We start from the raw sequence: 61019 nt of genomic DNA, 5'->3' as shown, positions 1-61019 counted from the left end.
GACTAAGGTGAGTCCACGGACACAAGGGTCTCCCCCAGGAGGCAGCGAACAACTTTCTTGTCACCGAGATTCAGGGGCCATGGAGAAATGGGTTCGCGAAGCCTAGGAGTGATAAGGAATGGATGTGGGGCTGAAGGGGGAGCAATTGGACTGCCTTGATTGCAGGGTGGGCTTCCTGTTGAAGCAGCCCGGGGGTAGCCCCAGCTCTGTGGCTCCATCTAACCCAGGCAGGGGGAGAACAGGCCTGGGATTTCCCGTCTCCAGATGCACAGGCGCTGAGTCAGTGGAAACCCCAACTACCTCACGCCACAGAGGCGCCCCACTGTGGTCCCTGCAAGGAGCTGGGCCCAGATGTGGCGGTGACAGTGGTGGGGCCTGGGAAGTGCTGAGCTCAGCAGACAGGAAGTGCAGGGGGTGGGACTTTCTGAGGCTCTGGCTTGAGGAGTGGGCAGGCACAGGCCCAGCCGCCCGCAGAATACTGCCCGGTGCCGGGCACTTGGGAGGACTGGGGAGCATATATGGGTCAGGCTGTTTGCACAATCCCACATCTGCTGGCTCCTTTCATCTTTACAGCCACTGTGTGAGGCAGAATTCTATGCTCATCCTCATCTTGCTGTTGGGAAACCTGAAGCACAGGAACAATGTAACTAGCCCAGGATCACGCAGCTACTCCCCGGTGCAGCAGAGACCACCATGCATTGAGCCTGGACATCAGCCCGTGTCACCCTGGTCACTCCCACCCTGTCCCTGCTCATGCCCCAGGCAGTGGGTAGCTGAGCCAGGGCAGCCAGAGTCAGGGACCCAGGACCTGAGAGGGGGAGTCCAGATGCACACTCACAACAGCCAAGCCTTGGACACACCCTCTGCTTGGATCCACCATTATAAACGCAATGTAAAAATGTGCCCACGTGCCTTCCTCCCCCCGACCATGTGCACACAGCCAGATGCGTTCTCTCACAGCACTTGGGTTGCACACTCCACATGCATCCATAGACACTCATGTTCCCATACATGTACACACGCACAGCATATGTCCTCCTAAACAGATACACAAAGACATATGTAGGAACCTGGGGACCTCACAGGAATCTGTCCCTGGACATACCCCAACAGAGGCACTTAATTCTCAGAATGTATGCACACAGCATACAACACGTATGAAGGTGCACACACAGTCACATGTACACACATGTGTGCACACATACACATAGAAATTATGGCCACAGGTTAATTACTCAGCTATGCAGAGACCCCTGCAGACCTGTGGCACATACACATGTGTGGCAGACACAGGTGGCAGCACGGACAGGTGGCAGCATGGACTCAGCCCCCACAGGAACACCCAGTCATGCACACACTGACACGTGTGTGCATATACATACATACACCAATGCATTATGTGCATTAGGCCCTAGAAAGCCCTGCATGCCAGCAAGTGGGGTATCCCGTGGGGCCAGGCTCAGTGCCCTCACCCCAGATGGCATCGCAACGAGGTAATCAAGGCCGCTAATCGCCACCAGCTGCCCTGGAGCCTGCCTGCCGCTGCCGGGTAGAGCTCCCATGGCCTCCTGGGCCTCGGGTAATATGCCCAGATGTTGGCAATGCTCAGGGGCCCCCCATTACCCCAGCTGGCTATTGGGAATCCCCATCTGGCAGTGGCAGACCCTGGGGCAGTGGGGGAGAGTAAAGAGCCAAATGGGACCTGGCCACGGGATAGACCCAGGAGCCCCTACACATCCACGCAGAGGTGGCCTGCATGTCTCTGGCCTGCAGTGGTCCTGGACCTCCAAGTGCACACACATACACACTTAGGACTTGGCATAGGTGCAGCAGGTGTGCACACAGATGCTTCGCACGTGATGGATTGCTCTCTACAGATCTGTTCCTCCCTGGTTCCTCGTCCTGTAAGCATCACCATAATTCATTTGGATGTGCAGGCTGAAAACCTAGGCCTGGTTCCTTTCTTCCCCCACCCCTCCCATCCAATCCTGTCACCTCTACCACAGGCCACATCTGTCCACTCCTCCCCGCGTCCACTGCTACCACCCTCGCTGAAGCCACCATCATCTTTTTTTTTTTTTTTTTTTTTTGCGGTGCTGGGGATCGAAACCCAGGGCCTTGTGCTTGCAAGGCAAGCGCTCTACCAACTGAGCTATCTCCCCAGCCCCACCACCTTTTAGGGGGCCCACTGCAGGGGCTCCCTGCTGCTCCGCCCGCTGCTCAGGACCACTGCTTCGCACCTGCCCTGCAGCCGGGAAGCCGCTCCCTAACCTCTACCTGTTGGTTTCCAGGTCTCAGTATACCCAGAATAAAACCCCAGATCTTTCCCTCAGCCTTACCAAGACCTTTATGATCTGGCATCTGCCTTCCCATCTACCATCTCACCCCAAAACCGTGTCCCCCCACTTCCTTTCTCAGCCCTGAATTTACCACACTGTTTTCACCTCGGAGTTTTTGATCCTGCTCTTCCCTCTGACTACGTTGTACTCCCAGTCTTAGCCAGGCTGGCTCCTTGCTGAGCCAGTTTCTCAGTGGGTTTCATTACCTCCAGGTACGAGTCGCCCGGTCACTCCCTACCACATGGCCCTGGTGGAAACCCCTCTCAGCTCTGGTGTGTGTGTGTTTTTTTGTGTGTGTGTGTGTGCGTGTGTCTTTCTGAGTGACCCTGGCCACCATTACTACTGTCCTACTGATCCTGGAACCCACCCAGGCACCCATTTCCCTCTGCTCTGGAACACCAACTCTCTATCTCTATCTCTTTATGTCTCTGATCTCTATCTCTGTCTTTTTCTCACACTCTCTGGGTCTTTCTGCCTCTGTCTCTGCCTCTGTCTCTGTCTCTGATTTCCATTCCTCCTCCTCTCTGCTTCTCTAGCTGTCTTTACCTGACTCTTCTCTCAGGGGCATCTCTCCCTATCCCTGTCCTCCCGTGTCTCTGTTTCTGCCTAGGGCTCCATCTCTCTCTGGCGCCGCCTTCCCACTCCCTCCTTCTCTCTCCCTCTCTTTCTGTCTTTCATCCCCACCCCCCGCCCCACTCTTTGCCCTAAATCAGCACTGCCACCTCGTCTCCACAGCTGTCTGCGTTCCCGTGGCAGGGAGACCCATCTTTCATCTCTGGCTGGCAGCTTTATGGTCTTAGCGGGAGGGCCAGCGCTCCGCCCTGTGAATGCCCCCTCTGCCCTACAGGGCCATGGCAAGCCCTCATGGACACCCCGGGCCCTGGCAACATTCATCCATCACCCAGGCCCAGTCACCATGTTTTACTTCAAGTCACTCATGTTACCAGGGCATCTGCTCGGTTTGACCACCCTGGAGCTGCTGGAGATGGACCCTGTTGGGCGTGGCTGTGGGCGTGGCTGTGGGCGTGGCCAGGGCTAGGGATGCTGGGGGGGAGAGACACTCTAGGTATCATGGGCTCCATCTGGGTTGTCCCCAGGCTCTGCCACCTGTTCTGAGGGACCTATGGAGAGGTGGCAGGCACAAGAGTCTTCCCTCTGCCCATTGTGTGACCCTGGGCATCAGTCCCTGTTGTACCATGAGGTAAACTGCAGGATCCCAGCTTCACCCACCTTACCTGGCGTTAAATCACCTGAAAGCAGCTCCACCCCTGTAGTTCTCCACAGGGAGGTGACGCTCCCTCCTCCCCACCCCGGAAATACTTGACAGTATCTGGAGACATTATTGATTGTCACAACAAGAGGAGGAGGAGGAGGAGGGAGCTGCTGGCCTCTAGAGGGTACAGGCCCGGGATGCAGACATCCTATGAGGCACAGGACAGTCCCCTCTCAATGAAGAATCTGGCTCCAATGACGGTAGTTCCAAGGCAGAGAAGCCCTGCTCTGCCCCCAGGGGAAGCTTTGGCTCTGCGGAATCCCATGTTCCTGTCCTCCTTTAAAGGCTTAATCATACTCTGAGCAGGGATGGGAGTCATTAGAAGACTCAGGACACCAGAGTTTGATCTCGGCTCTGCCTTTAATAACAGCAGCTGGCATTTATTGAGTCCTTCTGAAGTGCCGGCTGGCACCATTCATGAAGAAACTCAGTTTAGCCTCATGTGACAACCACAGGAGGCCCAGACACTACTGCTGTCCCCATTCTCAGGGTGAGGAAACAGAGAAGGTAGAACCAGCTCAAGGTCACACAGAGGACACAGACAGAGCCTGGATTTGAACTGGTCGCTTGGGGACAGGTCCACCAGGCAGAGTACTGACTGGGAAAGAGCCCACAAAGGTGCCAGTGTGAATCCTTCCCCTCTGGACCGCCTTTTCTGTCTGTCAAATGCGCTCCACTATCTCATTTAACCCACAACGTTCTAGGAGGTAAGGTGCCGTTATGGTCTCTACATCATCAGGAAGGCCAGGATTCAAGAGCACAGTCTCCATGTCCGGGGCTTGGGAACAGAGATCGGAACTCAGTCCTGCTTGAGCAGAACTCAGTTCTGTGGCTTGTAATCTCAAGCAGTCAGCCCACCCACAGGCTTCCAAGTGCTGTGAGCAGGAGAGCAGTTCCTACACTGGGAGGACTTGGTACACACCAAGTCCTGCTGTGCTGTGTGACCTTGAGCCAAACCCTATGACTCTCTGGGCCTTAATTTATTCTCCTATAAAAATTAAGTAAGGGTTATACTGTTATATTGTGTTCATGTACAAATACATAAAATGAATTCCACTGTTAGATATAACTATAATGAACCAATAAAAAGGGAAACATTTCAAATATGATTTTATAATAAATTAATTAGGAACTTTGCATAGTGGCTAAAGGTGGGGGCTCCAGCCCTGGGATAACTGGGTTCGAATCCCACGTTTACCATTTGCTAGCTGTGGCCTTTTGACAAATGACTGCCTCTCCTGGAGTGAGCCTCAGTTTTCTTGTTGGTAAAATGGAATTGTCCCTCCTCACAAGGATGTGGTGAGGGTCACTGAGAGGGTACGTGTAAAGTGCTGAGCTTGGCTCCTGGAAATCAGCAAATGCCAGTTACCCAGACAGACAATGAGTGTGTCTAACCCTCACTGCCACAATGCATGCAGTCTGTGGCTGGCTCCCCTGCCCCTCTCTCTCTGCAGCATTTAGCATTGAGACTGTCTTCACCTCCCTTCCCACTTGTGGGTAGGGAAAGCAACAGGGACCAGTTTCTCAGAGTGGGTAGATCTGAGCAGAGGCTTGGAGGAGGCAGGGGTATAATCAGTTATGGGTCAGTGGTGTGTTGGGCTTCTAGTGACTGACCAGCTCATATGGCACCAAAGGACCTGCTTTGCTACCATTTCTCCCAGAGCCCTGAAGAGCCTAGGTTACATTATAAATACTTGCTGCTTGAGTGAAAGGGACACTCAGCATCTCCTTCAAGAAATGCAAACCGAAAAGCCTCCAGGCGAGGCTTGGGGAGGAGAGGAACAGCCAGGGGATCCCAGATTCTTTCTTTGCATGCAAGCGCCTCAGACAGTTGGACAGTAATTCTTCAAATCCTGGAATCTCCGGGCGGTGAGGCGCTTTGGCTGCTGCTTGGCGCCTACCTCCTCCCAGGAGTGGGTGCCTGGGGCTGAGCTGGGGAGGCCAGATGACTGGGCTAGCTAGATGGGCTGCCAAAGTGGGGCTGGGGAATGTTCAGGGTGCAAAACAAACTGGAAAGGCAGAAAATAAAATCAAAGATCCACCGGGCATGGTGGCACATGCCTGTAATCCCAGTGGCTTGGGAGGCTGAGGCAGGAGGATCGTGAGTTCAAAGCCAGTCTCAGCAAAAGCGAGGCACTAAGCAACTCAGTGAGGCCCTGTCTCTAAATAAAATACAAAATAGGCTGGGGATGTGGCTCAGTGGTCGTGTGCCCCTGAGTTCAATTCCTGGTACCTCCCCCCAAAAAATTAAAAAATAAAATCAAAGATCAGAGAGGGTCTGATCTTGGCTCTGCTATTCCCTGGTGTTGTTCTCTTTACCTCTCTGACCCATAGGTTCCATATCTGTAAAATGGGGAGATACTAACATCTAGCCACATGGAATTGTAGTGAGGATTAAATGAGATAATGCATGAAGACTGAGCCAAGCCCACAGGAAACAATGATGCTAATTATTATTATTATTATTATTATTATTATTATTATTATTTGAGAGGGCTAGTAATTTACCAGGGATTCTTGCTCTGCATCTCACATCTATGTTCATCTCAGATATTTCCCCTCCCTACCCCCCCCCCCCGTTTCACTATTTACATAACCGACGTCATGTAGTTTCTGACAGACATAAGATAGAATTTTCTGTGGAGTGGCCTAGATAATACGTAAAAAGATAAAGCCAGCCAGAATATTTGTCTTCCTTGACCATTCAGAAAAGGCCTGATGCTGGCATTTTGAGGCAAAAGAGGAAAGCTGGTTGTAAGATGTGGGATAAGACTTTAGGATTGAGGAACTGGGTTCAAAGCCATGATCTGCCTAGATGCATGTGGTTTTAGGAGAGGTTGAACTTGAGAGGTTGAACTTGGGGACTCTTGAGCCCCTTCCATTCCTCAAGTTTCAGAGTCTTAAATCTGCAATGGCCCAAACACGGTCCCTCCTTGGGATGAGGAATGGGGTGAGGTAAGCCAGACCTGTATGAGGCCCAGGATGCCACTTCTCCCCTCCCCACACCCAGGCTGAGTGTACCCCTCACAATGTACCATCTGTTCTGTGTCCACCCAGTCTCCCCACACCGTCACAGCTGCAAGGTAGGGAGCTGCACCGCATGCCACACTCATTAATCCTCCTCCTCCGTACTGGGAGGAAAATAGGTGCCAGAGGTGGTAACTAACTTACTGGGCTGGGGCTGGATGAAGTGTAATTCCCAATATGCTTTTTAAAAAGTCATTTTAATCAGGTGGTAGCACACATCTGCAATCCCAGCAATTTGGGATACTGAGGCGGGAGGATTGTAAATTCCAGGCTGACCTAAGCAACTGAGTGAGACTCTGTCTTGAAATTAAAACAGGCTGGGGGCCTAGCTCAGAGGTAGAGTGCCCCTGGGTTCAATCTCCAGTCCTGAAATATATATCATTAGGAAACAGGCCTGAAATGAAGTTAAGCGAGTGGTCTTCTTTGAATACAGGGCTATCGCAGCACACTTTGCCGTGTGGTGACTCCCTTCCTCAATTCGGAACTCTGTTTGCTATCTGTAGAATGGGGATGTTTGCTCAGGTGTTCTAAGATCCCAGTAGGAACCCAGAAACCTAGAACACACTGGTGAGCTTAGGCGGTGGGGAAGGGCAGGTGCAGACGCGACGGTCCCGCCAGGCGGGGGCGCCGCCGCCAGACACACAAAAACAACCAAATAAATCAGGCCAAGGAACTCCTAATCCTTCCCGGCTGTGGCTGCTGCCGCTCGCCCGGCCTGGGAGGAGGGCACCGCACAGCCAAGAGCGCGGAGGCGAGCCAAGAGACTCGGAGTGATGCCCGGCCATCAAGACGGCCTCAGCTCCCGTGGGGAAGCGGGGGTAGGCCCTCCCGACTGGGTGACTCAGGCCTCCCTGACCCGCTCCTGGGTGGGCATGTTCCGGCGCCCCGGGCTATTTTTAGAACCGGCTGGGGCTGGAGTAGAATGGCTGGGAAGTGGGGGCCTCGTGGGGGCGCAAGCGCCTGAGCAGCTCCTCCCTCTCGGGCCTCAAACTCCTTGCCCTCCAGCCGTCCACCTAGGAAAGGACAGAGGCTCGCGGGGCAGGGGCGTCATCACCTGCGCAGGGGGTACAGCCTAGGCCCCGGGGTGCGTCCCGCGTTCCCACTCCCTGCAAGGTCTGGCAGTTCCCGCGAGCTGGGCGTGACCTCCCGAGGAACGACCCCTGTTAAGTTGGGCCAAGGAGCCTCCAGCTAGTGAGTGTTCCAGATGGCCAGTGTCTGCCTATTGGACTGCAGGACAGGGCGGGCGGGGCTCCGGTGACTAAACTGTCCAGGGTGGGAAAGAGGAGGGACCTGCCCGGTTCACCTCCTCCCACACCCCGCGCAGTCGACTGGGGCACTAGCCTTACCCTGACCACGCCCCCCATCGGCCACACCCTCGAAACGCCTAGGGCTCCGCCCACAGCCCTGGTGTGGATGGCATCCTAGACCCCGCCTCCAAGCGGTACCACCCAACCCAAGCCAACCTTCGATCCTATCCCAGGTCCAGAGAGGCCTGGATGCAGGGAGCTGGGACAGGCGTGAGGGGAAGGAGGCCTGGATTCAGGGAGGACAGCGTCGAAAGAGGGCGGGAGGACGCGGTTACTCGAAGCCTCTAAACTGCAGGACCTATCTGCAGGAGTCAGGCAGTATTGGAGGCCAGAGGGACCGAGAGCAACAACCTTGGATAGGTGGGCACGGGAGGCACACGTGGCACTTGGGCAGAAGTATCTCGTCACATTCCCCTACTTATGATCCTTGGACACTGAAACCACTTCCCAGGAAGTGAGGGCAGAGAACACATGTGCTCTCGTGGCGAGTTCAGGGACCCGCGTTTGGGGGGGGCCCAAGTCGAGGCCCATCCTTCTGCGGGAGACGGGTGGAGGATGGGAGGCGGAGCCCGTTCTCCCGGCACCATCTAGTGGGAAGTTTGGGAATCGCGCGGCGCAGAGGTCGGGGTGGGGGCGCGGTAATAGGTCTCCTGACAGTCCCTTCCGCCCAGCGTGCTTCAACTCCAGAAATCTCCCCAGATAGAACGGGAGCCATCCTAAGGCCTACCCCCGCCCTCCGCCCCCAGCCTCAAGTCCTTCTCACATCTCTGGAACCTGCCTTGTCTCCATCCCAGCCACTGGTGCCTGAAGCATCTGCCAACTGCTCTCCCTGCCTCCGATTTTACTCTCCCTCATCCATTCTTCATAGCCAAGCCGTGTTTCTAAAACAGAAATCTGGCTGTGTCGCTCTCTTGATTAAAATATCTCCATGGCTTCACATGGTCCTGATAAACTCCAAATCTTGGCTCTTCACCACCCAGCCCCTAGTCACTCACAGGCTCTTTCTGCATTCCACCCCATCAGGGTGTTAGTTTCTGTCTCTTCCTGGAACACCCTTCCCGTCCAAATCCACCGTCTTCAGGGCTCAGTCTGCCAGAAAATCCTCTCCTTGGGAGACCTTTCCTGATCCCAGGTGGGAGTTAGGTACCCTTGTCTGAGCTTCGACAGCGACCCCCACCCCCATCCCAGAGCACACCTGCCTCTGGCTGAGCCTCACTCTAGAGGCAGGACAACTTATTGGGATGTGAACTGCTTTGCCTCCCTTTATTCCCCTCTCCCCTTCCAACCTGGTAGCCACAGCCTTTGATTTCCTAGCTGCAGGCAACTGTTGGGCCGAACACAAAAGCTGCTTGAAGCTAACCTTCTGGAAGGGACTGTGCTAGGGGTTCCCAAGGGACAAAGAGAAGAGGACAGAGAAAGGAGAGTGGCAATTAGCTGTACAGGGGGCAGGAGTGAGGGTCCTATGAGTGACAGGTGATGGGAGCTGTGGGTTAGGTGGAAAGCACCTGCAGAGGCCCCTGGGGAACAGCTGAGTCACTGAATCTCAAGGAACCATGTGGACTCGGACTCTGAGCATTGTGACCCAGGACAGGAGGCACCTCCTCCTCACTTAAATGAGGTTGGACCTTTAGGTCTTTGTATACCTATGGAGGAAGAGGAAGGTGTCCCCCGTTACAGTTGAGTTTCGGATTTTCTGCCAACTTGTCGGAAAGGGCTTCGATTGAAGCACACTGGAGTTGGTTTAAAGAGAGTATAGACACAGGGTGTTTCCTGTTCATTTGCCAAGATTCCTACCTGGTGCACCTGTCTGTGTATGTCTCCAACACAGAGCCGACCGTGCGTGCCTCATTCAGGATTGTCTCCTCGGGACCCAGGGTAATGCCTGGCACAGTCAGTGCTCAAAACCTATTTGTTGAACTCACTTTTCCTTGGTAGCTATAGAAATTCTTCTAGAACCCGTCTGCTTCAGTGGTTCCCCTGTAAGCCTCAGAATAAAATAAAGCCCAAACCCCTAAGGTGGCCCTGAGACCCACTGGGATGTCAACCGCCCCCTCACGGCATGGACTCTGCAGCCCATCCTCCCCGTGCGCTCCTCTCCAGCCCAGCCACACTATCTGCAATTCCCCAAACTTGCCAGGTTGTTTCATGCCTCTGTGCCTTTGCTTATGTGGCACCCTCAGCCTGGAGTGCCCTTTCCCCTTCTCTGCCTGCTGAGCTTTCAATTAGTCCTCAAAGCGCGGTGCAAGTGTTTCCTTCTCCATCTTGCCCGACTCTCCCCGCAAGGCAGAGGCGGGCCCCTCCTGCTCTGGAGCACACTGCTCATGCCGTCTCCCTCATCCCCAGCCCAGCTTCCTAGACTGTCGGCTTTTCCGGTGTAGTGAGTCCCTAGTGCCTTGTGTAGTGTCGGGCACGCTAAAGGCTCTCCATACATACTCACTGTCCACTGAGCTGCAGCCCTGATCCTCCACAGCTCATGATGTGACCTCAAGCATCCTTTCCCTTCTGGACCTTAGTTTTCCTCTCTGCACAATGGGGGAGCGAAAGTCTACAGTTTATAAGGGCCGTTCTGTCTCTCAGTTGAGCTTGGAAGTGATGGCTTATTAAACCCGACCCAACCTGTGTACCCAGCAGGCCAGCTAGAGGCCGATCCTGCTCAGAAATGCTGCTCGCTCCACACAGTACCATGCACGGCCACCTGGGAGCAAGCCCCTGCCTAAAAACAGCTGTGTGTGACACTCACACAAAAGCGTATGTGGCCTTCTGGAAGCAGATTCTCTGTCCTCCCAACCCCCATCCCCAGTCAGCTATTGGCTTTGACAGTGAAAAATTCAGAAACAGTCAGGGCTGCCAGTCCAGCAGTGAGTTAATATTCAAGGAATGAGCCTTCTGCAATATGCATGCCCTGAGGCTGGTGTCCTGTGGGGCTCTCCCCCTCCCAGGTCTGCACAGGCAACAGCCTCCGACCCTACCCCACCCCAGGCAGAAATGCAGACAGACTGCTTTGGGCAGGCGCCCAGGCCCAGACCCTCAGCACCAACTGGTTCCTGGACATTCCTCCCCCATTATCTCCCCCTTCTTTCCTTCCATTCTTCCTTCCTTCCTTAATTTGGCAACATCTTTTAAGTTCCTATCATGTGCCAGGTAACAGTATGTATGTCAGTGAATGTGACCCTCTCCTATCCTCAGGGGCTCACAGTCCAGAGGGGAGACACGCATAAACAGGAAATAGGTGATATGATTTCTGATCTGGAGAAACAGTACAATGGAAGGATTAAGATGATGTGATTAAACCAATTATTCAGAGGGGACAAGAGGCAGGCAAGGCCTTTCTGGGGAGTATTGGAGTGGTAATCAAAAGAGGAAGAACCAACAAAGGAGAAAACCAGGACCAAGTCTTTCAAGTGAAGGATAAAGCCAATGCAAAGGCCCAGGGGTGGAAGAAACGGTGAACTATGTTGAGGATCAGACAGGAGGCCACAGATCTGCTACTCAGTGAGTGGAAGAGTGGCAGGAGATTCAGTCGGAGCCGTAGGCAAGAACCTGATCCTGCTTGGCCTCTTGGGCCATGAGAGGAGACTTACCTTCCTTTAAAGAGCAATCAGAGACCCCAGGAAAGAAATTCAATCCCTTCTCCCAGCTCTTCCACCTTGGTATCCTTACAGACAATGTCTCCCTTAGCTTCAGGTTGTCAGTGCCTAAAGCACAAAGCCCAGCACAGACAGGTTTACCGAATGACCAAGTCAAGGCTGAACTCTGGCATGCAATGGGTCACCTGGGCAGCTGGGGAGTCTTTGGGCAGCTTAGGATGGGGTCATCTGGGACAGATGAAGACATGTAGATGCCTATTGAAAAGTTTGGCATTCCCATCCATGATTCTTAATGGGAATTATACTCTTCCGCGAAGCATAATACTTTTGCATATGATGAAACAGAAATGACTTCTTTTGGGATTTTCAATTGCAAAATTCTGGATAAGTTCATTGAAGCAGAATTTCTTTCTGCTTCTCTGTGTGTACACATGTGCTATTGCTGCCTTGCTGGTGTTCCAAGAGGAGCTCAAAATCTCCCTTGGGTGGCCCAGTGCTATAGATCAGGGCTCACCTGAATGTCCCCTCCGTGAGGTGATGTTGGTCCAAGGGGCACAGCCCACCACTTGATGCACAGAGCAGAGAACAAGGTGGAAATCCACCATACCCAGCCTCCAAGTGTGGCCCTGCCTTTCCTCCATCCTCCCATTTGCTCCCAGCTGGGCTCTAAGCCTGTAAGCTCCACGCCACCTCCAAGTCCCTCCAGGTTCCTCTCCAGGACCTAGAGACAGACCCTCATCTCAGGGTCCTCCTGTGAGGTTCACAGTACCACAAAAACACACTGGGCACCAGGGAAGAAAGAACCCGGGAAGCCTGAGCCTGCACAGCTCTGGGTCTCAGGGACTGTCCTCACTTCTGTCTCACAGTGGCATGTATTAGTTTTCGTCCTTCCCTCACCCTTTCAACCCCAGCATCAGCTGCCTTGTGTTTGGGCATGAAGGGAATTAGTCCCAGTTCCCCGGTGGAAGGAAAGAGTCCCCTGTCCCCCTCCCTTATTGCCCTCCTCAGGGACAGGACTCGGGAACCTCAAACAGCAGATTAGTGATTGTGCAGGGGAATGGGCAGCTGGGCAGCTGGGGGAAGTACCCCCACTCGCAGGCCGGTTTCTCCAAGGCAACTCCAGGCTGAGCCCTGCCTCTGCTGGGTTCCAGCACCCCACCCCACTCCCCAGTGGTGCGGTGAGTGGGAAGTGACAAATGAGCCTGAGGAAGTCGGGGGAGGGGGTGGCAATCGATAGCATTAACATGGTGCCCAAATTAAATATTGACTTTCTTGGTTGACTCTAGGGATGCCTGGATTGATGGCCGGGGCCCAGTGGTGCCACCACAGGAGATGGGGACATACCAGCCTGGAACAGGCCCTGTGGGAAGCTGAACCCTGCAGGGAGGGCTCACCCCTGCTCTTGCCTGCTCTGGAGAAGCAGGGGCGAGGGCTGCAGGGGACCTGGGCACTGGGCCTGCACCTCCATCTGTGCCGGGAAGCTTCCTCCTGGAATCCGGAGCTCCCTCCTCCCCGAAGGTTCAGGAGTCCAGGCTTTGTCGAGCGCCTTCCCGCACCCCCCGCTTGGCCCCCCACGATACTCCCTTCATCCCCATCCAGGAACTGTGGCTGGCCCGCAGCCCAACAAATGAGTAGAATCAATCTCTGTGATGATATCCATTACTGGGTCTCAGGACCCTGCCTCCTAGGGTGGTAGGGCTGGTTATTTTTGGTCTGTCATTTTGTAGGATCTTGGGGACAGGGTAAGGACATCCTCTCCAGCTAATTTACCTTCAGAGCCTACAGTAAGTCCTGAGTTTTCTTTCCTGCTTCCAAAGTTCCACTTCAAGAATCCTCTATACTGCCTTCATTCCTTCATCTCCCACTCACTCAAAAGCCCACTGTCTTGCTTCCTGCCACGTCTGTGACTCAAGCTGGGCCCGCTCCTGGGTTCCGCCCTGTGTGTCCAACCACCCACTTTCTGCTTAGCATCTTAAAGTTGATATGCCCAAGGTCAGATTCATAATTGACTTCCCCAAAGTTGATCTTCTTCCTGTACCCATAAGCCAATGGCAGGGTGGGTAAGACAGAAGCCCAAGAGTCATCCTTGACTCCTCTCCCAATCCCAGTCTACCCCAGGGGCCAGGGGTTCTGCCCCTGCCTCCTCCATAGCCCCCTGCTAAGGTCTCCTTGGTCTGGATGGCCTCTGAGCTCTGTGTCCACTCTCATTGCAGTCCTCCCAGTTCATGTCACATCCCCCAGGGAAACGCTGCTGATATGTAAATCTCATCCTGCCTTCCGGTTCTCTGCCCAGATCCTTCCTGGCTTCCCACTAGTCTTAAAGGCCAAAATACTCAGTGGAGTCTGCCCTGGCCTGGACACTTAGCTTAGCATGTGTCTTGAGGGTCTGAGAGGGTGGCGGTCTTCCTGGAGTAGGTGGCCTTGGAGGAGTGGAAGGAATATAAGGAAGGGGTCCTAGACACTGGTCGTAGAAAATCCCAACTGTGGGCCCCCTGAAGCTGCCAGGGTGGGCATGAGGAAGTCAGAGAGAAACAAGTCCAATGAGGCAGAAACCAGCAACTTGCCAACCCAGGTCCTCCCTCAGGACACCCAGGTCACCTAATTTCCTTTTAATTGTTGCTTAATGAAAGCAAATTAAACCCAATTGAGTTTTAATGTGTGTGCTCGAGTGCCAGCCCCAATCTGCTTCCCTTCTCCTTGGGTCTGGGGCTGTGGCTGGGAGGGAATAAGCAGGCTCTGGGGACAGGAACAGGGGGCACATCCTTTCCCTGGTCCTGCTGAGACAGGTCTGGTATCAGCCTTCAGCCTCAGGACCCTCCTCTGCTTTCCCGCCCCTTCTTGGGAACTCCTTGAAGCTGTCACTGTGTGGGGAGTTTTTCTTGCATCATCCCCTGGGACCTTCTGGGACCCAGGTGAGGTAGGTCACAGTGAGCTGCCTCCTTTTCATAGAGGACACTGAATGAACTTGCCCAAGGGCACAGCCTTTGTTCTGCCTAGAGCTGTGCTGTCCAGTGTGGCAGCCACCAGCCACCTGTGGGTATGGAGCACACACAATGTGGCAAGATGTGTACAATACAGCCAGGCACGTGGTACACACCTGTAACCCAGCTCCTCGGCAGGCCAAAGCGGGAGGATCACAAGTTAGAGGCCAATCTCAGCAACTTAGTGAGGCCCTGTCTCAAAATAAAAAATAGAAAGGACTAGGGGTGTGGCTCAGTGACTAAGTGCCCTGAGTTCAACCCCCAGTACCAAAAAATGAAAAATAAACACACACACAAAGTGCCGGAGATGTGGCTCAGTGGTGGAGCATGTACGAGGCCCTCCGTTCACACACACCCACACATACACACACACTCCACTTCAAGGACTTGATACCAAAAAAGGAGTGTAAACCATCTTGGTAACTTTTTATATTGATTAGATGTCAAAATGATCATATTTTTAATATATTGGGTTAAATATATTATTAAAATTAATTTCAATTTTTTTAAATAAAAAATGGCTACTAGAAATCTTTCAATTATGTATGTGGATTACATTGTATTTTCTTGGACAGCCCCCAGGGCCTGGTGCCATAGCCCAGAAGCAAGCAAAGATTGCACCTGAGCTTGGGTGGGCCTTGCAGTCTTGCCTCCTCTCTTGGGAGAGGACAAGCCATTTTCAGCACCCTGGACAGCATCCCACTTGAGGACGTGGGAAAGCCCTGAGGCTGGGGCAGGGATAACTATCCACGGAGGAGTAGATTGTAAAAAATGTTTCCCAACCTTCCTCTCACCCCCAGGGCTAGGGATTGAACCCAGGGCCTCACATACCAGGCAAGTGCTCCATTACTAAGCAACACTCGCAGCTGGTAGAACACTTGCCTAGCATGCACAAGACTTGGGGTTTGATCCCCAGCACAGGAAAACAAACAAACAAAATTCCACAAGAATCATCTTGAGTCATTCTCCAGATCCCAGTGAGGAACATTAGGTAGGCATTATCATTATGCCCATTTTGCAGATGAGGAAACCAAGGCTCAAAGAACTTTATTCCATTTTACTCAGGTCCACTGACGCCTGCTGTATGTGATCCGTTTGAGTGCCCACTGAGCCAGGTGGTCACAGATGACAGCCACTCTGTGTGATCAGGGCAGGGACAGTGTGTACCAAGGGCTGTGGGGGCCCAGTGAGTGCTGGGCTGGGAAGATTCAGTGACAGCATCACAGAGAGGGCTGCCTGGGCTGGGCCTGGTGGGACCAGGGTCTTGCCAGTTCATCAGGAGAGAGTTCAGGCAGAGGGAAACACGGGCACATAAGCACAGAGGTAAGAGGTGGGCCAGGAGAGGAAGAAGGCAAGAGCCATGTTACTAAGGGTCTGGCCTTCTAGGCTAATTCTAGGACCCACAGAAAGGCATGTGAGCAGCGCTGTGGCCCCACCAGACCTGCATTTTGGAAAGATCCTACTGGGCCACTTGGACAAAGTAGACGCTGGAAGCAGAGAAAATAAGGAAGACTACGAGGTGAGAAATTTATGCCCAGGGGAGAAATGGTTGCTGGAAATCAGCCCAAATGAGAGCGCTCTCAGGCCCACTCACAGATAAGGAAACCCATCAGACAGGGCCCAGTGACCTGTCCAAGGTCACACGTCCACACAGTGCCTAGGGGAGCAGGGATGGGGGCGGTGCACAGCCTCCGCCTCAAGAAAGCTCAGTTCCTGACCACAGAGGTTGTGGGTGTCAAAGCTGTCAGGAGCCTCTGTTGCCGCCTGTGGCTGCTGATGGATCAACAAGATAGACACACACGTTCCTCCTCAACCAGAGGCAAAGCCAGAGCTGCAAGAGGAGAGGGAAATGCACTCAAAGCTCAGCCCCTGGTGGCCCCAGAGGTGGCAGCCAGTGGAGTCCAGGCTGGGAAGGAGACAGAAGCACAGGGAAAGGCACTAAGAAGTCCATTAGGAGGTAGCAGGGGTAGCTCAGAGGAAGCCCTGGCTGGGTGGAGTAGCATCCGCTGGAACACGGTCAGGGACAGGGGCTTTGTTTGTGTCACTTTCTTCTAGGAACAAGCCCCCCTCTTTGGAGACTTGCTCCCCTCCCTCTTTGCAGGGGCTCCTGAAGGAGCTGCCAATTCACAGTGCTTGAGGCCAGTCAGAGCCTTCCTTCCTTTGGGGTTTTTTAACTGGGATTCAAGAGAGAAAGATTCTATCCATCCCTCTGGGGGCAAAGTTGAGTGGCAGAAGCTGGCAGGAGAAAGCCTGCCTCCAAGAACAAAGCCCACACACACAGAGCAAGTGAGCAGGGGCAGAACCTCCTCGGACACTGGACCCTATCACCCAGGGCCAGCCCCACATGCCCAGGGACCCATACGCATGACCAAAAGTTCCCTTGGGCCTAAGCTGGCTGGCATTGGATTCTACCTCTCCCAACCACATTCCAATATAATAATGGCTTGCAACCTGTGGGAGTTTGGGAATATCACATCCCCTCTCTGAGCCTCCATTTTCTCATCCGTAAAATGGGAGTCACAATAACTGCCTGGAAGAATCAGTTAAGGTGTGCCTGAGTGAGCACTTGGGCCTGCCCAAGAGGAGGGAGGCCAAGGAGTCACCAGAGCTCAGAGGGCTAGGCGCACAGTCCTGAGAGAACCCTGCCCCCACGCCTCCTCTGATGAGGTCTAACTGCAGACAGGACTTGCAAGGGACTGAGAGGAAGCCCACACCACCAAGGCCTGCAAAACTCCAAAGGGGCTACCGCCCTCCTCCAGCCTCATCAATGAGGCCAGCAGCTGTGATATCCCACCCTAGTGGTCGGCCCCTTCTTCCTTTACCCACCAAGGTTCCTATAGCACCTAACCTCTTCTTCACCTCTCCAAGGGCCTTGGTCCGTATTTCAGAGTCCCTAGGAATGGCTCAGAGGTGGCCATTTGGCTCGGTGGCCAGGCCAGCAGCAGCCCTGTGGCCCCTAACTGCTCCTGCTCCAGTTGCTGTCTGACCATAGAAGAGCTGCTGGCAAGACGATTCCACGTGCTGACCCTATGCCCCTTATTCCTGGGTGCCCAGGAATCAACGGGTGTTCGCTCTCTGAGGTGTGTAAACAATGCGACGTGGCGTTGAGTCTCTGACCCCTGCCTGCTGGCACCCAGCCAGCTGGGCTTCTCCACCTCCACCCAGCCTGAGCCCTGCCTGGCTGACACTAAGGCTCCACAACCCAGCTCCCTGCCGCAACCCTGCAGTCATGAAGGTCAAGTCCCAAGAAGCCTGGATGAAGTACCACCTTCACTAGCCTGTCCCAGCTCTGCCTCTGAATGTGGCCTTCAGCAAGTCACTTCCCATCTCTGGCGTCATTTTTCTACATAAAATGGAAAACCTAAAATCTTCTGGCAAGGTTGCTGTGAGCAGCTAGGGCCATGTGTATGCCAGGAGCTTCACACCCATGGCCCGAGCACTCAGGACACCCCAGCCCAGGCAGTCTGGCTCTTTTGGCCCAGTGAATGCTCCACGACAGCCACTGGGGAAGGCCAGTCGTAGGGTCCCATCCCACATTCCCAATCTTCTTACGGGTCCAGACTGGGGAAGGGACGTGCAGTGTTACCCTGGAGTCAGAGGTACAGCTGGGGTCAGAGCCCAGCCAGGCTCGCCCAGCCAGGGCTGACCTGCACCCATCATCCCATCTGGCGAGCCCAAGTGAGGTAGACCAAGGAGATGGAAGAATAAGGTGGGGACCCAGGGCTGAGCCTTCGGTGGGGGGTAGCGGGAGAGCGAACAGCTCAGCAGACAAGTCCACAGATTGAAGTTTATTCTCAACAAAGTTCCCCTCCCCCCTCCCCAGCCCGGGACAGGGACAGACAGGCCTGGGGAGAAGATGGGGCTCCAGTGGCTGAGGGGCCTCTGAGAAACAAGGAGGGGCCCTGGCCCCCAGGCTACACCATATCTGGCTTCCCCAGCCCAGCTGAGTCCTCTGCGCCTCCTGCCCAGCCCTCGGGAGGGGAGGGGGCGCTGGCTCCTGGGTAGTTCCAAAGTGGAGTGTGAAAATAGAGAGATATATATTTCTGTGCAGTGGGCAGTCCGGCGTGGCACTCACACCTCTGTCTGGAAGTCACCATCCGGGGGTTCTGTGGGCTCCCAGGCTGCTGCCCGGTGCAGGGTCAGTCGTTCTCGGGGCTTGGGAGGCAGCGACCCCAGGGTCATAGATTTGAAGGTGCTCCAGCTCTGATGCCGTCGGTGTTGGGACAGGCTGGGACGTTCCCCGGGGCTGGGCTTTTCCTGTGGAGGGAGCAGAAGGGTCTGTGGCAGTGGGCCGGTACCTTCTCACCAGGGCACAGGACTGGCGAGGAGGCCCAGCGACAGCCTGTACTGTCCAAAGTGACGGAGCAATCAGGGGTCAAAGCAGAGTTCAAAGGCAGATTTGCCCAATTCCAGAGCTGGGGCTCCCGAGGCCCGTGCTCAGCCCCCCTAAAGTGCCACCTATCTGCTCATTCTCCCTCCGGATCCTGGTGGACCCTGTCAGTGCTCCCTGTCCACGGTGCCTCCCCGCCCCCGCAGCTCCTGGACTTCTGCTCACGCCCTGGGTAGGTCACTGGTGCAGCCAGCTGAGGTTGCCTCAGGAAGGAGGGTGAAGGCAGGAGTCCCCACCCTAGCCCAGGGGGACTTAGGCTGCACATGTTCCTTCCAGCAACCCTGCCAGAGGACACACTCCACCGCATCTCCTTCTGCCGCTGGGACCTTGGGGTCGGACTCCTGGGACCCTACACCAGGTCAGGCCCTGTGCTTGTCAGGGGCAGCCACTGAGGAGGCCTCACCTTGGCTGAGGACTGGCTGCGGTAGCGGTCGAAAGTGTGGAACTTCTGGTTGAGCTCGTGGTAGAGTTCTGAGTGCCGTTTCCGAGTGTGCATCACCTTCTAGGAGCCGGCGGCTGTCAGAGGAGTGCTCCCCTGGGGCAGCCCACGGACCCCCTGCCAAGGTGCTCAGTGCCCTGCGCCCCACCCACATCCCTGCCTGCTGTGGCCCCTCTAGGACAAGGCTAGCTCTCCTTTTCCCCAGAGCTCTGCTTGGGCATGAGAGGATAGTGGGAAGATCCCACAGAAACCACAGACTTGACATCACAGAGTGGTCAGGCTCTGCAAAGGAGCTTGGCCACTTTAAGAGTGGACCCTTCAGGGACAGATGTCCCACCCTCCACCACACACCTACAGCGCTTACCTCAAAGTCCAGGTCTGAGTACCGCAACTTCTTTCGCTGGTGGGGAGCAACGAGGAGACAGTGAAGGAAAGCAAAGCTCTTTACCTCAGACAGGACTTTAGGGACAGGAAACCTGTACCCACGTCTGGCTGCGGTACCTTCCCCAACCCAGGCCCCAGAGCATGGGGCAGCCTTCGGGATTGTGGGAACAGGAGCTGAGACCTGCCACACACACAGGCTAGGACACATGAACAGGCGCTCATGGGGAGCACGCCGCGGGTCAACGTGGAGCAGTTTTCCAATACGGCAGGAACAATCACTCGCACGCGAGGTCAGAGTTGACACTCATCCTCCGTGCCCCCAGCCCCATCTCTCCTGCCCCATCTCGCCCCTCTCTCTCTGTATGGCACAGGCTCCTCTCTCTGGAACCCTGTACTCATCTTGCAAACATAGGGATCCAGGCTTTCAAAAACCTGCCTCTGATCCAGGTTTGCTTCTTCCTGCCAAAAGAGGCCCTGCCTCTCCCACCTCCCCAACTCATGCCCAAGACCTCTTCAAGGTGCTGACAAGCTTTGCGAAGTGACACCTGAGTGTCTTAGAACACTGGCACTGGGAGGACTCATGAGATCAAGGCCAACTTTCTCAGGTTCGACGGGGAAACCGAGGCCCAGGAAGGGAAAGAGATCTGCCACTTGTCTCAAGGCCCTCGTGGGTGAGGCTACGACCACCATCTAGATCTCCCAAGTCCTGACCTGAGGGACACCCTCAGCACCACTGGCCCCTGACATCACTCTCTTCGTTTTCCCCACCTGCCCTTCCTCTGCACCCAACCCTGGCTTCTCTTATTAGGCATGTGCTCTGCCCTGGACCCTCTACTACCCAGTACCATGCACCTGTGTGTCCTCCCCATCCTGGTCACAGTTCCTTCTGGAAACATCAGGACACCTCTCCTTGACCCCTGAGGCACTGCACACAGCTGCCACCAATGGAATAAACTGCAATCCTCTACCTCGCCCTGTAACTCCCCCTCCTCTGCCACCCCCCGCAGTAGGTGCCCACACGATTCTGTACGTCATTGCTGACCCCTCCAACTGCTGCCACATTTATTCCTACCTCCCACAGTGGCCCAACCATGGGCAGGTGTCCACAGAGCAAACCTGCCACAATGCTAAGCGCACCCCTCTCTAACGTCACTGTCACATTTTCTGTCTTAGTTACGCCTTCCCTTTTTTTTTTCCATCTGTGGCAGGAGCAGGCACCAAATGTTCAAGAAACATTTTAGGAAAAAACTAAACTTGAGGCCCCTAACTTGATTTTCTTTGTTCAGAGGACAGGGAGAGAATTCTGAGGCCAAATGTGAGCAGCCAATCACGTCTCTGCTGTGACTCCAGGCCCTTTCCTTACCGACATCCCCTCATTCTTCCCACTAGACTTCTAGAATCTTCCAGAGTTCTACCACCTACTTGTACCAGTAAGACTCTGCTGGAAAGGTGGACCAGCAACAGCAACCACCTGGGCAGGGTTACCGAGGGGAAGAGAGGGTCCCTTATCATAAGCCACGGGGAGTGCCTGGAGCTGGTTTCAGGGATGATAACAGCAGCAACCCCAAATTTTCTAGCACTTTCTACTTGCTCCACACGGAAATAAATGCCTTACATCACTCAATCTTCCAGTCTATTCTACCAAGAGACTACAATGTTACCCCCATTTCACACACAGAATACGGAGGCACTGGGAGATTAAGCCACGTGCTCAATTTCTCATTGCTGTTCAACAGACCAAGGACCGGAACTCCACATGACGTGGAAGCCCAGACATGGCCTACTATGCAGCTTCCCTAACAACATAGCCCTTGGCCCGAGCCAGTCTCCCTAAAGGAGGACACATCCTAACCAGTAGGCACGAGAGCAAGTGAATGAATCCAGGTGTGCCCTCTGTGCGTGAAGTCCATGCCCATCGGAGGAATTCAGGCTCACCAGGATTTCCCAGAGCTGCCTGAGCCCAAGCGGAGGAAGAAACACATGGTGACCGGCTAAAGGTGCTGTTTCGGGAGGGCGACCGCTGCCCCCTCCTGACTCCAGCCTGTGACCTAGGTGTGGCCTCAGGTGCACAGTGAGCTGACCCCAGTCCCCCTTCCCTGCAGCTGCTCACCTCCAGGGAGCCCAGCTTCATGGTGGAGCCGGGCACGGTGCGGGGCATGGTCCGGCTGCGCTCCCCTGGCTCGGGCACTTGTCGGGCGCTGGGTGTTGGAGGTGGCGGTTGGAAGGTCATCCCATAGGGGTTCTGTAGAGACCCGTAGGCAGGGCCCAGCCCCAGGCCCGAGTGGTCCACGGGCAGGAAGCTGGGGTAGCCTTCAGTGTGGGCCAGTGCCTTGGCAGCCCGCCGGGGGGTCCCCTCGGGCCGGGCCCTGGGGGCATCCTCACCCCCTCCGCCCCCACCACCAGGCTGCAGGCTCAAAGTCCGCCGGGGCAGCACCATGTAGTCCCCCTCGGAGCCTGGCTCTGCTGGCCGCAGCCACGTAAGGTCCAGCTGCCGCAGACCACCCTCCCCACACATGTACACGGGGTTCGCCTCCTGTGGGGGCGGTGGCTCCCCCAGCCCTGGCGAGGTTGCCATGGGCACCAGGATGTTCCCAGGCAGTGGTGAGAAGCTGAGGCCACCCTCGGGACCCACGAGGCAGGACTTGGGCTCCTCATCCTCATCCAGGGACAGGCGGGACAGTGTGCCCGTGATGGTAGACGGGTTGCAAGTGTTGACCTCCTTGAACAGAACTGGGGGCAGGAGTGGGAAGGAGGAGTGAGTCCTGAGAAGGAGGAGCCCCCAGAGGCTCCTGCCCCAGCTGGGCAGGTACCAAGCCCCTGAGCTTGGACGGGGAAGGAAAATGTCACCAGAGGGGAAGACAACTGGCTCAGAGGTCCCCGGGGAGGCAGGACAAGAAACAAAGCTAAGGTCCAGCTCCCTTGGTGTCCCGTGCGTGTCCTGACCTCTATCCCAACAGCCCCAGGTCTGTCAAAGGGCCTTGCTTCTCCCTGTGTCCGGGGCAGCATCTCCCCAGGAGACAGGAGTGGAAAGAGGTTCTGGTAAGAATCATGGAAGTGATAAAGTAGCAGCCTGTGTGTGTCCAGGCTCCTGCTGGGCACATGTCCCCTAGTTCACTAGGCCCCAAGCCTCCCTCAAGTCTTCCCTGGAGGAAGTATTCTCTCCTGCGCAGGTATGCCAGGGGAGGCTCAGAGAGGGGAGGTGTTTACCCAAAGACATACAGCAGGTGGCAATCACAGACTTGAATCCAACTTGGGGCTGTCTGATGCCCAAGCTGGACTTTAGCAGCCAGGCCCCCACTGGGGCCTCCCAGGACAGGGAGTAGGGACCCATTAACGCCCATCCCTGGGACCATCTCAGCTCCACCCCAGCAGGCTCACCTGTTTGACAAGCCAGATCCACGTCCTTTTCAAAGTCTGACTATAGGCGGAGAGGGAGAGAGCAGGTGGGCAGAGAGAGGATCGGTGTATCAGGTGGGAGGGGCCTGGCCTGCTCGGTCCGCGTGCCAGAGGTGCTGCCCCCGCCGCCCCGCGTACTGCCCAACAGAGCCCCACGGGATGGATGGGAAACCAAAGGGTGACTGAGCCTGAATCAAACCCAGCCTCCGTCCCCTCCCTGTCGTGGACAGGGAAACCGAGTAGTTCAGGGCAGGATGAGCGAAGAGTGTCAGGTGGCCTCACTCACCAGGATCTGCAGCTGCCCGTTCTTACATGAGTCGGGGGAGTCTTCACTCTCATCAGCCCGACACACGCCCATCTGGCACTTCACCACATCCTGGACCTGGGGGCAGAGGGCACCTGCTGGGCCTGAAATTGCCGCAGGGCCCTGACAACCACCGGTCGTGCCTCCCGCCCCAGGCACCCAAGCAGGTGTGAAAGGGAAGATGGACATTCAGCCTCGGGGAAGGTGAGGCCACCGAGGCTGGGCCAGAGGGGGTGAAGGACCCCCAGTGGCCAGGAGGCCAAGGACACGGCTTCCCAGGCTAACAGCAGCCACACCAAGGGTTATCCTGGGGGGCTGCTCCCAATTCCCCTGGTCTGCACAGCAGGGAGAAGCCAGAGGCCTGGATGGTGGCCAGGCGGGCATGGGAGGGTCCAGCCTACCTCTCGGCGCAGGAAGCAGTGCACGGCAGTGATGACAAAGCCCTGTGCGGAGTTGAAGACAGCGAAGAGGGCCTGAAAGAGGACTGAGCGGCGGTCTGTCATGGCCAGGACAGCAGACATCCAGGTGAGTGCCAGGAGGGGCAGCACCACGCAAGAGCTCCAGAGCGAGGCCCTGAGGGGACAGTGGCAGAGTTCATCAGAGTGGCTCTACAGGGGACAGGGTGGTAGGAGCCTAGGCCTCCACTTGGCTTAGGAACCACAAGGGTCTCAAACTCCAGGCCCTCAATAGTTTCCCCAAGAAGAGAGGGTCTGAGGAGCTGGAGCCGGAGAGGCAGAACAGAGACAGAGAACTGCAGGCCAGAGCAGGGACGAGGAGAGATGGAGGGACAGACGCACAGACACAGTGGGACTGAGCCAGAGGCAATGTCAGGGGACAGAGACCAAGAAGGAAGGGGCAAAGGGACAGGGAGAAAGGCCAAAGCAGACAGACGCAGGCACAGGAAGTTTCAGAACCAACTTGCACAGAAGCACCTGGAGTGTTACAGGCCTGGCCACATCCCAACTCCACCTGAGTGGGCTGGGCAGAGGAGGAGGAGGAGAGGAAGAAAGACCAGAGCACGACAGTCACAGAGGGAGAGCACGAGACAGACGAGACACACCCAGACAGAAAGATCAACCAGGCAGAGCATCGGGAGGACACCGAGCACAAGTCCTTGGGGAGAACCGGGGAGGCAGAGGCTGTACTCCGGCTCCCCACAGAGGAGCTGCCAGGCTCCCAGTGGCTGCTCAGAGTCCTGGGCAAAAGGATCCCAGCTGGTGCTGGGGTAGCTGGGGTCAGGGCCAAACCTCCATATCCCCAGCCTCACTGCCTGGGGATGGCAGAGATAAAAGGCAGATGGCCCTGGCCTTCAGGTCTCCCCTCCACACCTGCCACAGCCCACTAGGGACAGAAGGACTGCCTTGCCCTACCAGGTGGGATGTCACACCCAGCCCGTGGTGACCCACAGCACACACCACGGGGAGTCATGACAGGGCAGAGTACGGCACCGTTCTGTAGAGATAGCCAGAAAGGCCAAGGCGGAGGAGAGATGGGCAGGAGGCCAAGACCTGTCCTAGGAAGAATGGTGCAGGGCTGTTCAGCCCAGCAGGGGGTGGGCACTGTGGTCTCTGTTGCCCCCGGAGGCGAAGCCAAGATCAAGAGAGTCTAATCACAGTAATAAGAGCTACCATTGATTAACCATCAATTCTCTGCCAGGCCCTAGACTGAACACTTTACATACATTATTTCAAATTGTGATCAAAACAACTCCAATAAACAAAACTGGGGGCTAGTACCCCAATTTACAGATGAGGAGACTGGAGTGCGCCCAGCTGGGCAGAGAGGAGAGCTGGGACACAAATCCAGCTTGGCCGGCTCTGAAGGCCAAGCTTTTAACTGCTGGTTCAGCAGACTTGGGTAGCGGCAGATGGCAGCCCAAGGAAGAGGGAGCACTCTGCTCCTCGGAGCTTTGCAGTGATGGTGCCAGCCACCTCCCGAGGCCCTGGAGGTCTGTAAGATACAGCTGGACCTCACTGGTCTGGGAGGCTCAGCTGGAGTTCCAGCCCTGGGTGGGAGGCTGGCCCCGAGGTCCTAGTGGATTCACTCTACTCCTACTTAGCCGGGATTTTAAGATTCTCAGTTGCTGGGGAGGGGGCGGGGGTCTTGGTGAAGTAATTGTTCACCTCCATGATTCTGTCTACGATTGATTGTGAGATTCAATGCCTCTGGAATTCTGAGTCTCAGATTCTATGACAGATGATAAGACTGTGATTCACTCATTCTAATTCTTAGCTTCTGATTGTCTTATTCTAAGATTCTATCATTCTAATTCGAAGGTTCTATAGCTCAAGAATTCTAAGGGCCCCAGACTCTGAGCCTCTGCAGGTTGGTGGCGTGAGGAGGAGGAGTCTACAGCTGGGCCCAGAGAGAACTGGGGGAGGGGCTAGGGTGGGAGGGAAGGGTGGGCAAATGAACCCAGCACCTTGCGGGAGGCACAGTCACTCCCCATCATCCTCTGCCACCTCATCCCAAGCCCTGGAGAGTGAGTGGCAGCTGGCGGGCAGGGCAAGCTCTCCAGGGCACTGGGCTGACAGTCCCTCCCTCCCCCCGACCATGGGCACTGCCCCCCCATTCCTTTGCCCCCACCCACCCCAACCACCCCCAGGGGGCACGACTAACATGGCGTTCCTGGCCGAGGCTGAGCTGAGCAGGGGGCTGGGGACCGCTCCACACGCTGAGCAGGGGAGGAGCAGGCTGGCCCAGGGGCACCGCTCCGACCTCAGGGGCGGCACAGACATGGGAGAAGGGGGAAACACATGGGAAGCCGGGAGATAGGGGCAAAATGAGCCCCGAGAGGGGTGGGGGGGGAGGGCAGACGAGAGAGAGAGAGCTGGGTTAGGGTGGGCGAGGGGCTGCAGCTGAGCACTCCGGGGCCCACCTTGCCTGCACCCATGATGCACCAAGGTTGGAGAGTCCCGGTTGGCACCCTGAAGCCCTGAACCTCCAAGAGTGCCCTCGGCCCTCCCTCCCTGCACATTTCCCAGGAAGGCCGTCACAGAGACCCTCCCCTTACCCGGCCCTCTGCTTCTTGGATTTGTCTGAGATGCCATCACGTGCCATGAGCTTGTTGAAGACGATGATTCCGATGAGCATGTTCACCTGGGGCCCGGTGGAGTGGAGCGGGGAAGACAGATCAGCAGTGCCCTCTGAGCAGGGAGGCCCCCGGGTGGGAGCCAGCGGGCAGGGAGGTGGCGGAGGTGACCGGATGGCCCTCTGGGGCTACATCCCACCCAGGACACCGAAAGGGACACATACCAGGACGATGACAGCTGCCGGACCAACAAAAGCATATAGCAAGCCACCCTCCAGGGACAGCCAGCAGCTGAGATGGGGGAAAAGAGAGCGTCAGACATTCTTAGTCTCCCTCCCCATCCTCACTGTCCCCGGTACCGCCCTAGACGGGGTGAGATGAGCTACTTCCCCTCCAACAACGGTCAAGAACATCAGGCCCAGCCCCTGGGGCTACTGTGGGAATGAACAAAGGCCAAGCCCTGAGCTGAGGGATCTGAGAGACCATGCACGTCCTGTCACAGGGGAATGGAAGCTCAGAGATGGGAAAGAACCTGCCCGAAGACCGATGACGAGCATGGGCCACAGTCACCTGAGAAGGCCTAATGCCCGTGCTACTCCCTAAAAGGCCCACCAACCCCCACCGCCTGCCACGGGAGGCCCACGTACTAGCTGGATGTACCGTATCCCTTGGTGCGGGTGAAGCCAACAGATACGGCCACCACCAGGGCAGGCAGACCTGGGGAGCGAGGGAGCAGGAGTGAGATGGTTGTGGGGGTTCTGGGCCCGACGTTCCTCCAGCCCCCAAACCCAGACCCCCCGACGCCCAGAGAGCTGGTCAGGGCTGAGCCTCTCGACTTCCCCTGCCCCCAGTGCCCACCAGCAGAGTCCAGCACTGGCCCTGCTCACCCCAGCCCAGGCAGAGGAAGCGCTTGCGAACGAGGCGGGTGCGCATCCGCCCAATGACAGCCAGGTAGGACTGCCAGGCCTCGGTAAGCACCCAGCAAAAGGAGGACAGAAAGAAGAAGTGCAGGAAGGCAGCAGTCATGGTACATACACCCTGCAGGGGGAGGGAACAGGAGGGAGTGGCCCTGAGCAGAAGCCAGGGCGGGAGGCGCCAGGCTCCCCACACTGTCTGCTGGGCGCCGCAGCGGCCAGCCGCCCACCTGAGCCCCGCCTCCCACAGAGCCCTGCCAGGCACCCCCGCCTTCCTGCACCCACACACAGCACGACACAGGCCTGGTGACATGCACACAGCACTCGACATCCGGGGAGGCGGGCGGGCAGGCCACCCCCACATAAACTGGGCTGGCAGGGTGGGGGACAGACAAGAGCACCTGCTACATCAAGGCCAAGTGGGTCCCATGCCTGGCCCTCACAGTGCAGAGAAGGCAGACAAGGCAGGGGGGACAGTCAGCACAGTTCATCCACAGGCAGGTGGCAAAGGAGGCCTCAGAGACATAAGGAGGCCCAGTGCCACCTACCCCCCACGTGCACCCACTCAGCTCACGCACACGTTCACCAATGCACATAAACACTCCTACTGAGGACATACCCCCCACACCCTCACGTCTGCTCACACACACTTCACACACACACCCTCACCCCAGCCCCAGCTGCAACGCACCCGTACCCACCTGACAGGCATCCACGGGAACACACAACATCCCTGCAGACGCGCTCCACCCCACCCGACCCCTGCCCAGCAGACAACCCCCTGCACCCCCTGGAGCTTGCACCTGCCTTGCTCAGCACCCGGGACTGGCCCACGAGGATCAGAATGTTGGAAGCCAGGATGGACAGACAGAAGTTCAGCAAGATGATGGAGCGTTCAGATTTGATGAACCTGACAGGGCACAGTGGGCAGAGGCAGAGATGCTGGCTGCCTGCCCGAGCGGGTGGCTGGCCGCCGCCCCACAACATTCAACCCACCTCCAGAAGGCAGCGTAGATGGCGAGCAGTGTGAGCAGGGCCATGCAGGACACCGCGCAGCCGATCACCAGGGGGACTGACGGGGCCCCCGCCAGCTCCAGGGTCTGTGAGAGATGAGTTGCTGGGAGAGGGCAGCGGCAGTGTACCAGGTCTTCCTATCTAGTGCAGACTGGCACAGCCACGAGCGGACGGGCTCTCACCATTGTTCTCACATGCACACAGAACAAACCCAGTCATACTTTAAGACACGTATTTACACTTGGTCACCCAGGTTCCTCCACACACAACCAGACACACACGTGCACACACACTGCCCACTGCCACACCCCCAGGCAGGCGCCATGGCTGTGAGCACCACCCCAGGGGCACAGGATTCTGGTGCAACCCCACAAGTGCACCTGTACGGAGGCACATCTAGCATCATCCAGGTGCCTGACAACACTGTCACAGAGAGCCCTGGGCAGCCCAGGGTCAATCTCCTCTGCCCAGCCCAGGCACTTCTCTCCCACTCACCAGGTCCTTGGGCGGCTGGGCCAGGACAGCAAAGGTGGATGGGTGCTGACACTGGCACCGGGTGTGGGCTGCCTGGGTCTCCAAGGTCTGGCAGCTCTCAGTGTCCCAGTCCCCTGAGCTGGCATCTCTTGGGTGGGGGAGAGGTGGCGTGAGCCCTGGGCCCAGCTCCACAGCCCTGCCCCCAGTGCTGGCCACGGCCCAGGGACAGGTGAAATCCAGGGCAAGACTACATCCATGAGGTGACAGCAGGGAGTCCCAGGGTATGCTCCTGACCCCTCAGACCAAAGATGGCACCAAGGAATCTTCTTGCCTTCCAGGCAGGAGACCCTTTCTGAAGAGGGGTTCTAGGGCTGCACCCTTCCTCACCCAGGGCTGCCACCCAACTCACACTTTGGAGTAGTCCCAGCTGGCGCAATGGGGGTCCGTGGTGCCCTGGAGAGCAGAAGACACTGTGCAGTCTAGGGTGGAGAGCTCCCCACCCCGAACATCCTGCCACCAACTGCCATCCACCCCGCTGGGCTCCGCCTTCCACCGGGACGGACCACCTCCCGTGAGACGGGCCTCCGGCCGCCCGCGATGAAGTGCACTCACATTGATGATGTAGGACAGCTCCACTGTGATGAGGGGCTCAGCTGGAGGGTGGGTGGGAGGCCGCACAGTCACTGTCATCACCCTGGAGGTGACAGCTAGCGGAGGCCTGGTGGACAGGCGCTGAGGTCAGCTCCTGCCAGCAGGTGTCCAGACCCAGTCAGAAACTCCAAAGCTGCTTTGGATGGGGGCCGGGGGTTACCAGGGGGCCAAGATCCAGGGAAAGGCCTGATGCTCAGTGGGCCCAGATTTGGGGTGAGGTCTAGAGCCAGGTCTCCCAAGCCCTGGATGCTAGCGCAGCCTCTGAGAGCTATGTGGACGTCTTCAAGAAACAACTGTGTCCAGAGCCAGGCAAGGGGTCCCGGAGAGTGCAGGACTACCGGTGGATCTCTGCTCAGGTGGACTCACCTGGGGGGTGGCAGGATGAGGCCAAGGGTGCGGTAGAGCACAGCACCGATCACAAAGTAGGAGGAGGACTCCTCAGGGTCTGCTGGGAGGAGGCGCTGGTGGGAGTGGCCTGGGCCTGGGGGCACTGTTCCTGGGCCCCTCCCCCTGCCTGGGCCGCCTGCTGCCCCAGGAGCAGCTGGCTTCCCTGGGGTGGAGAGGCTGAGCACCTCCTTGGGCAGGAAGAGGCGGTCCTCTGAGTGCCGCACCCAGTCCTTCATGCCCCGGCGGCCCCGCATGGGAAACGTGATGTCGCTGGACACAGCAGAGACAGGCTCTCGCTGAATGCTGATCACTGCAGGGGGACGAGGGTGGACAGACAGAGTGGACAGACCGAGGGGAAGAGACAGATGTTGGGGAGACATACACCAGGGAAGAAGGCAGATGCAGAAACCAAGGTTCATACAGAAAACACAGATGGAGAGAGGAAGAAAGGTGGAGGGAAAGAAACGAACATGGGATTAAATGGGGGCACGATGGGGCCCAGAAAGGAGAGAGGAAAAGGGAGAGTCCCTGGGAAACCCTCCCTCGGTCACAGCAGTCTGGGTTCTGCTACATCCAGCACCCCCTCCCCAGCCTGCCTCCTCGTACCCAGATTGTCCGTGACAATCAGAGAGCTTTGGAAGGCCTTGAGGGCATCGCCCACCAGGTGAATGAAGTCCTCCACAACACGGAGCAAGTGCACAGAGCCAGGGGACACCTGGAGACAGAGGAGCGTGCAAAGGCTGAGGTCTGAGGTGGGGACTGGTCATGAGAGGGGAAGCTGGGAGGCCAGGCCCTCACCTGCTGAGCATCATCCCACTTGTCCTTATTCTCCGCATCCACCATGAAGCTCACCACTTGGAAGAAGCGCTGGGGAAAGAACAATGAGGGTCAGGAATTCCAGTCCCAGGGAATGAGGGCTTCCCCAGTACAGCCACACCTGCTGTGCCCCAGCTGCCTCCGCCACAGGGGCTCAGACTCCCCCTTCTGTTTGGGACTTCCCCATCCCCAGCCCTTCCTCTAGAGGCACAGCGTGGTACCTGCACATCATCAGCTGAGGGCACATAGGTGGCCCTCTTGAAGGTGTCAGTGACATTCCTCAGAATGTCCACGGAGAAGAGCAGGTCCCCGCTATAGTAGGTGCGCCGGGCCAGTAGCTCCTGCAGGCTGCGCACCACCTGCGACATGCCCTCGCCTGCTAGCATGCGCTGCCCTTTGGCCAGGTGCTCCCGAAGCTGTAGGGGACACGTAAGCCCCTGTCACTGGAGCACTGGGAGCTGGGACCAGACGCTGGCCCATTCCACTGCCATCCACCCACTGGCTGCATCCAGGAGAAAGGGCACATGAGGTCAGAGAGAGGCTCAAAGGGGCTCCCAGTGGAGACAGAGTCCAAGGAAGAGACTCCGAGAGCAAGAACCCCTAAGACACTTTAAAAAGACAGAAGCAGAAACACCTGGAGAAAGAAGGTGCTCGGATGTACGTATAAAAGGTGACGAGCCAATATGCGGGGCACCTCCCACCCCGAAGGGTCACACACCTGAAGTGCAATGCACATGTGCTCTCCCCCACTCCCAAAAACACACACAGCCAACACGTGATACAGCCAGAAACACCACACACAGGCCACATTCACCGATGCCACCCTTAACCATGGCAGGCCCTGGGGTGGGCAATGGGGACACACAAAAAATTCAACTTCATCCCTGCCTTCAAGTCTAGTGGAGCACGGAGACACTCAGACGCGCATCCTCAGTACCTAACGGCTGAGAAGCTCAGGGCAGTGGGAGTGCAGGGAGGAGGACACCAGGGATAAGGGAGAGTCAGGCACTGAGGCATGAGTAGGAGTTTGCCAGACAAGGAGAGGCGTCGCCAGGCATTAGTGGGCGCAGTGAACTCCAAGGCCCGTGGGAATGACCGAGCCTCGAGCTCCCTCCACTCCCTTCCAGGTCTGGGACAGATGTTTGGCACCCCAACCCAGCTGGGCACACTCACTGACAGATACAGGTAGCGGTATTCATGAGAGATGCAGCGGGCAAAGCTGGGCAGTCCCCAGTATGCCACGCCCTGGGCACTGAGGAGACAGCGGCGGCTGGCAGACCCTGCAGGGGGACAAGACAGAGAGCTGAGGGGCCAAGTCTCACCCACTCCCTCAAGATGGAGACTCAGAGAGGCTGGGGCCCAGAAGTGGACGGCGAGAAGCGCAGGGGGAGGGTCTACAAGGAGAGCTGCCCCCCTTACCCGAGGCATTGGGGGGACACTTGTTGTAGATGATCTCGCCGGCTGCGGCCTTCTTCCATGTCATCAGCATCACATACTCATCCCTGCACATCTCGTGGAAGGCTGTGGGTACAGCAGGGGGCTCAGCCAGGCTCACAGGCGTGCCCCCAGAGCCCCAGGGCTATGCAGGCAGTGGTACCTGGACACTTCTTCTCACTGCAGGGCTTCACCTCCTCTCCAGTGCCCTCGCAGGGATAGCCCTGAGAGCCCGTGGCCTGGCACATGCGGAAGCGCCGCTGCCAGCCCGTGTCACACGTCTTGGAGCACAGGCTCCATGCGTTCCACGGCCCCCACTTGCCATCAGTGGCTGTGGGAAAGGGGGAGTGTGAAAATCTGAAGGTGCCCCAGGGACAGGGCTGTCCCCTGCCACCCTCATGCTGAGCACTCACCCGGACACTGAAGGTTGCTGCACTCTCGGGTGTCCGTGAGAGCACCCGTGCATGTAGCCCAGGCAGGGCCTGCCACGCTGCACTTCCGGCTACGCTGCTGGGTCCCATTGGCACAGGATGAAGAGCATGGGCCCCAGGGACCCCATTCTAGCCACTGGCCTTCCACTGCATGGGGAGACACAAGCAGGGGTGGCCGTTGAGCAGAACATGGGTGGACTGTGAGGACAGAGTACCACTGGGAAACTGCAGAGCCTGTCAGGCACTCAGACCTGTGCCAGGCCAGACCCACTGGAGCAGGGTGTGTGAAGGGGACAGGAGTGAGCAGGTGGTGCCTGGGCCTCATCCTGCCTGCCTGTCACCAGCTCCAGGAACACAGGACACCTCCCCACTCAGCATCAAAGTGGAGGTGTGAGGGCAGGGGCTGCAAGGGTGCCTTCTGATCTTTGCCCACACTTAAGCCCAGCTTAGAGTCTTCTCAATTCCGGCCGCCTGGGGCACCCAAGTGCTATTAACAACAAGGGCAGCCCAGGGCTTAGAGGAAGGGGTACTGGCAAGCAGCACCCTTTTGATAAGGTCACACTGTCAACCCCAAGTCAGGATGGGGGCTGGCCTCCACACTGGCAAGTATACTTCTCTGTCTTCTCATGCTTGGTCAATGTATGTGGGCCCCGCAAGCTCAGGGTGTGGGTCCTGACTGCCTCCCCTGGGCCTCCCAATCCACCCAACCCCCAGGCTGGCAGCACCTGCCTTGAAGCCCCTGGGTGCTACTGACCCGGGCAGGCGGCCATACTGCAGAGCTTAGTCTGCAGCTCGGGACCCTCGCAGGCCTTGCCGCCGTGCTGGGGGGGCACGCAGGTCCGCATCCGGCTCCGGGACCCCCGCCCGCAGCTGCGGGAGCACAGGCTCCAGGACCCCCACTCCTCCCACACGCCGTGCACTGCAAGGAAGCACGTGGCCGGTGGCTGGGCCGCACCTTGGCCCCGCCCACTGCCAGCGCCCATCCACCCACCAATCAGGAGCTCCGCAACTCGGCGGCCTCTCCTTATTGGCTCTGCCTTGGGTTTTGTTGCCAGGTAGGTCCCCAGGACTCTGCCCTTTGAGGGAACACAGGCTTCTGGTCCCAACTCACACAGGACAGGCCCTGTAGACACTTAGGGAGAACAGGGCCAACCCAAGAAGCAGAAGTTCAGGAAAACCCAGGAAGGGACCCAAAATCCACTCCATCCGGCCTCCCCACCCCCAGATCCAGAGCCTGACTCCAACATGGCAGGCCTGGGGCAACAGAAGTGCCCCTCCCAGCCCCAACCTCATGGACACACAAATAGACATGAACCTCTACAAGGACACCGACACAGAGCTCACACGCTGGACACAGCTTTGCCCCAGCCCTTTGCAAGCATCTGCCACATCCCACGTACCAGGACCCCTCCCCACATGAGTCCTACTCTAAGTTCACAGCCAGGCACCACTTCTCTCCATCTGGGAGCAAGGAGCAGGACTACCTGCTTCTGCCCCTCACAGTCACCACCTGTCCCAGGCAGGCACATGCATTTCCTCACCAACTACATGCTTAACTGAAGAAGGCATAAGGGTCTACGAAGCCTTCCTGGGGAGTGGGATGCAAAGCCCAGAGAAGGAAGGGGCCAATCCAGGAGGATTCATTTTAAAATAAAAGTAGCAGTCATCTTAGCTTCTGCAGGACGGGCCGAATAAGCAAATGCAGGGAGGTGGGAAAGTATAAGAGGTGCTGGTGAGGCCAGGACTGGGGACACAGGGCAATGCAGGTGAGGATGAGCCTTGCCTACCAGGATGCAGGCGTCAGGGGAGGGAGGTACCCAGAACCGAGCCGGCGGTGTGGTCAGATTCTGCTGTGTCCCCAGTGCCCTGCACTGAACTGGCATAGTGTGTGGGGCTAAGGCATGGTGCGGGGACAGGCAAGTTAGTTGAATGGAATGAGGGGGCAATCAAGCATTTTTGGAAGATTCGTGTGCCCGAGTCCCAGGCAGGACCTAACCCTGCAGGCAGATGGGGTGGGGAGGGGAATGGGCCTACCTGGGCAGGTGGCTGAATTGTTGCAGGGCCGGGTCTCCCGCAGGGGCCCGCTGCACAGGGTCCCATAGGGGGAGGACACGCAGGAGCGGGTCCGCACCTGCAGACCCTGCCCACACGTCAGGGAACACACGCTCCACGGGGACCACTCCTCAGCCGCTGGGTCGCCTACGAGAGAGGGACAGCGTCGGCGGCAGGGGGTACCTCCCAGGCACTTAGTTTCATGGGGCTGAGGGACTACCAGCAAGATGGGGGCAGGCATCAGAGGGACTTTCCTACCCTGACCCCAAGTGGCAGGCTCTTTGGAAGGCAACCCAGCCCTGCCCATAGGCCTCACACGGCAGAGACGCGACTGAGCTCCAGGACATAGACAGACGGGCACACGCCAAGCACACATGCCACCAGACGCCACACAGTCGGGCCCCCGCCACAGAGCAAGGGAGGCGGGCCCGAGTTACCTGTCTGCGCCATGTATAGCCCAGGCTCATCTGCAGACCTTGGCCACTGGGTTTTCACCTTCGGTTCCTCTTCCGGCTCCTCACCTGGAACACGGAGGCAGTGGCAGGGGTTCAGCAGAAGCCAGCTTGGTCCTGCCACAGTGGCACAGAGAGGGCAGCCTTGCTGGTCCTCAGCCTGAGGGCCTGGAGCCAATGGCAGGCAATGCAGAGAGAGCATCACATCCTGCCCCCTGGCCACCACCATTTTACAGATAAGGAAACTGAAGCTCAGGAGGCCACACAAGACTCACCCAGGGCCTCACAACCATCTTTTCCACCTCTCACCTCAGCCAGACAGGGCAAGTGGAGGGGAGAGGTTGCCCAAATTAAGGAGGTGTCAAGTCCTGCCCACACCTATCCCCTTTAATCCTCTTGGTGGGACAAGGGTCTGCTGAGAGACACGGAATTTGAGAACCACAGAGAGGAAGTGACTTGTCAAAAAGCTCAGAGCCCTCTGAGCCAGAAGCTCGGGCATTCTCCCTTCATGGGTTGGCTCGAAGGGGCTCATAAACAGCCAACTCTCCCCCCACACCTGTGACTCATGCTGGGCCCAGGACCCAGTCTCTCCGAGAGCAGTAATGGACCATGACCTGAGGCACAGGTAAGAATGCCACTCCTGAGGCCCAAGGGGCCTGGGGCAGGGGCTTACACCCAGCAGATGCTCCCCCCGCTGCCCTCGCAGCCAGGAGAGCAGCAGGTGCTCCTGGAGGCTGCTCTGCCTTGGCCCAGCTCCAGGTGGCCTGGATTTGTGTATCTGGTCTAGGCCTTGGTGGCAACACCAAGTCCTCCCACCTGCTGACAGGGCCTCCCCTTCTGCTAAAGTTTAGATGTAGAATGTCCCCCAAAGGCCTGCGTGTTAGAAGTTCAGTACTTGGCTTGGTACCGTGGGACTTTAAGAGGCAGGGCACAGTGGGAAGCTTCCACTCATTGGGGGTGCGCCCTGGAAGGGGATGATGGGACTCCTGCTCCTGCCTCTTCCTTTCTTTTCCCTTCCTGGACGTGAGGCACATGGGCTTCCTCCACCACACATTCCCACCAGGATGTGCTCTGTCCTGAAACCTCCAAAACTGTGAGCCAAAATAAGCTTTCCCTCTTACAATGATCATCTCGGGTTACAGTAATCGAAGGCTGTGTTGTCATGTCATGGCCTCAGACTAGGAAGTGAAGGTGAGGGACAGACAGGAATGCAGCGGGGGAAGGGTCCAGCCCAACAGACTGCTGGGCAGGTAGGATTAGAACAGCATTTGGGGACAGGGGTCAGGTTATGCTGTCCCCAGATGAGATGGTACTGCCCTGCCCGCCCCCCCCCTCCAGGCTCTCACCTATTTCTAAAAGCTGGGTCAGCACAGAGTAGGCACCAGAATTTGAAGGGACCCCAGAGGGCTGGACTTCTCCTGCCCCCTGCTGTCCAGACCAGGCTCTGCAGCTGAGAGAAAGCCCTGCAGCAAGACCACCGCCCCCCAGCAAACTCCAGGGAGCTCTGAACAGCCCCCCAACCCAGCTTCCAGTCTCATCAACTCCTGGGCCTTTCCCTTCACTTTAACCACAGTCCCAAGACCTAAGCCATGCCGTCCCTGAAACTTCACCATCTCTGAAACCCAGACCCCCCAGGATAGTAACCCTGGGTCCTGTCTGGGATGCAGACATTAACCAGCTGTGTGGCTTTGGGCAAGTCTCTTCACCTCTCTGACCCTGCCTTCTCCTCTGTAGAGCAGTGCTCAATAATGCCCCACCTTAAGGGCTGACGTGGGGACGCTCTGTCAGGAGGCTGTGAAACCTTCGCCCATACCCTGCACGTGCTGAACGCCCAGAAGGCAATACCATGGTGTGTCTCTGTCATCCTCTTGTCATCTCCCCCTCGTCTCCTCTCCAATCTCCACCTACTGTGCCCTACCTTTTTTGCCTCACAATGTCCCCTCCACCCTGCCAGGTCATCATGCCTCCTTTAGAACAGCATCTGTGGTCCCTTCTGGCTTCACTGTGAACCCTGCCTCTGCCAGACCCCAGAGGAGGAGCCAGAGCCACACCTGCCAGCTCCTCAGTTCCCCCACCCAGCTCTTCTACCACGCCTGCTCAGCCCGTCCCCAGCCTGGAGCTTGTGACAAGCCACCTCCTCCACTCCCACTCCCAGGCTGCTGAAGAATCTACAGCTGTGCCAACTGGCACCACGACAGATTCAGGGGCTCCACGCCTGCTGGGTGCCCAGGATTTCTCGGCTTCGTTCCTTCCCTGTTCCCCTCTGCAGCCATGCTGGGCCACCCCTCAGGTCCCCTCCTCCCACTCCCTCGGCCCTGACGCGTGGAGAGCAGGAGCCAGGACCGGAGCCCTGCTCTCTGCCACGCCTCTTCACCTCCTCGCTCTGCTGCAGCTGCCCCTTCAAAGGCCACTACCTCGGCTGGCCTGCCCCTGCACATCCACCTTTCTGGGGAGGGCTCCTCCATTGTCCCCTCTCTCAGCATCCTCTGCCTGTGGCAGCCCATGACCCACCCAGCCTCCTCCATTCTGGAAAGTCCTCCCTACACCCTCCTCCACCGCTGACTACTGCCCCCTGGCTTCCCTCCACCACAGTGAGTGATCCCCAGCTGGCACTCCAGTTTCTCACCTGCCACTCACTTCCTGGCTCAAATGTCACCTCCCCTGTCGATCCACTGCAGTCTGGCTGCTGCCCACATCTTTCTGCTGAAACCATTCTTGACAGAGTCATCAACGACCTCGTGGCTGCTGACTCCCGCGGACACTCACAGGCCTCCTCTCGCTGGACCCTGTCGACCCCTCCTGCCCTCAGTCACTCCCTGCCCTGACTCTTCTGGTTCCCTCTCACCTCTTTCTGGAGACTATTCTGCCCTCATCCCCTGGGCCAGTCTTCTTTCCTGCCGCTTCCTCCACAGGCAGCCTGTTCTCACTGCATATTGGCCCCCGAGGCGGAATGAACCCCTCTGAGCCAACACTCCCAGTCACTATGCCCAGCCCAGGCCTCTCCCGCGCTCCACTGCTGCCTTGACCCTCAAACAGCACATCCAGAATTCGACCCTCGGCTCCTCTCCTATCTTCACCTGCTGCTTTCTGCCTTTTTTGCCTGGAAAACTCCTACTCGGCCTTCAAAACCTACCTCAAACCACCTCCCCTCCATGAAGCCCTCCGGTTGCGCGCTCCCCGGGCACAGCAGGCTGGCTCCCCGTCTACGTAGCGTGCCCCTTCATCACAGATGGTTCCATTTTCTGACTGTCTCAACTACCCCCTCTCCCCACCATGAGCTGCACGTGAGTCATCTCCCTAACCCTCATGAACGGAACCTGGCCCAGAAAAATATAAATAAATGAACACCAATGCATGCCTTGCCCCTGGCTCCCCCCAGCAGGGGTCAACAGATACTTGGAATCTTGACTCCCCTGCAAGGCGTCAGCTCTGCCCTGTGCCTGACATGCCAGCCTTCACTGAAGGGACTCCAAGATAGGCCCTGGGCAGGGCCCCCAAGCCCTCCCCACAGAACACCCTTGAGCCTGACATGCAGTTATCAGTAAGTGCTCTGGGGACTGTTCAGCCTGTGAGTGTGTCACCTTCCTCTCACCCAGCTCCTGTTGGGTGTCTGCCCACCACCAGGTCTGGACATCACCCCTTCCGCTCCAAAGTCCACTGAACTAGGACATGCCAGAGACCAGCCTGACTGCTCCCTGTGGACTCCATCTTCTCCACTCCCAACCATTTTCTGGTCAGCCCCATGATAAACCTAGAGGTAGGTTTAGTGATTTCCAGAATCTACTCTATTTGAAAACTGTCCCAGGCCCAGTGTTTGGGTCACTCTCCCAGCCTTTGGAGCTGGGTCAGAGAGGGGAAGGAACAAGCCAGGCCTCCCCATCTCCCACCTACCTCCCTCAGCAATTTACTCCCCCACAGGGAAAGCCAGTTCTCCCACAAGGGGAAGAAGACAGGTAAGACCAGGTGGCATTTGCTGCAACAAACACTCATTCAGCACATATGCACAGGCCCCAGGCAACTCTGGTTCTAGAACAGGATCAGCCTGTGGGGAAACTGAGGCAGACAGAGTCCAGGAGGACAAGCAGGGCCTGGGCAGGGTATAGCACCCAAGTGCCCTGAGGGGCTCACCCAGCAGCTCAGCAGGCTTGCTGGACAGGGGCCCTGGCGCTCACAGACCTGCAATCTATCAGCTGTCCCCTCAGTTGCCAGGCCCAGGCCTAGGCGGACCTGCTGCCTGGGACACATGTCCTCACTCGACCACCTGACAACCTCTTTTGTTTTGGATAAGGTAACACAAACAACCCAGATGCTAATCACCACGCACGCTCCTACACCCAATTCTCATGAGAAGCATTCCGCCATTTCACTCAGGATGAATGAGGCACAGGGTCTCACGCTGGAGAGAGGCAGGGTGGGATTCGCAGCCAGGCTTGGTGACTTGGAAGGCCTGCACTGGCTCTGACTGACTGACACAGCTCCTCTCGAGTTCTCAGCCCACCAAAGCCCCTGGTCCTTGCCTCCATTACCCTGTTTTCACACAATGTGTAATTTTTCCTCTGTGCATCTGGTCCCCTCTCCTCCCATGTGAGCCTGAATCTCCTCTGTGGCCTCAAATGATCCTCCGGGATCCCAGCCCTGGCCACACAACTTCCCTGCTGAGGAGCTTTCAATGGCTCCCTGCTGCTCCAGCCCAGGAGCCAACCTACAGCCCTGGTCTTCCCCTTCCTGCTGGGCACCAAGCACACTGCGAGGCCACATGGGCCAGCAGGAGGGCAGACTCTGCAGCCAGACAGAGGACTCTTCCACAGGGCTTTGGGCATGCTGGCCCCCTCTTCTGTGGCCTCATCCCCAGCTTGGTTCCTGTGACAGCTCTGCACATCCTGGGTTCATTCCTGAGGGAGGGCCTCGATCTCTGGCACCCCTCTTGCACAGAGAACCTAGATTCTGGGCAGCCAGGCACAAGACAGACATTGGTGGACATGGGCCAGGTACTCTTGGGGATTCTCAGTCCCACCCAACAGGGGCCACCCTCTTCTAACCCCTGGTACCGTCAAACAGGGTGTGCCGGTTCTTGGGGATACCTGCCACGCTGTGCTCCCCACCCAAACTCCGTGCAGTCCAGCCCCCTCAACCTCCCATGTCATGAATGTGTTAAAAATAACCACAATAATCACTACTTCCATGGGGAGAGGGCGTTGCAATTTACAAAGCACCCCTCGCTTCCCTAGGATCTTCGCATCCTCCCTGAGGCTGGCCACAGAGCCCTGAGTGGGCACCAACTGGTCCCCCGAAACATGGCTCTGCTGTGTCCCTCCATGACTCCCCAGGCCCAGCAGGGCATCTTGTACCCCACAGTGCATCAGAATCCCAGGCGTGCAGCGGGAGAGGGATGGAGGTGGATTTGAAACAGCCAGGCTCCACCCCTGCAGTCCAATGCAACTGAGTATCCCTTGAGACCAGGCACCCAGCCAGAAAATCAGTCCCCTTCCAATGACTCTTCCTCCTCTGGCCGCAGACCTACCCCCAGCCCCCCACCAGAGCTGGCTGGGTCATTGCCACCTCCCCCATGTGGCCAGAAGCTCCTGGAGAACAGGGACCATCTGACTCAGCCTGCCTCCTCCACAGTGCCGTCTTCTCAATGCCCTCAAGCCCCCAGCCACCAGGATGTGGTCCCAGTGTCTTGAGATGGCAGTCCTAGCCCTTGGCCCTGTCTCCTGCACAGGGCTGCCATCCGGCAACTCGTCTCCTCAGAGCTCCTACCCGGCATGTTTTGCGCCCCCACGCCCTTGCACAGGCTGTCTCCTCTGCCTCTACGCCCTGGCGAGCGAGGCCTCCCGAAGCATGGGGCGGGGATGACGGGGGACAGCTTACAAGATCCGCTGGGTCCTGGACTGGGGAAGTCAGCCCCTTCGCGGGTCTCTCAATCAGGGCAACAAGTGGCCGATCTGTCTGGGGCGGGTTGTGCCTGTTGTCCAGAAGTAATGAACAGTGCCCACCCCTTCCCTTCATGACCTCACGTATCCCAGCTGAGATGACAAGTTATACGGGCACCTTGATTCTAATCCTTCCAGCTCTGTGACAGATAACGTCTCTGTGTAATCCCAGACTTTCACACGTCTCCACCCCTTGCTAATTTCTCTTTCTAACAAATGGAGAGGCAGGAAGAACAGCCAGCTAAAGTTTAATAACTTGCATTGTTTTCTCTGCGGTGGCTTCTTTGGTTATCTTCTATTTCAGATAAGTGATTCTCTTTCCATTAACGATATGAAATTTTTTTAATATGTTAAATTTGCAAAGCAATTCAATTTATGGAGCAATGACAGAGGCTAGTGAATTCCTATTCATTCCTCAAAACCCAACTCAGAGTCACCTTCTTTAAACTGCCTTCTTGCCCCTTTGTGGCTCCATCTCCCTTTGATCCTTCCTTGACATCCAGCATGGGCATGGTCGTACCTATTACACTAAATGATGACCACACAGCAGTCGTCTGTCATGGATCTACCATGTGCCAAGTGCTGTGGTTCCAATATGGGTTGCACATCTCTCTAGGTTTCCTGTGTTGACATTTCATCCCCATCATGAGGTTCTAAGAGGACGAAAACTTAATCTCACTATGGTGTTCAGAGGTGGGGCCTCTGGGAGGTGATTTGGGTTAGACAAGGCCATCAGGGTGAAGCCCCCAGAATTGAATCTTGGTGGCTTTATATACCTGTGCACATCCTGTCTCTTGCCATGTGATGTCCTGTACCACCTACAGACTCTGCCAGCCAGATGTCCATTACCAGATAAAGGCCCTTGACCTTGGAACAGAACTGAGAGCCAAAAACCTCATTTCTTTCAAACGCACCGTCTGTGGTATTGTGTCATTAGCAACAGAAGACAGACTGACGCAGCCACACACAGCGCTAAGCTCTCCACACATTCCCGCACTTGATTCTCCCCATTACCCTGTGGAATGCCTCTCACTCGCCCCATTTTACAGGTGGTGAGATGTAACTTGTCCATGGTCACACAGCAAAGGCAGTGGGGAGGTGAGGAATTGAACCCAGGGCTGGGCCACTTCAGTGTGTGGCCTTAACCACCACGGTACACTCCACGGCACTGCAGGGCTTGAAGTGTGCCTCCACGCTGACAGACGTGATGACACGTGTGAGGCCTGGCTGGAACTCGGTCCCTGATGAGAGGCCTGGGGGAGTCTGAGCCCCACTCCTCATTCTCGCGTAGAACCGTGCTCCAGTGGCACACATCTGGGCCAAGAGGACCTTCCAGGAAACACCACTGTCACCAGGTACTAGGTCTCCCCAACCCTGTGCTGAGAGGGAGTCTGCCTCCTCACTAGCAGAGTCCTGAGCAGGCAGGACCCGCTTCCTGCATCAGGCCAGGCTGGTCAAAGGAGCAATGGAAGCCCTTCCTGGTGGGAACAGGGCTTGAGCTGGGCTTAGGGATGGGGAGTTCTGGAAAACGAAGGGCAGAGGGCATTCCAGGTGAGGAGAACAGCCCCAGAAAAGGCAGGAAGACTGGAAAGCAGGGGACTCCGGGGACATGGAGGAGTGCTGAGTTAGAAGGGTAGGAGTCAGAGGGAAGGCCAAAAAGAGTGTGGCAGCTGGGTCCAGGATGGGGCTGGAACGTCGGGCTGAGCAGAGCTTTGGCAGAGCTGGGCAGGTCTGGGGCACCGATCAGGGAAGTGATGCACAGAGAACTGGGGATCCTGAGGTCCCAAGAGGGCAGCACCTTGTCCCAATCACACTCCAACAGAGGCAGGGTAGGGGTCTCACCTCCCAGGAGACCCCAGGCTCACCTGATGACCACACTTCAGGAATGGAACCCGGATGATGGGGAAGGTGGGCCAGCAACACACAGCCAAGGAGGGAAAGGTGCCCCAAGGGGACAAGGGGGGACAGTCAAGGAGGAAGGGAGGCACATGGCAGCTCTTTCTCCCAACTGTCATTCAGCACAGCCATCCCCAGGAGCTGGTGCCCCCTCAAGTCTGGAGTGGAACTGCAGGCCGGAGGCCAGCCCTCAGGAGCTGGGCTCCACAGCTGGCGCACCTCTGTGACCCGCCTTCCAGCCTTGGCCTTGCCAGCCTCCGTGCCAGTGCTCCGTGAGCTCCTTCCTGCCTGCCTTCCTTTTCTTCCTCTCCCCACACTTAACAGATTGCGGCAGCAAGATGGCACAAATTTATGGCTCAACTCACCAAAAATAACAAGAGATCTATCAAAGGCAGTTTGCGTGAAATTAACAGGCGCCTGTACCCTCTTGTCTAACGCACTCAGCTCTGAGGAGGGCCAAGGCACCTTACTCGGTCACTGCCTGCAGCCCCCGGCCTCGGTGCTCCTTCAGTGCCACCCCAAGCCCATCCTGCTTTGACCGGCTCAAGGAGTCCCACCACAGGTAAACCCAGCTCCCCTGCCGGGTGGCTGGAAGAGGAGCCAGTATAAAGGTCTCACTCTTCCTGTCACCACCATTTCCACAGGTCTTGCTATCTGGCAGCTCCATGTGCCAGCCTACTCTCAGTAGCCTAGCAGGAGACATGGATGGAGGATGTGGAGAGGGTCTGAGGGCTTGGCAAAGGTGGCATTGCCATCAAGCACAGAATCCTCCAGGTCCTAAGGATGCCTCAGACCTGCAGACACACCCTGACAAGTGGAACAAACCGAGTCACGTGCTTGCCATCTCTCATATCAGAAAGGTTGGACACGAGGAAGGAGGCGGCAGAGCAGAAGAGTCTCCTGCTTGCCAGGGGAGAGGACGGGACTAAAGCAGCCAGGTCTTGGTACCAGGGTGCAATTTGAGCTCACTTATGCCGGCTGATGCCACTTCGTCCCATGCCAACTCCCCAGAGGAGCCCTCCCTAAGAGCAACCACATGGAGACATGCCAAGTCGGACGGGGAAAGAGCACAGGTCAAGCTTGGGAACAGCTTAGAGCTCCAGCTCAGAGCTCCCTGCTCAGAAAGGGCACCAGGCCTCATGCCCAAGGACAATCAGCCATCCAGTCTCCATCTACCCCCAGTCCCCGAGGTCCCTGCAGAGGCTCTGATGATGCCCTTCCCACCATCAGCCCTCTCTGACCCCCCATGATACCCCAGTTACCAACCAACTCCTGCTTCCGGCTTCAACCAAGCCCAGCTGGCTGCTCCTGGCTCATGCCCCACATGGCAGCCTGCCAGCGGTGCCTGCCCATGAGGGCAGAGCCTTGCTTCTTCCACTGCAGACCACTGGGCCAGTGGACCACAGGAAAAGTCAGACAAAAGCACCTGCCCTCTGCTAAGCAGAATGGGGGAGGCCCCCAGAGTGACAGGCAGTGGCAGCCACGCAGGAAGAGCCATAAACCTCCTGATATACGCCTGGCGCTCTCCGCCGATGTTCAACAAAGAAGCAAAATTCAATTTCTTCCTGCAGGCACTAAATCCCAGGCCAGCCTCCAGGGCCTGTAACCTGCCCACGGCCTGGCTGTCACTCGGACGGCTTCATCGACCGCTGTTAAGAGGCCAAGCTGGTCTGGGAGAGAGGCCACAGCAAGGCCACTGGGCACTCACCATTTGTGGGCACGATGCCAGATGTCTCACGGAGTAACCAAGAAGGTCCCCCTCCAAAGCTCTGGGAGAGACTGTCATTATAACACCCCCTCTAACTAATTCAGGGATATCTCCCCATTTTACAGACAAAGAAACTGACACCTTTGTTATTCACAATAAAGAGTTAAAAGCAGTGCCCAGCTCCAGGGTCTAGCCTCCAAAGCTGGGATGGGGACAGGCCACACCCTCCAAATCTCCCTGAAGCCCTCACATGAAGCCCGACCTCTCATGAAACCCAGATGCCCCTTCCAACTTCCACCCATGCGTCCTCTTGCAGGTGGATCAGCACTTGTTATCCAAATGGGGAAACTGAGGCCCAGAGAGAGGAGGGGATACCTCTAGGGGGACCAGCTCCCAGACCTGCCCTCCCTCCCTCCCCCATGTCCTTGACCCCTGTTCCCTGCCAGGCCCCTCTGGCCAGTCCCCAGCCCAGCACTGTTCAGCAGGCATGCAGGGTCCAGCTGAGGGGCTTGGGGCTTTTGAAGCTGCAGGAAGCAGGTCAGTGGTCATGGCTGGGGAGCTGGGGTGGTGCGGGAGCAGGCAGGACTCAAGGGTTTGCAGAGCTTTTGCCCAGTCAGCAGGAAGCTCCAGCAGCTGGCGGCCTCCGTCCCAGAAGACATGGGCCCAGAGGGGGGAGATGGGATGCTGGGAGTGGAGCCAGCCCAGCCCTCTAAGGCAGCCTGGAAGCTCAGGCCTCTTCACCCAAGCACACTCTCCCTTGCTTCCTTCTGCCCCGACCCTGGGACACTGCCAAAAATCACTGACCCGTGTGGGCAGGAATACATCTCTGCTCCCTGCCTACTCCAGCCTCTAGGCAAACTTGTCAACTTGCAGTGCCAGGGCCTGCCACGGCCACTCCGAGCTTTGGGCCTGGAATGCCCTCGCTATTCCTTTGGACATCTCTCTCCCACTTGCCCTTTGGGTCTCTGTTCCTGCTCCACTCCCTTCAGAAAGCCGCCCCTGGTTGCCCAGCGAGGGGGTCTCTTCCCTGGGTTCCAATATCACTGCACTGTCTCATCTGCACCCATTCATCCTCCAGACTGAGGTCTGACCCTGATGACCCCAACATCTGGACAAAGTTGAGCAAAGGCGACATCTGTGAATGACTGCACAAATGGCCTAGGATCTGCCTGGATGGACACCAACGGCACCATAAGCTCCCTCGGCACTATCCCATCAGCCCCTGCTCAGACTCACCATATCTCATCTCGGTGGTGAAGAGGTCATTGCTGCTTCCCGAGTGTAAATCGGCCTCAGCAGGTGGGGCTGGGCCCCCAGGCACCAGAGCATTGGACAGGGTGTGGGCAGCAGGAGGACCAGGAGGCGCGGTAGTGCTGGGGCCGGCCCCCGCCGCCCCGGGGCAGCTGCAGCCTGGCTGGGCAAAGCCGCAGGCCCTGCCCGCGGCGCGGCCGCACTCCTCACTCCAGCGGCAGAGCACGCCGCAGGTGAACTGGCTGGAGTTGTTGTTGTTGATGAGCAAGACCTCGACGAAGCGGAAAGCCAGGGCGGCGGGCGCCAGCAGGCGCGGGGCCTCGGAGGGCTCTGCCGACAGGCACAGCTGCACGAAGTTCTTGTCGAAGTGCAGGAAGGTGAAGGGACCTGAGCCGCCACACAGCTCCAACCCCGCTGCCGCTGCGGCCTCCTCCTCCTCCTCTGGCCGCCCCACCTCTGACTCTGCCTGGGCCACCACCTCCTCAGGGCTAGGCCGCAGGCAGGTAAAGTTGACCAGGTAGTGGTCCAGGGGCAGCAGGCGGGGGGCAAAGTGGGCGCACACCTGCTCCTGGCGGTTGAAGCGCAGGTAGAGGGAGTACTTGGTGGGGTCAGGGTTCTCCAGGGTCCAAGAGCAGCCCGAGGCGATGGTGGGAAAGAGGTCCTGCAGCGAGAAGGCCCCGTAGAGTACACCCGAGGCCAGGGCGGAGCAGGCACTGGGGGCAGGGTCGAAGGCGGTGGCCAGGCGCAGGGACAGAATCACAGACAGTAAGAGGGGACAGGCTGGGGTCATCCTATGTCCCTTGCCCTGTGGAGAGAGACAGAGGTGAGAGGGTTCCCACATAGCTGGCTCTGAACCTCCTTGGTCATCTGAACACAGAAGGCATCTGGTCAGTCAGTTCCACCCGTGTGACCTTAGACAAGGGACATGACCTCTCTGAGCCTCAGTTTCCTTACCCGTAGAACAGAGTGATGGCAGTACCCACCTCACAGGTTTCCTACAAGGGTGAAGTAAGATGAGTGAGGGAGGGCCCAGGAGAATGCTGGGACCCTGTCAGGCCTTAACATCTAAGGCTTTAGTGTCGTCACTGTCATCCTACGGATCCTCCCATTAGGCTCATTAACCACAAGCGTCTAGGCCTGAGGCTGGGCTCCAGCACCATCCCCACCACCCAACCTTTATCCTCCATGAGTGTTGCTCTCAGTCACAGCGTGTCGTGATCAGCTGTGAGGAGTGTCATGCGTAATCCAACAGTAATTGTCAAAGTGCTGATGTTTGACAACGATTTACTTTTTTATAAATCAGAGCAATTCAAGGTTATTCCGGGAACGATGTCATTCTCACTCGTGTGCTTCACTGAGTGGGAAGAAAGGGGTGGAGTTAGCAGATGTGCAAGGGCCATGCCCAACCTAGCCATGCCCACAGGAGGCAGTGTGAACGTCAAGCGTGTCACTGTTGTGGGTTTCCTGGTTAGAACAGGGAGGAGAGACGTCCAGCCAGGGCATGCTAAGTGTGAGCCCCAGCCACCTACTGACCAGGCAAGCCTGTTTCTTCATCTGCACAATGGGTGTAGTGCTTCCCTTCTTACCTCCCTCTTCCCCTCCTGTTCCATGGGATTATCCTCCAAGGTTTGGCACAAGGCCTGCTACCGCTGGTAAAGCCACCAGCTCATCATGACCCCTATTCTTTACTATTTCCCTGGGGTTCGACTCATGCTCCTGAGTGGGGACCAGAGTTTATGGACTGCTACCTTCCCTCAAAGTGCTGCTCTAAGTTGAGCTGCCATCAGGTAGGAATGTACTCTAGGCTCAGGAGGGTACCCAGAACCCTATCCCAGGGCAGTCAGGCCAGAGGGGATAGGAGCTGAGCAGGGGAAAGATGCAGGTGCCCTCCCACCCACCAGGCCAGGTGGAACCACTGCCCATAGTCTCCCAGCCTCCACCCCACTGACCAGAAAATGCAGCCTGGTGTGAGGTCTGAATCAGCCCCTTTTCCAGGCCTACCCCAGGAGTGATCCACGGGCTCCCTCTTCCCAGCCACAGCACAGCTCACAGCCCTGGATGGGTCCCTGGAGCCCAACTCTTCCACATTAGAGGAGAAAAGATGAGGCTTGGAGAAGGGAGGCCACCTGCTCAAGATGACACAAGAGTGGCCCAGCTGGGACTGGAATCCAGGACCTGAGGCTCCAGGCCTCCTTTCTCTTTCCCACCAGCAGCCCCTTGCTCCTTCCCTTTGCTTGTTGTTCACAATTCAGGCCAAATGGACAAGTTATGCACTCTGGGAACTGAGTCGCAAGCGTAGGATAATACACAGGTATGGCTAGATTTTCCCTAGACACAGCTGCTCCCTGGGGACAGATTTCCCCTTGGCAGTTCTAAGCAGTGGAAGGGGGCGGCGGCAATTATCATTCCAACCCTTGCTGCAGTATCCACGACATTCCTCCATGCCCCAGATCCCAGATCCCCACATGCGGCTCCTCTGAGCCAGGCCTAAGCCCAGTCACAAACACAAACAAGCACCTGCCCCTCCCCATGCAGGGGGTAGGAGGAGGGTGGTGGAAGCCAGCTTAGGGCAGACCTAGTCACTGAGGAGGAACAGCACCATCCTCCTCCAAAGGCCACCAGAAACTAGAACAGTCTTGGTCTCCCCAACACTCCTCATCAGAGCTAAAAAAAAGGGACTCCTGACCTTCCCTATCCCATATCATGCCTGTCCCAAACTGTTCAACCCACCCAGCATGCAGCAGTACCAGCGAAGCCAGCGGCTGATGATGAGTGACATCCAATCCCCCCCGCTGCCCCCAATTATTTTTAAGCAGGCTGCAAAATTCAGGCCATGGCGAAGCACAGCAGAGAAGAGGTAGGGGCTCATTATAACTGGCCTCCCCTCTCCCACAGGACAGGGAACCTCTCCCCCTACATACCTCAGCAGACGTGGGCTTGAATATCCTTGTGCCCTGAAGACACACACAAAAGCATGCATGCTCAAACGTGTATAGACAGCGTCCACAGGTGTTCTAACAGAGGAGCACACACAGACATGCACAGATTGGTGAAAACCAAAGTGTGATCTCACACTTCACAGCAGTGCACACATATGTGCCCAATGTAGAGACACACACTTGCACACAGAGATGTATGCAAACTCGCAGATGTGAACACATTGAGGTTCAGCAAGTGACAGCTAAGTGTCAGGCTGGATCTGCCCCACTGACCCTTCCCTGTGTTCTTGGAGCCTGGTACCTCTGCTGCTCCAACCCATCAGGAAGCACCAGATCCACAACCTCCAGAGCCACTGCCTGGCTTCTCCCAAACTGAGCCACCCTGTAACTGCTGCCTGAGCCTCCCATCCACTCAGCCCCCTCAAGCATTTTGAGATTTCAGCCTGGGTGTGTATCACCCTCATTGTTCCTGCTGCAAGCCCTTGAGGGGGCTTTTTATATCACTTCCCACCCCTCAAAATGAGACAAAGATCCAATTCCAAGTTGAGTCAACGATCGCCACTGATTCACTGAAGACCCTCCAGGATGTGTGTGCCAGGGCCTGTCCTGGAAAACTGGTCCAGAGTCCTGTCTTTAAGCCACCCCCAGAAGGGAGTTCTCTTCCTGCCCCCCCTCCTTCTCAGGTTTTCACAGAAACTCCCCTTGTGCCTGCTGAGGTCCAGGTCACTGTCTCTGGGAAGGCTCTTTGGGTTGAACCCTAAGAGTGGCTTTGCCAACTCTGAGCCCAGGAAGACAACAAACCCCCAAGGCATAAGAGCCAGAGAGAAGAAGCAGGGAGGTCAGCTATGAGGAAGAACTTCCTGAGGTCAGAGGAGGCTGATGGAGGATCAAAAGGGCTCCTCCCTCTGGACCTCTCTGGGCTGACATAGGTGAGGAGTTACCTGGAGTAATCTCAGTCTCAAGAACCCTGTCCTCCAGCTCAGGCACCCCCAGCAAGCTCTGGAATCCCACTCTGTCCAAGTACACTTAGGTCCCCTTCCTCTCAGACCCCACAGGCCCGCCCAGCCCTAGACTCCCCCTCTGTACCAAAAAAGGAATCCGAGGCTTCGCAGCAGCTTTGAAGACCAAGACAAGGCTGAGGCGGGGGGTCGCATAAAGCGGCAGGGAAGAGGCGCCTCAGGGTCAGGGCCGATGTCTGGGATTCCCGGGATTGACTCGGGTCTGCCAGGCCAGTTGTGAGCAGGGACGCTGGGCGGCGGGGAGCCCCAAGCCCAGGCCGCGGGCGGGGGAGGGGGAGGGGAGGGGGAAGGGCGGCTCGCGGGGGAGGGGCGCGGCGACGCACATATCCGTCGCGTTTATCCACCTGGCAGCTCCAATTCGCCCGCCCGTCACTCACCCTCCGCCTCCCGTGCTCTTGCTGCGGGGCCGAGCCAAGGCCACCGTGCAGGCGGGGACCCCCACTCGGGGCCTCCAGGTCCCCTGCCCAAGCACCGACTGGAGGGCAGGGTGCTCACGGACCCCTCTCCCGCAGCTGTGGCACGCAGGAAGGCGCGCGCCCTCCATCCTGCCTCGAGCTGGTGGGCGGGACCGCGGGGCGCTGGTGCCCCCGGTGCGGTCCTCCGCCCCTGACTGGTACCGAGGGTCGCTCCGTGCCACTCTCGAGGTCTGTCTGTCGCGAGGAGCGGGGCTCCGGTGGGGGCCTCCTGAACGACTTAAGGTTTCGAAAGGTGAACTGACCGAGAGCTGACGAGGGGCGGCCGCCGGCCCCGGGGGCGGTGCCGCGCGGGCGGCAGGGAAGGGGGCGGTGACTCAGCCGCCCTCCGCCCGCCTCCCCGGAACTTTGCAGCAGCTGGAGCCGCCGTTGCTACAGGAACCGAAAGCTTTTGTTCCCTATGTCAGGGCTGCCCGGGCAGGCGGGTGGCTGGGAGGCTACCACTCCCCGTGGGACCCAGGTTGGGCCACACTGCCCAGAGGACTTCCAGTGGAGCAGAACGTGGGTTCGCGCCCCCTGCTTTCCGCCCTTTCCCTACCGGCTCTTCACAGTGCACTCGGCCAAAGCTAGGTTTCTTCAGACTCCTTGGGCCCTCAGGCCAGGTCGTTCCCTAACTCCGACCTGCAACTGCCCTGCAAAGTTCCTGGTAGTGTCTGATCGCCTCGGGGGAAGTAGAGGCTCCGCAGAGTGGCTGATTTCCCACAGTGGGCCTTTGGGAATCCTGATGGGTTTCTTCTCCGGACTGATGCCACCTTCCCAGCCTTTACAGTTGAACCTAGACCTCAGAGACCTTGGTCTGGTGTTCATGGTTGCCTCTGTGGCCAGAGCTGATGCCAGTGGAATGTTGCAGGACCAGTGAGGGGAGAGGGGTAACAGTCACAGGCCCCCTGGATCCATGGGGGGGGGGGGGGGCGGGCGGTGCTGAAGGTATTTTCTGTCGTTATTATCCTGGGGATTGGAGTGAAGGCAAACAGCCCAACACACCTACCATTACTAATTATTGATAGGTGCTGGACATATACAGATAATCTAATTTCGTTCTCCCATCAACTATATAAGACAGCAATCACTGACCCATTTTACAGAGGGTCAACTGAGGCTCAGAAAGGTTAAAGAGCTTGCCCAGGTCTCATAGATTTTGAACCCAGGTCAGTCATCTGACCAAAAGCCGAGTTCCTAACTACTTTCTCAGCTTCAAGACCAGGAGATTGAGAGGTAGAGAAGGGAGCAGAGACCAACTCAGACCTCCCTTTGTGTTAGGGAAGTGCCCACGGGACAACCCTCCCCCAACACACAGCAGTTCCTTTCTGAAAAATGACTGGGGAAGAGCATGGGCGAGCAGAGGTTTAGCAGGGAAGGAGAGGGGAAGACCCTTGCCTTATCTCCTTACATGGAAGACACTCCCTCATCATTCACCAGGGCAGACCTTGTGCAGTGTTCACACTGACCCCCACCCCTGTGGCAGTGCAGCTCCGGACACTCCCCAGATGCCTACCCTGTCCCAGGGTAGGTAGATTCCCTAACAGCCTACTCCATGTCCAAATCAGACAGAGCTCACCTTTGCCCCTACCCCCACCCCGTGGGGAGTGTCATGAGGCACACGGACAGAATCTCCCTGGGGACCCCTGTAAGCCCAAACAAGCCCATCCAGACAATCCCGAAGCCAGGGGCCAGTCAGGAGGGTCTGTGCTTGACGTTCAAGGGGCTCCTGACTTGCTGCTGGGAGAGCCCTCCACCCCTCCTCATCCTCAAAGCATATTACCTCTCAACAGGAGTGTTTGGTCACCGCTAGCACCCGGGGGTACCCGGCATCGCCCACCAATCTTATCCCCAGGGACTTCCCAGAACCAGTTCTGCAGCCACCGTAATGCTCGGGCTGCGGAAACCCGGGGTTGCCCGCGGGAGGAGAAGGGGCGGCGGGTCCTGGGTTGCGGGCAGGGGGCGCCAGAGGACGCCAAGGGGCCCGGCCGGCAGCTGGCGAGGCGGGCAGGCGGGCAGGCGGGCAGCATCTCTGGGCCCGGGCGCCCCTCCCCCCGCGGGCAACAGACCCGGTCGCCCGCTCTGCATCGGCCGCGGAGCGGAGGACTTCCCGCGGCTATGCTCTCCGACCGAGACCATTGCGGGAGTGGCCACTAACTTCACAGCCTACAATCCACAAATCATGCCGGTCCCCGGGGTTGCGGGAGGGTGCGTCTGGTGCCCGGCTCTATGCCCAGCATTTGGAGAAGAGGGATGAGGGGTCCGGCCAAAGATGAACACGGGAGTCAGGATTGCCGGTCCCTCGGCCGGAAGGAAGGGTCTTGGGGAAAACGTGGGGGACACGGCCCCAATTCCAGGCTGAGGGGGAGGGGACTTGCAGCAGAGATCGGCGAGGGAAGGAGGGACTCTGGGCAGATATGGGGGAGGGGGCACTCGGGACAGAAATAGAGGGGAAGCATGGTCAGGGTACAGGAGCAGGGATAAGAAAGACTCTGGGCAGAGATGAAGTGGAGGAGAGGACCAGGGTCCGGAATCCAGACTAGGAGGGGAGTTGGGGGGAGACAGTGGAGCTGCAGGTTGGTGAGAGGGGCTCTTATCAAAACGAGGGGGCGCGCTGCCCGGATCGGGGCCGAGACAGGGAAAGACTCGAGACAGCAATGTGAGGACTGTCTGGGTCAGGCTTCTGAAGGCGGGGGGGAGTTTAATATAGACCGTAAAGGGTCGATACAGGCTGGGGGAGGGGGACAGAAAAGGGACTCACCAGAAATGAAGAGGGCCTCGACCCCAGGCTTGGGAGTTCCCCAAAAGACGGGTGGGTGAGCGTTGAACCGACTCAGTTCGGGCGGAGGGAGAATTCAGCAGAGATGGGCTAGAAAAGCGCCCCGAGTGCGGGCTGGTGCGGAAACTCAGGACCGCGCCGGGAGGGTTCGGCGCGGGGCCGGGTGGGGGTCTGGGGCCGAACACTCACCTGGGCGCCGTCAGCAGCAGGAGCGGGGGCCGGCGCTGGCGGAGGCGGCCACGGGGCGCAAGTTTGCCATCCCTAAGGCGGGGGCCGGGCTGGGCGCAGGGCAGCTCGCTGCAGCCGCGCGGAGGGCCGGGGCTCCCGCTCCGCGGAGCCGCGGGTGCAGAAAGGCGCCGCGGAGCAGCGAGGGGCGGGCGGGCGGGCGACGGGCCGGGCGCGGGCTCCTGCCGCCGCCACCGCCGCCTCCTCGCCGCGCCGCCCCCTGATCCCCCGCCCCGAGCACCGCCCGCGCCGCGCGCCGCCTCCTATTCGCGGGCGGCGGCCGCAGCCCCAGGCTCTAAAAACCCGTGCCGCATCCTCCTCGGTCTCCGAGCGCCGCCGCCGCCGCCGCCGCCGCACCGGATTCTTCCAGCCGCTCCGGCCGCTGCCCGCAGCGCGCGCCGGGCCGAGTGACGGCCGAGACGGGACGCGGCGCCTGCGCGGGCCGGACCCGGGAGGGGGCGCGCGCCGGGCCAGGCGCGAGGAGCCGCGGGAGAAGGGGCGGGGGGGCGGGGGCGACGCGCGCCGCCTCCTGTTAAAGGGGGAGCAGCGCCAGCCGAGCCAAGCGCGCCCTCCCCCTCCCCGCCCTGGGCCCTAGGCGCCGGCGCGGGAGAAGCCCCGGGTAAGCCCCCGCCCCGCCCGTGGCCTCCTGGACCGCAGAGTGAGGCGATCCGCGACGCCCCTCCAGCGGTACCCTAGGCCAGAGGCATCTGGAGCAGTCAAGGGTCTCCTGGGCTCTGGAAGCTGAAGCATTTGCCCCCCCCCATACCCCGTGTGCATTGCATATTGCATGTCCCTGTGCATGCAGGCGTCGCTCATATGCCCTGAACTTTGCATATGCATACAGGTGCCCTACGTGTGCACTGCAATGTTGCCTGGCTCGCTGCATGCAAATGCTACACATATGCCCTGGTTCTGATCGCATGTTGCTTGTTCCTGTGCAGTGGGACTACATGTGCACAAGCTCACAGGTGCCACATGTGTGCTAAGTGCTATGGGTAACTCACGAAGGAGCCACATATGTACACTGCAGTGTGGCATATTTGGTGCATACTCTGGCGTAAAGGCTGCAGTGTTGCATGTCCCTAGGCACGGGGATGCTACACGTGTGCAGTGTGTTACATGTTTTCCTGAGTCCCCATCTATTCCCACAAGTGCCTTTCCCTGTGCCAGGGGCGCCCCCATGTTGCATCTGTTTGTGTAAAAGCAGCAGAGTTGCACAGACCCACCCCTTCCCCATCCTGGCACTGTGCCCAGGAACAATTGGGTGGGGCCTGAGCCCACATGGTTCAGGCGGTACCCAGGGAGAAGCCTATGGCTCAGGGCCCTGCTCAGGCGGTTTGTGGCCTGGGCAAAATGCCACCAGGAAGGTGGGCAGACTGGGGACACACCATCGTAGCCAAAACAAGTAGGTTAATCCGATGGCTCTGGTCTGAGAAGCCAGCAGGGGGCAGCTTTGCAATGAGGGTGGGATGGTTTCCTGGCATACTTCTTGAAGGCTTTCTAGCCAGGAGAGGACCAATCCTGTACAGGCAGGAGAGTCCTTGGTCCTCCCAATCCCAACCCCACTGTTCCCATTACTTTCCCTGGAGTTTTGTCCAGGGGCAAGATGGAAGAACTCACTTATCCCCAGGGGTCATACCAGGAGAGGGCAGAGAACTGCCCCCTGTTCCTTTCCACTGTCCCTCCCCACTCCAACAGCCACAGTGACAGTTGTTATGAACGATTGTGAGAGATTATCGACTTTAATGGAAGGAGGTAATAAGGGGCGATAAAGAGATCTCACCTGTCACCTTAAGGGAATTTATGTGGCTGTAGGAAGCAGGGAGGAGGGCTGGGCAGACACCTTTCCTATCCCTGTGGGAGCCCCAGGAAGTCAGTGCCTTGGCCTAGCACTGGCAGGAAGGTTCCTGGGTTCTCAATGGGCACCCTCAGACACACCCCAGCATATCTGGGTTTGAAGGCTTGGCTGCCACTATGAAAACTAAGCCAGGCAGGCCTGATCATCTGCAAAGCATGTTGGGAACCACCTTGGTACAGTGGGAAATCCTGGGTCCCCCTTCTTGCTTGGGCGCTATAAGAGACAATAGGGATGCTGGGGTTGGGGCCTCAAGGAGGTGGACAAAAGTAGGGAAAGTAGCCAGGACATGGGTTGCCCACAAGAATCCAAGGACTGACACTTAGAAGTCTCTAGACCCTGTCCTCCAGAGTTCCAGCCCTTTCCTTCCCTACAGAGAGCCTGCCTCCCTCTTTATGAATATTCATGATCATTTGCATACTAGAGACCCAGAGCCCAGAGAAACCCAGGCAGATCTTTTGCAGATGTGATGCAGCTGGATCCCTAAGGCCCTCCTCCCCGCTCCCGGGATCCAGCTGGGTGAGGGGTAATGGGAGGGGCTGGCTGCAAAGAGACAGCAGCGTTTTTGTCTGTTCCTGTGTATTAGTAACCCTCTGACTTCTTGACCCCATTCACTCAGCCACAGCCATGTATGCCCTAGAAAACAGGTGGTGGGACAGAGTGAGGGACTGACAAAGGTAGTACCTCAGACCCCCGGGAGGGAGGTGCTCTCAGGGCAGGCTGGGCTAGGAGGGCTGTGGGAGCCAGGTGGAGACAACAGGACCCGCAGGGGTTGTGCCGGAAGCCTGCGACTAGGGCAGACCTGTGGGTGCTCTCCCTGGAAATGCCTCCCTGCCTCAGGGTTTCCCCACCTTCTTTCCCAGGAGCCCCTGCCCTTCTAGACTCTCTCTGGTGATAATGCCGCCCGCCCGCCGGCCCACCCGGGAGGACTTGGAGTAATTACAAATCGTTTCCATATTCAAATCCAGCTGGTTGAAGAGAAATTACTTCTGTGAACAGCCCAGGCGGGGGTGGGAAAAACAAGTCTTAGCCCCAGGAGGGGCCTCCGTGGAGGCTGGGGCAGACTGGGCGTGGAAAGGGGTGCCAGTCAGAGTTGGTGCCCAGAGGGCTTGGGCAGAGAGGACAGGCATAGGCCTAGCCCCACATACTGGACAAAGGACAATGACCTCAGCCCTCTAACCCCACCGGGGACCCTCTGGAACCTCTAATGGGATGGAGGACCAAACCCATAGAGCAACTAGAGGCCAGGCTCTCCGCCCTGCTCTCACCCTGCCAGGTTAGGTGACCTTTGAGAAAGTTCCTTTGTCTTTCTGGACCTCTGTTTCCTTATCTGTGAAATGGTGTGAACCATCTCAGCCTGGGCTCCCGGAAGATAAAAGGGATGGATTTGCAAGGGCTATCCCCTGGAAAAGGGCCTTTTAAAATAACTATCTTCTTATCAATTAATTAGTATTTTGATTAACAATAACAACCACCAATGCACCAGCTGGGAGGCAGCATCGTCAGCACAACTCACGCCAGTGGGACAATCCATGAGAGGATGGGAGGTCAAGGAAGGGAGCTCCCTTGGCCTCACCCGCCTGGCCTCAGCCTTGCCTCCCGCTGGACCAGTGCTGCTATGCTTCGTTGCCCTTTAAACAGATGAGAAAATGTTCTTCTTTCCTTCCCAATGATTTATTTGGCCCAGAGCCTAGACAGGTTTCCCTCCAGCAAGTGGGACCTAGGAGTGCCCCTTCCTTAGCCCCTGCCCACAATGCCACTCAGCCAGATACTCCAGGACCAACCAAAGCCCTGTGTACCGAGGTCTCCTTCCAGCCCCACACCCACCAGGACACCTATCAGGAACTCGTGACATATCCCCAGACTCAAATCCATGTGACAATCTTCTCATCAAAGTCTGCCCCAGAGCTCATATGACCAATACCTCCCTGCTCTAAATGTCATGGATCCTGGAGGGCTATGCTAGAAAAGGTGAACTGTCCTCCCCACCTACAGGAAGTCCTGCACGTCTAGCTTCCCATCCTTCCTACTGCAGATGCCAAATTGGTTAGGAACCCAAAGCAATCTGGGCTGGGTGTTTGTGCTATACTTTGGGGAAAGAATGGAGGATTGATTGTTCCCTAGCCATATCTTCCCAAGGTTTTTTTTTTCTTTTGGGTGTTTGTTTTGTTTTGTTTTGTTTGTTTTTGCATGTAGCCCATTTGGGCAGTGCCAGAGTTATCTGTTCCTTGGCCCCTTGGGCAGAAGATAGAGAAACTCTTCAGGGTCCTGGGTGATCACACACCAGAGGATGTGCACAAGGGTTCACAGAGACTGGCAATAAGAAGTCTCATTCATTCAACAAATATTTATTGAGTGTTTGCTATGTTCTAGGCACTGGGATCCAGTCCATCAGCAAGTTCATCATAGAAGGTTGCTTCTACCTCCAAAAATATCCCCAATCTATCCACTCTTCACATCCTCCCTGCCAACACCCGAGTCCAAGCCACCATCATCCAGTGCCTGGACTCTCCCTGACTTAATTGCTGGGCTCCCACTCCAACCTCCCCCACCCCAATCCACTCTCCTGGAGCCTGGAGCCAACTCTTTCAAGTGTAAATCAGAGTGCCTCCTAAACCCTGGGGACTTCCCACAGAACTAAGCACTGTGGCCGCCCAAGTCCTGCATACTCTGCCCGCACCAGCCCACCAGACCCAGCTCCAGTCCCCCATCTCCACCCCACGCACTGTGCCCCAGTCTGTCATAGGCGTCTCCTCGCTGTTCTTGGAAAGCTCCGAGCCCTTCCCCCAGCAATTCGCATGGTTGATGCATCTCATGAGGCAGGGTGCAAGCCCAACAGCACCTCCACCCGGAGGCCTCCCCCCACCATACCTCCAGCACAGCCCTCTGTCCCCCCAGACGCTCCATCCCATGCCTCTATTGTATTTCCTTGGTAGCACTCATTACTCTGAAAACGCATGGCAGGGACTTGCCCATCTAGTCACAGCTGGACCCCCTGCCACCTAGCACTGTGCCAGGCACAAGGTAGGTACTCAATATTTGTGGGAAAAGGGCAGGTAGAGACCCTTCCCTCACACAGCATTCACTCTATGACCCTGGGTGGATGCTCATCACAAAAGCGTGTTCAGTATCTCACGCCAGATAGATGAGTTTGGGCTATGAAGTCATACAAATCTGGATCCCTGCCTCCCACTGGCTATGTCACCTTTGGCAGGTCACTTACGCCCTCCAAGCCTCAGTTTTCTCTTCCGTAAAATAGAAATAATGATTCCACCCATGTGACATGGGTCACATGAGATGACAAAGGCAAGGCACCTCACCCAGGGAAATGTCACTGGCATGAACGTGGGCCCCTGTCAGACTTACCCAAGGCTGAAGGCTCTTCCAGGATCTGGGGACGTGGAGATTACTCTGAATTGGGGCTCTAGGTTTCTCTTCTTTCCAGCACCCCCACACTCCCCAAAAGGAGAGAGGCATAACAGCAGGAGCCCTGTCTGCTGAGACCACTGCAGATAAGGACGCCGGGGAGCACAGTAAGTGCCACGGGTTCTGGTCCTGCCCACAGGACCAGACAGTGCGCCCAGAGAAACTGGATCTGGACAGTCCCTGGGACACCTCCCCTCCTTAACCGGAGGCTTCTCTTCCTCTTCTACCCTCAAGTCTGTGCAAACACGCAGGCACATGGGTCTGCATGTCCGCACCCTGGCCCCATCTCCCACCTGCGTGGCTGTCTGCGAGTCACATGGACATCAGTGACCATGTTCTACCCCGTAGGCGCACCCACAAGTCTTCAGGTGGGGGCAGTGGTTTGCCTCATTTATCAGATCTGTCACCTTTCACTTTGGGCGGGGTCTGGCGCAGGTCCTCTCAGGGTTGGCCCAAGCACCCCCTGGGCAACTTGCTTCTGAAGCGTAACCCCACACTTGCCTGCTGCAGACCTTAAGGACAAGGAGCCCCAGCAGCCACTCCACACAGCCAGGCAGGGTGCTCATGCAGAGGGTGAAGGTGCCTGTGACGAGCTGCTCCCAGCTTCCTGTAGGGGGGACAGGAAGGACAGTCCCCTAGGGAGGGGCGGGGACACTCTCCCATGCATGGGGCACACCAGCAGTGGAGGACCGGTGCATTTTGGCTATCTGGGATGTCCCGGTCCTCTCCCCTGGGCTCTGAGCCACCTGGATCCTGCTGAATTGGACTTGTGCCAAGCAGGACACAATGGGCAAAATAAGCAGGGTGGGGCGACCTAGAGATTAGGGGGACCAGCTCATGCTGCCAAGCCCCTTTATGGCCAGACACTGTGCCAGTCTTTCACTTGTTAAAATTAACTCTCAGAACAGCCCTAAAATTGGTATGGTCACCCCCATTTCAGACAAGGAAGCTAGCTTAGAGACAGGCAGAGCAACCCATGCCTCTGCCTCGTGCCTTGTTCAGGGTTTATGCAAGACCCTGCCTCAGTCCTGCCTCGTCACCCCCAGAGGATGGACAAGCTGTGGAAAACAATTTATTTCAGGATTAGAGTTGATCTTCCAGAGAAGACCAGCTCCCTGGGGTGAGAAGTAGAGCGGCCTGACTCCCTTGACCTGGCCCTTTAAGAAGAGGGTGGCCTGGACACCCAGATTAGGGAGAGGCAATGTGAGTTGCCAAGGGTGTTGGGAAGGACAAGGCACAGGACCACTGACACCCACATGCTGGCAGGCACGACCACTGTCCTGGCTGACCCCTGCGGAGGACATCCGCCCTCCTGCTTGGGTGTTCACGCAGCATGTGGGCAGGACGCGCTGGCAGGGAAGCAGTCACTGCTAGGGGAGGGGGAGGGCTTCCTGTCACTGCCAGTCTTGGCACCGTCCTGCCCTCGGGGTGCCCCGCGCTTGGGGGTGAGGCCTGGGATGGGTGGGGATGGGGAGAAGGTTCCCGAGTGTTGTGTTTGGGGGCAGGGGCCCTGGGCGCCTGGCTGAGCCAGTGTTCTGTGTCAGAGTGGGAGTGAGTGGGGCTGCGCTCGGGTACACGAGTGGGTGGTTGTGTGCGTCAATGTGTAGGGGGAGAGTCTGTGTGTGTCTGTGGTGTGCTGTGCGCAGGTCTCGTGTGTGTCTGCCGGGGCCTTGTACGTCAGGAGCCTGGACCTGGCTCTGGGATGTCTGCCCTGTGCACGTGTCCGTCTGTCTGTCTGTCCGCACTTCCTTTCCGCTTGTGTAGAATGCGGCCACAGGTGTGACACTGAGGTCTCTCTAGGTGAATGTAGGTGTGTCCACAGGGCAGTGTTTGCGTGTCAGGGAGTTTGTATGCAACCAGAGGTGGTCCTTCCTGGTGTTCCGTGTGTGCTTAAGCTCGTGTGTGTGTGTGTGTGTGTGTGTGTGTGTGTGTGTGTGTGTGAGTGTGTACAGGGAGGAAGTGTTTTCAGGCCTATGTGTTTGGTCTTTGCTGAGTCAGGATATGTGGCATTTGCTCCTGGGTGGGATGTGTCTCCATGTGTTGCCAGTCTCCGGTGTGTGTCCCTGTGTCCTGGAGGATGCCGGCCTGGTCCTCAGCTTCTAGTGAGGTCTCTGGGTGACACCCTTTGGCATGTGTCTGTGGGCTGTTGTGTGCCTGGGCGAGGGGTGAGGATCAGTGTGTGTCATGTCTGCAGGTCTGCCACAGTGGCCTTGCAATTCTCATCTGCAGGGACTTGGGGAACTGCTCTTCCTGGATGTCTCTCGTGCTTCCAGGCTAAAGCCTGGGCCATGTCCTGCATTGTCAACCAGCTTGGCCAACCCTGTACCTGCATTGCCTCCCCTTCCTGAAGGAACCCTGAGACTGCCTGTCACTTCAGGTCAAGGTCACACAGTGGGGAGAGCGGGGGCTTCTTTTCCTGTGTTGTCCTGCACAGCTTCCAGCTCACAAAGGGC

The 61019-nt window shown here is 57.5% G+C and overlaps 1 protein-coding gene across 9 annotated transcripts; it reads right to left on the bottom strand.

Annotated features, from left to right (window-relative positions):
• Positions 1 to 18294: 18294 nt before the first annotated feature.
• Positions 18295 to 53690, bottom strand: Adgrb2 (adhesion G protein-coupled receptor B2). 9 transcript variants are annotated; one of them, XM_047515941.1, is made up of 30 exons: positions 53250 to 53690; positions 45857 to 46676; positions 35069 to 35152; positions 34614 to 34778; positions 33334 to 33498; positions 32562 to 32726; positions 32312 to 32479; positions 32134 to 32235; positions 31888 to 31994; positions 30936 to 31130; positions 30697 to 30765; positions 30505 to 30613; positions 29878 to 30208; positions 29473 to 29578; positions 29270 to 29313; positions 28882 to 29008; positions 28369 to 28472; positions 28180 to 28282; positions 27346 to 27496; positions 27106 to 27175; positions 26683 to 26749; positions 26441 to 26526; positions 26047 to 26145; positions 23829 to 24000; positions 23410 to 23505; positions 23106 to 23145; positions 21838 to 22457; positions 19708 to 19743; positions 19308 to 19403; positions 18295 to 18771 (listed from the first exon to the last, which is right to left on the bottom strand). In XM_047515941.1, the coding sequence occupies exons 2-30, from the start codon at positions 46659 to 46661 to the stop codon at positions 18586 to 18588; spliced, it is 4668 nt and encodes a 1555-aa protein (XP_047371897.1). In that variant the 5' UTR covers positions 46662 to 46676; positions 53250 to 53690; the 3' UTR covers positions 18295 to 18585. The 9 variants fall into 9 exon arrangements, with proteins under 9 accessions (XP_047371897.1, XP_047371890.1, XP_047371914.1 ...); XM_047515934.1 differs by having other exon boundaries at positions 19308 to 19406; positions 53250 to 53689; XM_047515958.1 differs by lacking the exon at positions 26047 to 26145.
• Between the last annotated feature and the right edge of the window lie 7329 nt (positions 53691 to 61019).

The sequence above is a fragment of the Sciurus carolinensis genome, chromosome 1, assembly GCF_902686445.1.
Source record: "Sciurus carolinensis chromosome 1, mSciCar1.2, whole genome shotgun sequence".
Taxonomy (NCBI): domain Eukaryota; kingdom Metazoa; phylum Chordata; class Mammalia; order Rodentia; family Sciuridae; genus Sciurus; species Sciurus carolinensis.
Note: the sequence above shows the minus strand (reverse complement) of the source record. Positions and strands in the feature narration are given on the sequence as shown.

Coding starts and splice junctions, on each gene's coding strand:
- Adgrb2 (XM_047515934.1), bottom strand. CDS start 46,661: ATGACCCCAGCCTGTCCCCTCTTACTGTCTGTGATTCTGTCCCTGCGC. Junction 29,009..29,269: donor AGCTGGGACTACTCCAAAGT/GTGAGTTGGGTG, acceptor CCCCCACCCAAG/AGATGCCAGCTCAGGGGACT. Junction 22,458..23,105: donor GGATCTGGCTTGTCAAACAG/GTGAGCCTGCTG, acceptor TCCTGCCCCCAG/TTCTGTTCAAGGAGGTCAAC.